This window comes from Mustela erminea, chromosome 6 (assembly GCF_009829155.1).
Source record: "Mustela erminea isolate mMusErm1 chromosome 6, mMusErm1.Pri, whole genome shotgun sequence".
NCBI lineage: Eukaryota > Metazoa > Chordata > Mammalia > Carnivora > Mustelidae > Mustela > Mustela erminea.
The window spans coordinates 87,829,924-87,900,775 of NC_045619.1; the positions used below are offsets into that span (position 1 = coordinate 87,829,924).

The following is a 70,852-nucleotide window of genomic DNA, read 5'->3' on the forward strand; positions in this document are numbered from 1 at the left end:
ACTTATTGAGAATTATAGGAGGGTTTTTTCCTAATATTTTAAATGTCCTTTTCCTTTGTATTTATGCAATAAGTAAATATTTTCGCAAAAGTTGGAACTGAAACCACAGTGGCCAACAACTACAGAGGTGGGAAAGGCGGGTGGTGGGAAAAAACAAGACAGGTGTCGCGGAGCCGCAGTGAGGAGAAGGCACCTTAGGCTGGGAGGGGCTCTGTGGGTAGCTTCAAGTGTCCCCACCTTATCTGCTCAGTAACTGCTTTAGTGGACTGTCTCCAGGAGACACTGTGGGATAGACAGAAAGTGAACCTGAAATTTATAGTTACAAAAACTGGTTTCAGCTCCCAGCCCTGCTTCTACCAGCCTGTGATCTTAAGCAAGTCACTTACGCCAGAGTCTCAGTTATGTAAAGGACTCAGAGAAGATATTTCTCAAGGAAACTTCTCAATGCTATAAGGCACGTGAAAAGGCATGGAACATTATAACACACTAAACAAGCATAGATATAGATAACTCTCAGATCCTGGTAAGATGACCAAGGGTCCCACTTTGCCTGGACTTTTAGTGCCTAAACCGGCATAGTCCTAGGCAAGTCAGGACAGTTGCCACCCTAGTTCTGGCATATAAGAACTAGGGCCACACAGCCCTAGTTCTGACCCTAACCACTTTGGGGAGCTCTTGGTAGGAGAGGGAATCCATGGCTCAGCCTCCAGTCTTGGGAGACATAAGGAGAAAACCAGCGAACGGGAAGTGAAGCTATGGAGTGGGATGGGTCATGTAAGGGAGATATCTGAAGGCGAGGATTCTGAGTCAGGAGAGGCAGAGAGAAGAAGCAGAGAAAACAGAGGGTATATGGAGAAGGGATGATAGGTCCCAGACAGGAAGTAGCAGCAGTGTGGGGGAAAGATCCTTGGGTTCAGCTTCAAATCCTGGCTCTACCCTTCCCGGCCCCATGGCTTAGACAAACTCTTCCCTCCTTGAACCTCACTTTCTTGGTTTATTAAAAAGGAGGATAATAAGGCCAGATTCACAGGGTGATTATAATGAGTAGCTGACATCAAACATGGAAGAGCACATTAGAAATTCCAAAGAGTCATAAAAGGGGGGTTCCTCAGGCCGCCTTCCATGAATACCCCAGAACATGTGAGCTCACCCCACGTTCACCTGATACAGTGCTCTCTTGTGCCACTCACTTTCAACCCCTGCCATGAGGAATGCGCATCATTAACCCCTTCTCATGCATCTCTCCTGCCAACTAAATAAATAGGAAGCTCACCAAGGATTATATTTACCCCTATGCTGAATATAGGGAATTACTAAATTATGATAAAATAAAAGAGGAAGTTCCAGACAGAGTTTAGAAAGCTTCTTTGGTCTCTGGCTGTGACCAGTTACCAACATTCAATGCCAACACCCCAGTCTATCTCTTGTCAGCTGGATGGTCCCCGTAGGCTGCTGTCACCCCCTCAAAGACTTAGGGGTGGGGGACCCAGGAAATACTATTCCCTGAGCCTTTGCTATAGGGTGATGGTTATTCTCTACTCCCTCAAAGTAAGAGAAAATTGAGTCAAGGTGATGCATGAGAGATTTTTAATAGTCCCAAAGGAGATACTTGACCTCAAATAATATTAAATGCTGGATGAGGTTTCTGGAACAAACTGTTATCCCTAAAGGAAACCCCTCCACTGGTTGGATGACAAAGAATAGTGATTGCTAAACTCGCTACAGGTTGGGATCCCCTGGAGATCTTCAGCAACAACTGATGTCTGTACCTCCTCCAGCTCTCCTCACCCCAGACCAGGATTTTACCAGTCTGGAGTGTAGTCTAGGCTCTGGAATTTTTTAAAGGTCCCAGAGGGTCTTAATGGGCAGCCAAGTTTGGGAATCACTGGCTTGAAGGAAGAAGAACCAATGAAATGGCCTCTTGAGATTCTATTCAGGCTGAGGACAAAAGAATAATAATGAGCATCATAATAATAGTTAACCTCTTACGGAGTACTTTTTCAGTGGGCCATGCACAGTACTAGGTCTAAAACATGGAAAGTCTCAAACTAAAAATCAACATAAGGAAGTCATTCTTTTTTTTTAATTAGCATATAATATATTGGGGCGCCTGGGTGGCTCAGTGGGTTAAGCCTCTGTGTTTGGCTCAGGTCATGATCTCAGGGTCCTGGGATCAAGCCCCGCATCGGGCTCTCTGCTTAGCAGGGAGCCTACTTCCCCCTCCACCCCCCCCCACCAGCTTCCCCGCCCCTGCCTGCCTCTCTGCCTACTTGTGATCTCTGTCTGTCAAATAAATAAATAAAATCTTAAAAAATAAACATATAATGTATTATTTGTTTCAGGGGTTCAAGTCTGTGATTTCATCAGGCTTACACACTTCACAGCACTCACCATAGCACATACCCTCCTCAATGTCCATAACCCAACCACCCTATTCCTATCCCCCACCCTCTAGCCCCCCTAGCAACCCCCGTCAGTTTGTTTCCTGAGATTGAGAATCTCTTATGGTTTGTCTCCCTTCCGATCCCATCTTGCTTCGTTTTTTTCCCTCCCTACCCCCCACGACCCTCCGCCCTGCCTCTCAAATTCCTCATATAAGAGAGATCATATTGATAATTGTCTTTTTCTGATTGACTTATTTTTCTCAGCCTAATACCCTCTAGTTCCATACAAGCCTTTCTCAAGAAACAAGAGCGGTCTCAAGTACACAACCTAACCCTACACCTAAAGGAGCTGGAGAAAGGACCGAAGTCGTTCTGACAATCGCACTCATTTTACAGGTGGGGAAAAGGAGACTTGGAGAGATCAAGTAACTTGTTCAAGAATGCGGGAGTTGGGGGAAATTGGAAGGGGAGGTGAATCATGAGAGACTATGGACTCTGAAAAACAATCTGAGGGGTTTGAAGTGGCGGGGGTGGGTGGGAGGTTGGGGTACCAGGTGGTGGGTATTATAGAGGGCACGGATTGCATGGAGCACTGTGTGTGGTGAAAAAAATAATGAATACTGTTTTTCTGAAAATAAATAAACTAATTTAATTTTTTTAAAAAAAGAATTTTCAATAAAACACTTATAAACCAATTCCAACAGTACATTAAAAGAATCATTTTCCATTATTAAAAAAAAAAAAAAGAATGCACAGATGAGAACGGTGGTGCAGAGATTTGAACCACTCCGATACCCACATGTATTGCAGAAGAGGTGAGCTCTCTGGTGAAAGAGATGTCCCCTTCCTTCCCTTCATACTCTGCCCACCTGCTACCAGCGCTCTCCTTAAAGGAAAGGGGCGAGTCAATGGAAGGCTTGAACTGGCGCTGCTGGTCTCCCAGGTACTGAAACCGAGGGCTGCCAAGAGGGTGAGGCCCAGGGCACTTATCAGGCACCGAATCACAGTCTCGGGCAGCAGCAGGAGGCAGGGTTCAAGAGGAGTTGCTGGCATGACCGGCAGGGGCAGCCCCTGCAGATCTGCTCCCCATCTCAGCCTGCATCTCCCAGGTCTGGAGGTGGATATCACTGAGCAGCACCCACGTGCGGCAGGGGTGTGGGGACAGAGAAAGGGAGCATGGAAGAATTTCAGTTACCAGCCCGCCTAGGAAGGAGGGGACAGCTGCAGTACTAGTGTAGGTATGGATGCTTTTCATCTCCCTCAAATGGGAATTTTTAGATCCCTGGGCAACAGAGGGAGGCAATGATGTGACAGGGATCAGAGAAAGCAGTGTTCTGGGACTGAATCAAAGCTCCTGGTCTGGGCCTCCACACCCTGAGACTATTATTCTCCCTACAGAAGAATGTCAGACCTGGATGGGTGACAGAGACCACCAGCCCAGAGCCTTCCTTTTACAAAAGAAAATAGCTACAAAGAGAGAAAGGACTTAGTCAAGGTGACAGGGAATGTGGTTGGTGCAGAGAACTGGAGCTTGGGTGCCCTGCCTCCCAAACCAAAAAGAACATGAGCCTTTGAAGAATTCCCACAGCCTCCGTACTCCTGTGGCCTGGGGGAGATGGACATGGGGGTGCCCCACTTCCCACCTCTAATAGGCCCTGCCTAGTAGGGTCAGAAGGTGGTGCCGGGCACACAGGAACACCCCCGGGGAGTCCTTCTCCTGACTTCTGGGTTATGGTAGATGTTTTTAGTAACGACTAAACCTTCAAGCTTCTCCTCAGGCTCCAAACCAGCCAGGACCCCCACCTCTGATATCCTTTTGACGAGTATCCCAGGACCTACCCAGAAACTATTAGGTAATGTCTCTCTTTCTCCTAAAACTTAACAGGTGCTCTGGGCCCTCAAGCCCTCCCAAAGTCTCAGCGCAGCCCTGCACATTCTCATGGCCAAGGTCCAGAGATAATGTTGTTCCAGGCATATTGTGCTCCTCCATCCAAAATGCTTGAAGTCATGACTATTTATACACCCGTTTATAAAGCTGGCAACTCTCTTGTCTCTGAGGCAAAAGGAGCAGCTAACCAGGTGTGGGCCCAAAGGAAAATAAGGGTTAGACCAGGATTGACTTCCAAGAGAAACTTCAAGGCCCTGGTAGGGGACTGGGATTGTCTGGCAGAGGATGTTTCTATATGCTGAGTCAAAGAGGAAAATGGGAGAGACTCAAGGTTACAGGGCTAGTTAATGTTGCAGTGGGGACCAAAACCACAAATCCGTTGTGGGTGGGGGGCAGAATATGAGAGCTGTGGGAAACTCCCAGGTCATGTCTCACTTTGCCGGTGATGGGAGAGACACAAATGAAAGGAATTAACAATTTGTCACCCTTCCCTCCTTTAAAGAATAGGTGGACTCCTGAAATGTTTTCCAGGGGCACCTGGGTGGCTCAGTGGGTTAAGCCTCTGCCTTTGGCTCAGGTCATGATCTCAGGATCCTGGGATCCAGCCCCACATTGGGCTCTCTGCTCAGCGGGGAGCCTGCTTTCTCCTCTCTCTCTGCCTGCCTCTCTGCCTACTTGTGATCTCTCTCTCTGTGTCAAACAAATAAATAAAATCTTTAAAAAAAAAAATGTTTTCCATAAAAAGTAATGACACTTTACTGAGCTTTCACAGTGTGCCAGGAGTTAAACAGATGACATCATTCAACCCCAACAACCTCATTTTATTGCTGAGATTTAGCACGGGGCCAGGTATCAAGCAGCCTGCCTGCAGTGACACAGCTTGCAAGGAGGAGGCCCAGATCACACCAGGCCGGCCTGCCTCTAAAGCCTGAGAACTTCCCGCTGCGCTGTATTACTTCCTACTTTACGAGACAGTTTCAGGATGCTTTGCAGTTTGGCTGTTAGAGCTTGAATCTTGGCTCCACCACTTAAAAAAAAATCTCTCTGTGCCTCGGTTTCCCCATTTGTAAAGTAGAGATAATAACGCTGCCTGCCTCTGTGAAGATTGAAGGAGTTAATTCATTAAAAAAAAAAAAAAAGCTACTAGCAGAGTGCCAGGCAAATCACAAGAGGGCATCAGTTTTAACAAAGGTTATATATATTGCTGCACAATATATGCAAATTTCAATGAACCAAACTGTATTTTCCATCCAGATTCCCTTAACAAATCAGAATGGCATCATGAGCCAAAAAACACGGCGCTGTGATATTTTTAAATCATATGAAAGATGCGGAAAGCTTTCTTCTTTAACCATTCTGCTTAAAGGAATGTGGCGATTTCTTGTACATATGAAATGAGTCATGAGGCTAAAGGTACCTCTCTCCGAGCTACATTTACCGGCCAGGGTGGGGGTATGGCCAACAGTGGGTTTGCTTTTGAGAGGTGAGGCTACAATCCTGGTGAGGACCGGCTGCAGTGGGACAGTCCCCACCCTTCTCTCTCTCCGACTGCTCTGGCTGTTCCAGGTAAACTTTGCACTCTAGAGTCAGAATGTTCTTTTTTTTTTTTTTTTTTTAATTATTTATTTATTTATTTATTTATTTATTTATTTATTTTTTATTTCCAGCATAACAGTATTCATTATTTTTGCACCACACCCCGTGCTCCATGCAATCCGTGCCCTCTATAATACCCACCACCTGGTACCCCAACCTCCCACCCCCCGTCCCTTCAAAACCCTCAGATTGTTTTTCAGAGTGTTCTCAGTCAAAGCTGCACTTGTGTGCTGTGTTTCTCTAGCCTGGTGAGCACCTGGCCCTCCTGCAAGTGTGTGTTTACTTAGATAAGAGTGTCTGTGATCACTATAAGGTGTGTCTCCTCTTTCTGCTTATCTGACATCCTTTGTCAGTCCTTTATGCTAATGAGGACCATGATTTATAAGGAAGGTACTCCTGCATGTACTCATATGTTTGTTCACCTTTTATTTTGCATCTCCCACCTACGCATCCCTGATTTGAGAGGGGCTCCCTGGCCCTGCACTGAGCTTCTGTTCTGTCCAAGTGCCTCCAGATCCACCTTGATGGTGTGCTGTGTCTGGTGTAGGAGTAGGGGGAGACCGGCCATGAGGCTATTCTCCGTTCTTTGTCAGCTCTCATAACTCTTCATATTGGAAGGCTTCACCCCAAAACAAATCAAACATGATAAAATATACCTTTGGCATATGTAATTTTTTGATATAAAACATTTGAATATTTATCACTGCTTTTTGAAAATATTTGTCTACCAGCAACTCATTCGATTACAATGAGTTACAATTAACGGACAATTTCAGACCTACCTGGAATTACTGAAAAGCAAGGAAATCTAACCTACAACTTTTTTCAAATGTAATGAAATTTTTAAGAATTCAAAATCTTATTAATTAAAGAAGTTGATCTGGGGACGCCTGGCTGGCTCAGTGGGTTAAAGCCTCTGCCTTCAGCTCAGGTCATGATCTCAGGGTCCTGGGATCAAGCCCCACATCAGGCTCTCTGCTCAGCAGGGAGCCTGCTTCCCCTCCTTCTCTCTCTGCCTGCCTCTCTGCCTACTTGCCATCTCTGTCTGACAAATAAATAAATAAAATCTTTTTAAAAAGGAAAAAAAAAAAAGGAGAAGAAGAAGTAGATCTGTAACCTGGCTAGTATCTGATATCTGAAAAGCATGCCTCTCCTGCCTGAGAACTCTAGAACTTCCTCCCTAGAGTCTTCCTCCAGGCTCAGGCCAGAACTCCCTGTGTGAATGGTACTGCTCCATTAAAGCCAGTGACCCCCTAATCCAAAATGAAAATTCTACCACCGTGTCTGAAACACAATGCAGTTTATTGAAGATACAGAATAGAGAGTTCTTTTCTGGGAGTCAAAAAGGGACAAGTATCACTCATGGGAAATCAAAGCACCAGCAGGAGGGGGGGCGGGGGGGGGCGGGGGGGGGGACAGCTGGCTGCAAGATGGGGAAAGAGGTGCATGCAGGGGTTGGCTGAGGCTTTCCCATAAGGCAATGGGATGTGGGGCTGGAGTGGGGGCACCTGTGAGGCATAGGAGATGTATCCATCCACCTCCCGGGCCCTGCCCCTCAGCCTGGCTTTGTGCGGATAGATGGTTTTTCAAGCCAATCAACCTTCCCAGCAAATTCTGGACTACAATGCCAGTCGTCTGGAAAGGTGAGGCTCCAGGGCACAGGTCAGAAGATGCAGATGTTTGGGCAGGTGAAGGGGTCCGGGGACATCTTGGACCCCCATTCAGAATTTGTGGTGGGACCGCTGGCTCTGGGAGGAGCTTTGCGAGTTGCGGCTTGAGCTGTGGCTGCCGCCCCCGCTGACAGCACAAGAGCCGCCAGAACCGCCAGAACCGGAGAAGCCGCCGCCTCGCACCACCGAGCTCCCCACTGAGCCCAGGCCCCCACGGCCCCGGCCCCCACGGGTCGAAGCTCCGCCTCCCAGAGCGCCGCCTTCCAGGGCACCGGCTCCCAGGGCTCCCCCGCTGCCATTGCCACCGCTGCTGCTGCTGTTGTGCACCATCTCTGCAAAGAGCATCTGGGATCAGGGAGTCTGTGGAGCGTGCTTTAGTCCCGGAGGCACCCCCTCTGCCCTCTGGGTTCCCCGAGGTCCGACCGACTGAAACTCTGCACAGGGTGGCGATGGCCAGCCGCCGGCAGAGGTAGGAGGTTGGCCCCAGAGACTGAGACTCAGAGCCCCGGGGTTACTCAGGCCACCACCAGAAATCTCTTCCAGCCTGCAGCTAGGATGCTCTCTCACGGGCTCTGGCCCCGGATTGGAGAAGCATTATTCCCAGCCATCCAACCCCTTCCCAGAGAAAACCCTGAGTCCTCACCGATGGACACGGAACTCTGGCACTCTCCAGACATCCTGTAGGAAGACCAAACCCCAGTGTCAGTGACCTGTGCAGCTCCTCCCTTCCCCAGATGCACCTTACCTAGGTCAACAATTGATGCTAACAGTAAGAAATAGGATGGTAGTTACTTGAAAAATCATGGCATGCGTTCCTTTTTTCTATGGGGTCAAGTTGAACTTCAGTTCTTGCCCTTTCCACTAACATTCCACAGAATCACAGCTGAGGAGCACTCCCTGGCCCAGGCCTCCTCTTCCCACTCCTCAGGATCCTCTTTATTCAGTGAATATTATTTGAATCCACATAGGCCAGGGTCCTTACCTAAGGGCTAGGCTACAGGAACCTACTCTACAGAAACCTACAATTAAGGCAATAATAAAGAAATTGCCTAGAAATAATCTTTCTGCCTATGACTGTTGTTTGCAGACATGTATTCTACAACCAAAACATAAGACGAGAAGGAGGGGAAAGCCCATGCAACATAAGACTCTGGGGTGTCACTATTGCGTGGGGACATAGCTCTCCTGGAGGTCTGGTAGCATCTTGCAGCCCTGAAGAGGAGGAGGCTGGGCCTGCCAAGGGCTTGGCGCCACCTCTAGCGATGAGCACACGCACCCACAGGGTACCTGACAGCAGGCTCAGGCAGCAAAGCCACCAGGTCCCTCGGCCTCTTGGGAACCAGAGGGACTCCCACTAACCTGCACTCCTCGCCCTCCAGGAGGGTCCGGTAGGTAGCGATCTCCACGTCCAGGGCCAGCTTGACATTCATCAGCTCCTGGTACTCACGCAGCAGTCGGGCCAGGTCTTCCTTGGCCTGCTGCAGGGCGGCCTGGAGGTCCTGAAGCTTGGCATTGGCATCCTTGAGGGCCAGCTCCCCACGCTGCTCTGCATCAGCGATGGCCGTTTGCAGGTTGGCATTCTGGGTACAGGGTGCCAGGAGTCCAATTTAGATTCATATACTGAGAGCCTGCACTGTGTGCTTGGTGCCTGCATATGGGTCCCCTCACGTAGGGCAGATGAGGAAGCCACAGCCCATAGAGGTAAAGCCTGGGCCTCCATCTAGGCCCTAGCCCATCAAGGAGTGGGATTAGCGACACCTGGACTCAAGAACCTAGCCCAGCTCAGAAGGAGTCAGACTCTTCCTTTACCGTCTCCCCTTTCATGGTAAGAAACAGAATCTTCTGAGGACCTCCCTCCTCCAAGTCTTCCCGAATCATCAAAGAAACTTTCTCTCAGCCCTAGCACAAGTAGCCTTCCCAGGCTACTTTCCCATTTCAGTGTTCACACAATCAGCGTCTTTTCCCAACCTCCCTAGTCCTGCCGGTGTTCAGTATTTCTGACCCCCATCAGCCACCAGACTCCAGAGGGACGACGGGACCTTTGTTCAGGACCCAGCCCAGAACTGCACCTGGTCCACCTTAGCACGTGCGAGTCTAGGACAAGATTTCACTGGAGTAAGTGCTGAGCCCTGAGTGTTACGGTGCAAGCATGAGCCCGCAATCTCAGACATACACTCTTCCTCCTCTTCTCACCTGCTTCTTGACACTCTCAATCTCCACCCGCAGCTTCTGGATCATCCTGTTGAGCTCCATGATCTCACTCTTGGTGCTCTTCAGATCATCTCCGTGTCTGCCAGCTGTGGTCTGCAGCTCCCCTAGCTGTGGCCAGGAAAGAGTCCCCCTTTCAGAAAGCCAGTAGAGTCCTTACGGATCCCCTAACCCAACCAGGAAAACCAAAACACAGACACGTGACTGTGCAAGGTCAGTCAGCTGGAGGAACCAGGTACTCTCTCCTCTGCACCCAGGGACCTGGCTTTTAACACCATGGCTGTGTTCGTGGAACAGACACTTTGCACCCAGCCCTGTGCTTTATCTCTTTATACTTCACAACTACTTGATGAGAAAGGTATGATTATCTCCATTTTATGCATGGGAAAACTGAGACACAGATTGCTTAAGTTCCATGACTGAACTCATCTAGCTATCAAGTGAAAGTGCTGGAACTTGAATGCAAACATTTCAGATGCTAGAACCATTTTCTCCACCAGCAGTCTGTCCCTCCTTGGGCAGAAAAGCCAGAAGAGGGGGCGCCTGGGTGGCTCAGTGGGTTAAAGCCTCTGCCTTTGGCTCAGGTCATGATCCCAGGGTCCTGGGATCAAGCCCCACATAGGGCTCTCTGCTCAGCAGGGGGCCTGCTTCCTCCTCTCTCTCTGCCTGTCTCTCTGCCTACTTGTGATCTCTGTCTGTCAAATAAATAAATAAATAAACCTTTAAAAAAAGAAGAAGAAGAAGAAGAAGAAAGAAAAGCCAGAAGAGTCAACAATATATGGACCTACATATGCCCCATTCAGATTTGGGATGGAAGGAGGGGGACAGACACAAGTTCTGGGGTCCCTTTGCTCAGTCTCCTTCTCCTTCCCCCGTCTTCTTTCCAGACACTAGCTTCAACCCCTCAGTGTGATCAAATCAGAGCACACAATGACAAGGTCCAGGAGGAGTAATGGAAGTGTCCCCAGCAATAAAGGGAATGCAGCCAGAGGAACTAATGATTTCTCCACCTTGGCACTACTGACATTTTAGGTAGGATAATTTTTTTTGTTGGAAGGTGGGGTCATGCATTGTAGGATGTTTAACAGCATCCCTGGCCTCTAGGCTATCCACTAGACTCCTCTGGCAACCCCTGATCCCCACCCACAACCAAAACTGTCTGCAGACTTTTCCATATGGCTCCTGGGAGAAAAATCTTGCCTTCCCTTCCTGTTGAGAAGCACCAAGTTACAGCAAAGTCAGAGCTCTCTGATTAGGAAGGGAGATGCAGGGACACCTAGGTGACTCAGTCAGTTAAGCATATGCCTTCAGCTCAAGTCATGATCCCAGGGGCCTGGGACCAGATCCCGCATGGGGCTCCCTGCTCAGTGGGGAGCCTGCTTCTCCCTCTGCCTGTCACTCCTCTGCTTGTGTCCTCTGTCTCTTTCTCTTTATCAAATAAATAAATAAAATCTTTAAAAGGTGGGAGATGGATGTGGGGGACACCAGACCAGTGGGGAAGCACCCACTGGAGATATAGAAGAGAATGACTCAGAGGCAAGGGCTGCCCAGGTAGCTTGATGGGGAAGTGAGAGTCCCCAGAGTTACAGGATGGTGTCGCCCACCTTGCTCTGGTACAGCGCCTCGGCCTCGGCCTTGCTTCTTTGGGCGATCGCCTCGTACTGGGCACGGACCTCAGAGATGATGCTGTCCAGGTCCAGGCAGCGGTTGTTGTCCATGGACAGCACCACGGACGTGTCACTGGTGTCTGACTGCATCTGGGACAGCTCCTGCAGAGACAGACATGCTTATTCCTGAGCAGACCCACACCAGGGATCCCCAAAAGACAGGGATCCATCAGCTCAGGAGGAGTTGAGTCTGAGGACCAGGTGGGAAGGTATCACTTTTGTCAGAAGCACAGATGTGACTCAAGGGCCTCCTGCTAAAGCTCTGGTGAGAGCATTCTTCTCCAGGAGGTGGAAAGCAGGTGGGTCAGAGACTTGCAGGTGAGGAGCAGACTTACGGCATCATAGAGAGCTTTCAGGAAGTTGATCTCATCTGTCACAGTCTCCACCTTGGCCTCCAGTTCCACTTTGGTCATGTAGGCAGCATCAACATCCTGAGGGACAGCTCAGTCACTGTCCCCGCCAACCTGTGGGCTGGCTCAGTCCTGAGCCCTGACGAAGGGGCCACAAGAGCCTGCCCCCTGGGAGCTCCCACTCAAGGGAAATGAGGCCCAAGCAGACGTATCATAACAGGACTAGACCGCTGTCTGTCAGACTGGCCTGGCAAATAGCCAACAGAGAGGAGCAGAAGAGGCAAAAGGCTGAGAGGGGCAAGTTGAGCGGGGCCGAGGCCACCATACTGGGCCTAGGTGTGGAGGGTTTGTGAGGAAGGCCTGAGGGAGAATCTAAATTTGCAATACTCAAAACTTCTGTTTAAATAGCTCCTGAGAATGTGTTCTTGAAAAAAACAAAACCCTATTTCTAATCAAAACTCAAGGCCTAACCAAATTCATAAACCCCATGGGCCCATGAGGAGAAGGAGCATGGCCAAAGTCTGGTAGGCCTTTTATAGCCTGCTGCATAGAATCTTCAGGCCCTGCCCCTGCCTGCCCTGCTCTACAGGCTCCCTCCCTAGCCCAAGCCCTCACCTACATGGCCTAAAGAAGACCCTTCGCTTAGCAGGACTAAACTCTGCTTCCCCTCAACCTTCAAACCACTCTGCTTTTGGAGCTTTGGGCTGGGAGGGAAGGGGAGAGATCCTTCACCTTCTTCAAGAGTACGAAGTCATTCTCTACAGCTGTACGTTTGTTGATCTCCTCTTCATACCTGTGAGATAAGAGTCCCCTTTGGATCTGCCTTCTCTGGCATGCCCCCATGGTCCCCAAGCAATTCTCAGAAGTAACATGGACTCAGGACCTCTGCCAGTTTAGCTCAAGACATGCGTCGGTGCAATGCAAAGCCTTCTGGATTCAGATGAGAGTTCATTCAACAGACTTTACTGAGCATCAACTATGTGCCAGGTACCATGTAGTAATGATGATGGTAATTACTGGACACTACAGTAGGAGCCTCATCCTACTGGGGTCCTATTTTGATTAATCCCAGAAGGCTTCCTGGAGAACTTGGGATTTTTTTTTTTAAACCATTTATATAAGCAAAGGGAGATGACTGAGCTGCTAGGAGCTTTCAGGGGGAGATGTGTGGTGAAAACTGTGTATAGCAAGTATAGTAGCCCCATGGTCTCCCAGTAGATATTTTCTGAATTAATGAAAACCAAGAATGGGTCGCTAAGAATGTGCCAGGTCCTGCTTCATGAATTATGCTTGTATTAACTCATCCCATCTTCATTACAACAAATAGGGTCAATACTTATACTATTTCCATTTTACAGTGAGGAAACTGCAACACAGAGAAGCTGAGGTACTTGCCCAAGCTCACAGAGTTCATTAGTGGCAGAATGGAGCTTGACCAAGGCACAGCAAGTTGCTACTCACTGAGAGGTTTATTGACAGGGGAAATAAAATTCCTATTTGAAGGGGAACTTGAAGAGAATCTAGCCCAGGGAGGACAGACAATGCTTTCTGAGTCTGTTAGGTTCATAAATGAGTTTCAGGGTGTGTTGGAACTCCCCAAATTATATGTCTGTGCCCTTTCATTAAAGTCTCCAAAGGACTTCGGCCTCAAGCAAGCCATGAGCCTCTCTTTTACAGACTGGGCTATCGAGAGTCAAAGAGGATGGGGTAATTCTTCCAAGCTTGCAGCCAACTGGAACACAGCTAAACTGGAGACTAGGCCTCCTGCCATCTGCCCCTCCCACCCTCCAGCTCCATCCCCCACCCCCCGCCACCATACCCTGGGACTGAGCAGCACACACCTCTTCTTGAAGTCTTCCACCGTCTCCTCCATGCCCCTCAGCTCACCCTGCAGCTTGTCCTTCTCCAAGTGCAGCCCATCCAGGAAGGCCTTGAGGCTGCTGATGTAGTTCTCAAAAAAAGGCTCTAGGTTGTTGTTGTTGGTATTAGAACCAGAGCCCTGCTCCTGTAGGAGGCTCCACTTGGTCTCCAGGACCTTGTTCTGCTGCTCCAGGAAGCGCACCTGCAGCCCAATGAGAAGAGCATTGAGGAGCTGTCTGGAGCCAGCTCCAGTCATGCAGGGCTTCCCCAAACCAAGTCCCGGGGGTCTCCTTGTCTCTCCAGCAGGGCTGCGCTTTGAATGCTGCCATAGCTTAGTGCTAAACCCATGTGGAGAGCCCTTTGGTGTGATGTGGAGAGCCCGACTGAGCAGATACAAGGAAACTGAAGCCCAGAGATGACAATGGTCACACAGGTCAGTGACAAAACAGAACTGAGGTTTCATGATACATATACTTGATGATCTTCCTGCTATATCATTCATTCATTCATTCATTCATTCCTCCCTCCATCATTCATTCCTCAACCATTAAGTATTCAACAAAGAGCAGGAGATTCCAAAATCCTAGAGCGGCCATAGTCCTCATGAGGAGGTTTGCAGTACAGGTGGGTACACTGCACAAAGGTGGGAAAGAACAAAAGCCATAGGGAAGTGGATTTCAGGCAGCCCTTGCCCCAGGAACAGGATCCAAATGCACCTAGATTCAGCCCCCTCTGCCAAGCCTGGTTAAATACAAGGCTCAGCTGCATTTAAACTGCACCATTAGCTAAAGGTGTCTCAAACTTTCATTTGCTGCAAAACATTTCTGCACACAAGTTCAAGGCCAACTGCATAAACATGTGGAATAAATGCCAGTCAATTGGCCATTCAACAAACATTTGCAGAGCTCTTGCCAGGTCTCACGCTGGACACTCAGGACCCCAAGACACAGGAATCCCCCCTGAAGGGTGATGAGAGCTGCTGCTGAGAGCTGCTCTTGGGCCCAGCATTGAAGGAGCAGCATTGTCACATTGCCTTCCACATTTCTGTGAGTTCTTTATCAGGACACCCATGTATCTGCTGGCAATTAGCAGGCCACTTGACTTTGAAGAGTTTCACCTCTGCAAAGGTCTGGTATTCCAATGTTAAGATGCTTTTCCTCTTTTGGTTTTGCCCAGGACAGGTTTAGGGTGAGGGGACCCCAAAGGGTCCCTATGAATCCTCTCTCTTTAAGGCCTAATATTGTCCCAGGATCACAAAGAGATTTCCCCACATCATACTCAACAGTATGGATGAAATCCTCAGTTAGCAGCCACCCAATGCCCTCTGGTGACCATAACAATTAGCATTGTGGCCCTTGCATGGACTATCCAAAACACAGAAATCCCTAGAAAACATCTCCCCAGCCTTGCTTGCACATGTACACAAGTACACAAATGCCAAATGACCTCAATATCCACAGCTCCCCACACCAAAGTCTTCCCATGAGAACCACCAAGGAGGAGGTACCTGTTACCCCTACCCATCCCACCTCCCAAAACCTCTCTGCATCCCTCTTCTTAGGCTGATGGCAGATGAACTCCTCTTTCAGACAAATCCAGCTTGGGCAGAGTCGGCCTCTCTTTCAAAGGGAAATAGCTCATAACTCCCCTGGCATAGAGAGGAAATTCTGAGCTTGGGTTTCAGAGGGCAATAGTGAGGAGATATCCGTGATGGCAATGAACAATCCCAGAAGTGCCTCTGACAAACCACAGTGATGGGCCACGTGGAGGGGGTGGTAACTCCAGCCAATATTTCCATCATCTGCAGTAACATCACTTGCTGAAATGCCACAGAGGACGCGAGGTGTAGGATGAACCCACAAGTTCTTCCTCAGATTCACAATGAGAAGAAGAAAAAGAGACCATCCCAGTTAAGCCAGGCTTCCTCACTGTCCAGCTGTCCCAAGATGGGCTCACCTTGTCAATGAAGGAGGCAAACTTGTTGTTGAGGGTCTTAATCTGCTCTCGCTCCTGGGTCTTTACTTGTCCAATCTGGGGGTCGATCTCCACATTGAGGGGCTGCAGGAGGCTCTGGTTGACAGTCACTTCCTGGATTCCTCCGGGGAAGCCACCAGGACCAAAGCCACCAGGCCCACCAAAGCCACCAGGCCCACCAAAACCACCTGCTCCACCAAAGCCACCAGCTCCACCAAAGCCACCAGCTCCTCCACCAAAGCCACCAGCTCCACCAAAGCCCCCAGCCCTTCCACCAAAACCCCCACCCATCCCTCTTCCACCACCTCCAAAACCACTGCCTCTATGGGTCCCCCCAAACTCTCCAGCCCGGGAGCTGCCTCCAGCCACGCTGATGGAAATCTTCTTGTTGCCCCCAAGGTTGTAGAGACTCCTGCTGCCAAAACCTCCTCCCATCATAGCACAGGCAGCAGACCCACCACCGCCCCTGCCTGAACGGGATGTTGAGGAGGACCTGGTGGAGTTAACCCGGCTCTGGCCCGACACTACAGCTGACTGGCCACTGAAGCCCTGGCGGTGGCCCCCGCTGGAAGATCTGCAAGATTGTTGGCTGTGGCTGGCCTGGCGATTCATGGTGGACAGCAAGGTATTCCAAAGGAAGGACAGATGGAAAGGCTAGAGGAAACTCAGACACCTTCTGAAGTTCTGGGCTGGGGATGGCCCTTATATAGGGCCAGGGAGCTTGGTTGGCTTTGGGTGCCAGCCAACTAATTGAGGTATTATCAGCTTTGGTTTGCCTGGCAGCAAGAAGTTGAGTCCAAAATTCGTAACACGCCTTGGTAATCACCCCAAATTTCCAGATTGCTTTATTTTCCCAGGGTTACTCACCTGAAATAAGCTCAAGTTGGGAGAGGGGCCATCCTGCAGGGCTGGACACAATCCCTAATCCCCAAGAGACTTAGAGTCTCCCCCCACCCTCACTCCCTGGGAGTGACAGGTCAGCATTTCTCCACCTGACCCATGTCCCCGAGGCCACTCTGCCAGCCCATCCAGCCTCAGAAGATTACAGGGATGGTGCAGAGTCCCAGCAAAGAAGTGGGTGAAGAGCAGGAAGAAGGGATGGGCTGGGAGGAGAAAGACCGAGGAGGTGGAAGGAGATGCAGAAGTCAGGTAAGGGGCAGCAGATGCCTCTTGGGTTCTTGCTGTCCAGGGAGGAGAAAGCCTGCATGTGAAACACACATGGAGTCAGTTCTTAGCCATGAGGGTTTTGGAGGGAGAGCTGGAGGGGGGTAGGAGAGAAGGGTCAGTCTGAGAAGGGTAGGCATGTGCAGTGGACCAGAAGGAAGTACTGACCATGGCCAAGACCCATGAGAGGGAGGGGGAAGGTGGGGAGAGGGGTCCGGGGAGAGGGTTCCAAGGAGAGGGGAAAGCTGGACGAAGGCCAGACCAGCCAGGAAGAGAGGTCTAGACCACTGGTCCAAGCCCAAGAAACCACCAGCCTTTCCTCTTCCAGGCTCACATTAAGAAAACAAATGCAGGATTCCCAAGGCCTTTCCTCTTTGGCTCACCTGAAAGACACCACCTTCCCAATCTAGAAAGGTTGGGGTACTCCCCAGGAAATTTTAAGAAGAATGGAAGCTAAAAATTCACCTCTTTTCTGCAGCTGGGCAGTGGCCTCTGAACTTGACTCATTGAAGCAAGTGAAGGCTCTTTTCCATCACAAGTTTTCTGAAGTATCTATTTATCATGGTGATGTACACTACAGGGCTGGTTACATTCAACACATCATGATCGAGGAGTAGATTTTTTGTCCTAAAATTCTCTACATTGCTCTTTCTTCCATACAAGAGATAAAAGTTTCAGATATCTTCGAAACACTACGTCAGTATCTCCCAGTGGACTGTAGCACACTTGTCCTCATCTCTAATTCTTTTCCTAGTACACACTGCCTAAAATCTAGAAATTTTACAGAAACCCCATTGAATCTGCCAATTTCCCTTTTATTATTACCATTAAAGTTATTTTTTAAAAAGGAGAAGACAAATACTTTCTATTCCTCAGGTTGTTGAGAGGATCATGTATGAGAAAAGCTCTCTGTAAATTGTGTGTGGTGTGAAGGTAGGTCCCTTTTATAACACTTGTCTCCTACTTCCTTTCAACAGCAAAGACCAGTCTTGATGACTCTGCTCCTGGCAGCAAAACCCAAGGCACTCTCTGGAAAATGAGTCTCCGCAGAGACCATCCACCTTTACAATGAGCCTCCCCTCTCCCATCACATCTGGCCTCCATGCTCAGACACACGTTCCTCCCAGAACCCTCTCTCATCTATCTCAGCCTTTCCCCCCATTCACCCACTCCACTTCTGGCCACTGGGCTCCTACACTTGGCACCAGGAGTGCAAGAAAACTGCTCCCTTACAAGCTCACTGGGGAGATGACCGTTTTAAACCAGTGACCCACCAAATCTTAGAGCAGCTCCAAAACCCTTCAAACACGAAAAGTCACAAAGACCCTCAAGGAAGAAGGGCTAAGAAAGTTTGGGCAAGTGGAGGTTTTGCCTGATCCAGCTCTCCCTTCCTCAGAATTCTGAGTCCTCAGACTGCCAGACTTTCTACCTACAGAGAGAGAAGCAGAACACAACATGAACAGTGTGCATTCCCACTAACGCACGCATACTGATATACATACTCCCAAAACCACACACGCTATCATCACAGTGCCCTGTCCTGTGCTCTCTTTCCCTTTATGTCACAGATGGGAAATACCCTCCTTGCCCCCTTCAAAACACAGGTGTTTGCCCCACCCCTCCAAGACCCTGATTCTTGCTCAAAGCATCTCGCTAATCTGAGAAACCAAGACATGGCAACCATGTCGCTCCTGAATAGGAGCACAGACTGAGAGTTCACAACACAGGTGTGAGTCAGCCACACCTGAGCCTTCTCCTTATACCCAGCTTCCTCCTCTTAACCCAGGCCTTCAGACTTGAGCAGAGGGCTCACTTTAGACCTCTCGAAGCCCAGGGTTCAAAGAAAGTATGGATGTGGGAGAAAGGGACCCCGTGTCCTAGCCTCATTGCCTCTACCACCTCAGCCTGCTGCCATCTGTGATGCTGACTGAGGACTGAGTCAGCCTGGGGAAAGTGGATGGAGGGTGGGTTGGTGGCCAGGGGTTGGGGGAAGGGGACTTTATTGCAATGCCTAAAGCCACTCTCTTCACAGGTATGCAAGTCTTGTCCTGACTCCAAAATCCAAAGGGTGCTTTTTCAATGTGGTCCATGGTCTTCCTCAAAAGAGACCTAGGGAGCAAAACGAGGAAATGTCGCACACTGTCTTCCTGCCCCGCTTACCTTTTTTTCCAATCCGTGCTATTCTGCAGGGAAACACTGCAGAACAATTCAGTGGTTTCCGCCCTTTGACCGTTGCCAATGAACTGACCCAGTTTGAATATGCTGAGAAGTCAGTTTGCATTTTAAACATCAAGAACAAATTCCAAAGAAATTGGAGTGGAAGTTTGAGGCTCTAATGAGGGCCCATCCCAAATCCTTCCTTCCTGGCAAAGCCCACTGCTAATCTCCTACACCTGCAGACTATAAAACCCCGTGTTCTTTTCAGCTGCCTCTTAAGAGAGGAACAGAGTATGCTGCTAACAGAATTAGTCCAGATGAGCCTTTCCAAAGGGGAGGGCACAGGGGCTTCCAGAGAGACATGGGGCCCTGCAGCCTCTCCTCTCCATGGTCATGGCTATGCCTCCTGGGCTGGTACCATGACGGAGGCCCCCTCTGCTCTGGGGAACCTGAGCCCTCACTGGGGGAATTAGGGAGATGGAGGAGAAACTGCTCCTGACTGCCAGGAGCCCAGCTTCTCTGGGGAAACAGGGCAGTGAGATGCAGGCACTCAGGGTTAAGGACCCGCTTAGCAACATATTGCACAGCAGATGGCAGGCAACATGGGCCAGGGACAGCATGGGATGGGTGGGGCTGAGAAGGAGTTGAGGAGGGAGAAGCATGCAGGGCTGTGTCAGGATGGGGGGCACTGGGTCAGGGGGTGAGGGCCTGAGCTCTGGTGTCCTATGGTCTTCGATCGGAGAGAACACGACTCCGTAAAGAACTCTTGTCCCATACCCAGGTGAGCTCTGAGCCAAGTCTCACTAAGGGGCCAGCCTCACTGCATCTAGCACTCGACAGCTGCAGCCCTGAGGGACAGGGCCCCTGATGGGTGGGTGGCCTCCTCAAAGTACCCAGACCCTGCCACCCCAGGAGGCCATCAGAGCCATGGAAAGCAGCCTGGGGGCACCTGAGTGGCCCAGTCAGTTAAGCGTTTGCCTTTGGCTCAGATCCTGATCTTAGGGTCCCGGGATGGAGCCCCCCGTCAGGCTCTCTGCTCAGCAGGGAGTCTACTTCTCCCTCTCCTCCCCACTCATGATACCTCTCACTATCTCTGTCTCTCTCAAGTAAATAAATAAAATCTTTTTTTAAAAAGCAGCCACTCTGGAAAACAGCGTGGAGATTCCTCAAAATGTTGAAAATAGAACTGCCCTATGACCTAGCAATTGCACTATTGGGTATTTACCCTAAAGATACAAACATAGTGATCCAAAGGGGCACGTGCACCCGAATGTTTATAGCAGCAATGTCCACAATAGCCAAACTATGGAAAGAACCTAGATGTCCATCAACAGATGAATGGATCAAGAAGATGTGGTATATATACACAATGGAATACTATGCAGCCATCAAAAGAAATGAAATCTTGCCATTTGCGACAACATGGATGGAACTAGAGCGTATCATGCTTAGCGAAATAAGTCAAGCAGAGAAAGACAACTATCATATGATCTCCCTGATATGAGGAAGTGGTGGTGCAACATGGGGGCTTAAGTGGGTAGGAGAAGAATAAATGAAACAAGATGGGATGGGAGGGAGACAAACCATAAGTGACTTTTAATCTCACAAAACAAACTGAGGGTTGCTGGGGGGAGGGGGTTTGGGAGAAGGGGGTGGGATTATGGACATTGGGGAGGGTATGTGCTTTGGTGAGTGCTGTGAAGTGTGTAAACCTGGTGATTCACAGACCTGTACCCCTGGGGATAGAGTATTATGCCTCCATCAGAAAAGATGAATACCCAACTTTTGTAGCAACATGGACGGGACTGGAAGAGATTATGCTGAGTGAAATAAGTCAAGCAGAGAGAGTCAATTATCATATGGTTTCACTTATTTGTGGAGCATAACAAATAGCATGGAGGACATGGGGACTTAGAGTGGAGAAGGGAGTTGGGGGAAATTGGAAGCGGAGGTGAACCATGAGAGACTATGGACTCTGAAAAACAATCTGAGGGTTTTGAAGGGACGGGGGGTGGGAGGTTGGGGTACCAGGTGGTGGGTATTATAGAGGGCACGGATTGCATGGAGCACGGGGTGTGGTGCAAAAATAATGAATACTGTTATGCTGGAAATAAAAAAAAAAACAAGTAAATAAAAAAAAAAAAAAGCAGCCTGGACAGAAACAGGAAGCCCTTCTCCTCTGCTCCGGATCCTTCCAGGCCTCCATTTAGCCAGTCAGAATGGAGGTGAAAATCCCCTCCTCTGTCTGTGGAGCAGAGCGGCTAGGAGTTGGGAACGAGGACCGTGCAATAAAGGGCTTTATAAATGGGAGGACAGATGTACTGTGTTAACTGAGGTTGGTAATATTGGCAAGAAGGCAAGCCATGGCGTGCTGGCCAAGTGGTGGACTCAGCAATTGACATTTACAGACCTCTTCCCTTCCACCCTCCCCACAACCCTGTAGGGAAGGGCACAAAGCTCCATTTCACAGAAGAGGAAAACTGGAACTCAGAAGTTAAATCACTTGTCCAAGGGCCCACAGACAGGATGTGGCCTCCAATCCAGTTCTGCCCCAGTCTGGAGCCTGTGTTTAGGGAATAGCCATGCAGCGCTCAGGCCTCCAGAAAAGGCTCTCTATGTGGGTGCCCCATGGGGAGCTCTGTGTCCCCACCCAAAGTTTAGCTCTGAATTTGAACAGTTGACTCGGATTGGATGAAGTTTGGGAAATGGCAGAAGAAAACAGAGTCCGGAACAGGGACAAAAGACACAAACAGGACCCTACTCTTGTCTAAACATGGTCCCTAGCAAGGCCAATTTGCAAGTTCCCCAGCAGAGGGGACAGTCTGTGCTGTTCCATCTCACTTTTTCCTAGTCAAGTTCACAGTCCCAATTTTGCAAGCCTGTGAGCCACAGGCCAGAGCCTGGGCTGTCCTGACACTGAGCAATTCACAACCAGTAGCCCAGCCTCTAAGTGAAGCTTTAGTGTGAGGCTCTTCTGCCTTCCCCCTTATCTGCTCCCCAGCCAACCCTTCCTGAGCGCCTTTCTGTGCTGGGCACTGTGTTGACCTCTTTTGACTGGTTCCTCATCTGTCCTAGGGACCATGAAGGGTCCTCTCTCTTAAAGCCCCCTTCCCCTTTTCTTTACACCCAAACTGACCCATAATTCAGGAAAGAGCAAGCCCAGCCCAGCCCCACAGCAATGTCTTGTATGATTAGCCTGGCCCCTTGAGCTCTCCTGTCTAACAGCTCCTGGTACACAGTCGTCCCTACCAGACCCAAAGTCAAATGAGAATGTCTTTCCTTCCCTCGTCCAGTGGGGAAGTCCTTGGAGGGCAGCCCCGTAGCTGGAACTGTCCGTATACCCTCAGTGGCCAGCCAGCCTTGTGCAACTTGAGAAGATCTTGTTTCCAAAAAATGCCAAGCCACAGCCTTATAAGCATCTGTGCATATAAGTGTATGTGCATATAAGTGCATCTGTGCATATAAGTACACAGTAAGCATATGTGCACTTAATAGTGTCTGACATTTATAGAATATCTTCAACTTTTTAAAATCCTCTCATTTATCTAAACTGACAGACATATGGGCAAACATGCCACACACAGACACACACCCTTTGTGACTCACACTCACAGACTCAAACAACCAGCAACCCCAAATGAAAACGACAAGAGCATTAAGCATGAACTAGGTTTGAAGACTGATGCAGTCAGAAGTCAAATGCCATCCCAACCTACCCTCTAACTCTGCTTTCTCCCAAGAGCCTTGGAAACCAAAGCTGAGAGTGAGAGTCAGGGACAATGCTCAGAGAACCCAGGCAGGAGTATCCAGCCCTTGTTTCCCCCAGGACTTAATGCCCTCCAAGGGATACATCAAGGACCACCATCCCTTCACTCTTCTCTCCAAATGTCCATTCATTCACTCAGCAATTGTTTGTTAAGCACCTACTTGTGTGAGGCACCAGGCTACCCAATGGGAACATCATGCTGCACAAGACAGGGCCCATGGTCTGGAGAAGTTCACAGTTGTATTGAAGGAGGGGTCAGTCATATAAACAACTCCTTATATCATAACAGGGTCAGTGTTTTTGACAGCTACTATGGGCATAGGGAGAAGAAAGACTATGGAAGCCCTTTCATACTTCATAGAAGAAGTAATTTTGAATGGGTTATTGAGGCATGAGTAGGAGTGGGCCAAGTGGATGGACAATAAGAGAAGACATCCCTACTAGAGAGGAAAACATTTCACATACAGGTGAGGGGGAGTATTGGTGAGAGATCACACATGCTTGCAGGGAGTAAGGAACATGGAAGAGGAAGACAGGTCATGCAGAAAGAGCAGAAGGTGTAGTTTGAAACTGATTATGATGGTCTCTCTGTGCCATGCTGCAGAATCGAGACTTCACTCTGTGGACAGTGGCCCTCAGTGCTGACTGCATATCAGGACTTCTGGGCAGCTTTTCAGAATCCAGGTCCTCAAGCCTTGTTCCTGACCTTCTGAATCAGAATCTTAGAGAATGCTGGCCCAAGTGCTGGTGTTCTTTTAGAGCTACAGTTTACTTTAATTCTAAAGTACTAATTCCTATAACATAAACCACTGTATTAAAGGAGGAAAAGTCCCACGTCTTTATGAAAGGCTGAGGAAGCAATAAGAGAGTCACCTGCGCTGTTTTCAGACTAGATAGAGATTGCTGATTAGTCTAAGAGGCTGGGTAGAGCAGCCAGCCTTTATATGCAGGTGAATATGCTGAAGAGTGAGAGATACCACCAGAGTGCTGGAAAGGAGGCAGGGAGCTTTGAAACCCATCTCTGAGAAAAGGCAAGTAAAGGCACACCAAGACCTGGAGCACACATGTATCTGATGGACCTCAAAAACATCACAATGATGGAAAGAAGCCAGACACAGAAAGAATGCATTCTGTATGATTTCATTTACATGAAATTCTAGAAGAGGCCAACTAACCCGTAGTGACAGGAAGTAAGCCTCAGCCTGCACCTGAGGATTGGCAGGTGATTGACAGCAAAGGAGCATGGGAGAAAATTTTGGAAGATGTCCTGTATTTTAATTGTGGTTGTACTTACATGGGGATATACTTTTGTCAAAACTCATTGAAATGTATTCTGAAAATGGCTGCATTGTTATCATATGCAAATCATCCCTCAATGAAGTTGATTTTAATTTTTTTTTAGGGCGCCTGGGTGGCTCAGTGGGTTAAGCCACTGCCTTCAGCTCAGGTCATGATCTCAGGGTCCTGGGATCAAGTCCTGCATTGGGCTCTCTGCTCAGCAGGGAGCCTGCTTCCCTCTCTCTCTCTCTCTCTGCCTGCCTCTCTGCCTACTTGTGATCTCTGTCTGTCAAATAAATAAATAAAATCTTTAAAAATGTAATAAAATAATGTATTAAATATAATTTTAATTTTATATATAATTATAATAAAATAATTCATTAAAATAATTTTTTAAGGATTTTATTTATTTATTTGACAGACAGAGATCACAGGTAGGTGGAGAGGCAGAGAGAGAGAGGGAGAGAGGTGGGGAAGCGGCTCCCTGCTGAGCAGAGAGCCCAATGGGGGGCTCCATCCTTGAACCCCAGGATCATGACCTGAGCCAAAGGCATAGGCTTTAACCCACTGAACCACCCAGGTGCCCCAATGAAGTTGATTTTAAAAAGGGAACAAGAAGAGGAGGAAGGAAAATTGAACACTCATGTTGAAGAGAACATGAGCTCTGAGGTGTCCTTTGCAATAGCTATTCCAAGGAACTTTACTGCAATTCTCTGTCACCATATATACCAAACTGTAAGTCCCTTAAAAGGATAGCCATGTTATATTCCTCTCTGTGGCCAGCAACTGCATGGTACATGGACAGAATTGGTGCTTGATGAAATTAAAATAAATAGATGACTAGAAGGGAAGTAGGCAAACTCACCCAGGAAGATCATGTAACATGAAAAGAACTGTAGATCAAAGAGGGAACCCAGGGAAATATCAATGCTTAAATATTTTTTCATTTTATTTTTAATTGTAAAATGTTTCAATCATACAGAAAACAATATAGCAAACACCTGTGTACTTACCACCAAGATGGTAAGTACATCTTAAGAGAGATGGACATCTCTCTTTTAATAATTAAGTGTTATAGAATCTCCAATTTGATGTATGTGTGGGGGAAAAAATACATAAGAATCAACAGCAGATCTGAACATGAAAAGTGAAACAGTAAGCCTTTGGAAGACCCAAGAGAGTGTCTTCATGACCTTAAAGTATAGAGCAGAGTATGGGACACAAAAAGCACCACACTAAAGAAAAATATGATGAATTTATAAAACTAAGTAATTCTGTTGATCAAAAAAGCTCCATTAAAGAGTGAAAAGGCAACCCACAGAGTGGGTGAAAATATTCATATATCTAACAAAAGACTCATCCAGAACATATTAAGAACACTTGTAAATTCACAAGAAAAATAGAAAAATAGGTTGAAGATGTGCGTGAAAGAGGATACCCAAAATAGTCAGTGTATGTACAAAAGGAGCTCAACATCCTTAACTACTAGGGGACATGCAAATTTTTAAAAATCACAAAGATATATATAGTATCCCCTCCAAAAAGGCTAAACTACCAAAGAAAGGAAATATTAAGTGTTAAGAGTATCTGCTGTAGCTGAACATACCATACACTATGGACACAACAATTCTACTGTTAGATGTACACAAACCATTGAGTGCATTCATGTATTAACCACAAGACGTGTACTAGAATACTCATTGCAGGTTTGTCCATAATAGCTGAAAATTGAACTCAGACACCATGTCCAACAGTAGTAGAGTATATAAATAACTGGGTTTAGCCACACAGCAGCATACTTTTTTTTAAGATTTTATTTATTTATTTGACAGAGAGAGAGACAACGAGAGAGGGAAGACAAGCAGAGGGAAGTGGGAGAGGGAGAAGCAGGCTTCCCACCGAGCAGGGAGCCCGATTTGGGGCTCCATCCCAGGACTCTGGGCAGCCACTTAACAACTGAGCCTCCCACGCACCCCGAACATAGCAGCATACTAATGAGAACAAATGATCTGCAACCACAGAGTTGGTTTTGGAAGAATTTTGCTATATTGTGTTAAACAAAAGAGCCCAGACACAAACTGTATGATGCTACTGAAAAATGTTCATGAAATATAAAAACATTTAACCCTAACCTATGCTGTTAGAAATCAGATTAGCCCTTTGGGGGGGGGGGGATGGATGGGAGACATAGCTGGAAGAGAGACCAGAGTGGGGACATCTGGGGCAATGGGAATGTTTGTTTCCTGCTCTAGGTGCTGGTTACATGGATGCATGGAGAAGGCAGAGGTGCTCGGGACTGAGGGGTGGGGAGTGAGGGGGCACACAGGAGTATTAGAGGGTAGGTGGCCACAGCAGGTGGTGAGCTCAGCTGTGGCAGAGCCAGACATAAGGAGTAACAGCAGATGCCTTCTTCTTTTCCTCCAGCTCCAAGAGGTCGGAATGTGGAAAACTCAGTAATGCCTTTGTTATATAGAGACCTTCCCTTTGTGAAAGGTTGAATCATTCTGCTTTATCCTAAGGGAAGTAGTTATGCAATCTCAGTAGCAATATTTAACCCAACCTCCAGGGAAAAAAATATGTAAGATACTTACAGATGCACGGAGTGATGACACACCCCAGACATCCTGCTGCTTAAAGGAAAAGAAAAAAAAAATACGAGAACATAGAGCCCCCTCCCACTTGAGATGTTACTTAAGAAACCTCAAAGATTAGAGACCTCCGAAGGTATCTTTGTAAAGATAAGGACCACGAGGATCAAAGAGGAGATGGAACCTGTTCAAGTTACACAGTGAGGACAGGTAAACCTCAAATGATCATCTAGCAATTCGTAGGGTTCCCATCCAGTGCTCTTTCCATGGTTCGCTCACCGAATATCCAGGCTTCTTTCTCGGGAGTCCCTCACTCATTCTAGGCCCTGCACCCCTGCCACCATGCCTAAGGCCCAGCTCTGTTGCTGCTGCTGCTGCCAAGGCAGATCTGGTCTCCAGACAGAGGGCTCTGTGGGAACCAGGGACCATGCTCCACCTTCTCCAAAACTTCCTCTGTTGCTAAAGGAGCCTCCTCCAGAGCTACCTCTCATGTCCCTTCCCTGGCTCCTTACCATGGCACAGGCCATGAAAGAATGTTAGATAAAGATGCTCCCCCCACAAAAAGATATATTCCCAGAATTGCAGAAATTTGGTTCTCAGACGATGGGCTGAACCGCTTCCCAACGCCACTGTGTTGCTTAGCCCTCAGCTAGAATCTCTTTTTTGTTTGAAGATTTTATTTATTTATTTATTTACTTGTTTACTTGTTTACTTATTTATTTGAAAGGATGGGAGAGCAAGTAGGGGAAGGGGCAAAAGAGGAGTGAAAGGGAGAGAATCCCAAGCAGACTCCATACTGAGTGGGGAGCTCAACATGGGGCTTGATCTCCTGACCCTGAGATCATGACCTGAGCTGAAACCTCCTCACCCTCTTCTTCTTTCCATGGTCTTCTTTCCTGGATCTCCCATGAAAATCCAAAATCCCTCTAATTTTGCATGCAGCATAACAAAGGCCTGTTTGTCTCACCCTCTCCAGATTTCCATGGGGAGAAAGGGAGGGAGAGGATCTCACCTTTCAAAAGCAAAGAATCGATAAATTCTTCAAAGCAAAGAGCCACACCACTACATATGTCTCAGAACAGCTAAAGTTTAAAAATACTGACAATTTGCTCTGGTGGATGCAATTTAACTGCAATTCTCATACAATGGAAAATGGCACAACCACTCTTAAAAACAATTTAGCAATTTTTTTATAAAATTAAAGATGCAACATATGACCAAAAATCCCACTGCTGGGTATTTACTCTAGAGAAATAAAAGCTTACATTCACATGAAAACATGTACATGAATGCTTATAGCATCTCCATTAATAATCACAAAAATTGGTGACAACTCAAGTGTCCTTCGAGAGGAGAAAACAAACCATAGTACATCAATTCGATGCAGTACTCGTGGCAATAAAAAGAAGCAAACTGTTGCTACAACAAATTGGATAAATCTCAAAGGCGTTATGCTGAGGGAAAGAAGTCAATATCAAAAGGTTACCCACTGGGTGATTTGATGGTATGAGATTCTCAGAAAGACTGAACTATTGTAATGGAAGACAAATCAGTAGTTGCCCCTGGTTAGAGGTGGAGGGAGTGTGTCACTATACAAAAGTAACATGAAGGAATTGGAGGGGGGGTGATAAAACTGTTCTCTCCCCTCTTATTGTGGTGGTGGCTTCACAAATCTATACATGAGTAACTGTATTAAAAGTTATAGAATAGTACACCCAATATATGATCATTAAAAATAGAGACAATGGAAAAAGGAACATGTTAAACAATAGCACAGCAGAGGGGTGGAGGTGGGGGGCCACTAACTTAGTAGAACACTAAATCCACAAAACAAATGGCCAAGTTTCTTCAAGATATAAATTACAAGGAATAAAAAGGGGGATCTGAACCAATTGCAATGCATAAAGATGATTTAGGCCCTGATTCAAACAAGTGATTTTAATGAAAACATTCACAAGACATTACAGGAACTGTGAACCTCAACCAGAGTTTTTTTTAATTTTTATTTGAATAGAGATGACACACTGGACTGGATTTTTTAAATCATATTAAAGAATTAATGTTTATCTTGTTAAGGGTGATAATGTTAATATGGTTATCTTATTTAAAGAGTCCTTGTCCTTCAGAGGAACTTAAACATTATATATATGAATAAAATAGTATGCTGTTTGGGACTTGCTTCAGCATAATCTGGAGGGTTTAAGGGAGTGGGGAGAATAGAAATGAAACAGGATAATGAATTAATTGTCAACCTGGGTGATGGATACAGAAGCAAGCATTGACTGTACTAGTCTCTCCATTTTTATATTTATTTGAAATTTTCTATAATAAAGAGGTTTTTAAAAAGCTACTTAAGATTAAATAGAACAACTTCCTCTTCTGTTATAAATAAGTCATTTTTCCTTTATAGTAGTTTTTCTTTCCAGTACACTCAAGCAAGGACAGTTGTACATATAACTCACATTAACAACTGGCCCGAACATGGTCAGAGTAATAAGAAGTTGGATGGCGTGATCACAATCCAGAAATAATTTGGCGGTTTAGAGCTTGAGCCAAATCTAACAAGGAAGATTTAACAGAGATTAATGTAAAATAAAATCCTACAGGTGTATTCAAGCAAAGCAGCAGTATGGTTCAGCATGGGGAAACACAAATTCCTAATGGCTTGTATAAAATGGCACCAGCTCAGGATGAGTCAGCAGCAGGAAGGAGATGCCAAACTCACCTACAGGGTTGAAGGATATACAATAGGAAGCCCCATGCCCACTCTTTTCCTGGGCTAGTCAGGCCACTCTTGGAAGTCTGGGTTGGGTTTCAGGCATCCAGAGGATGGGATGTCTATGGTACAGCATCCCAAAGCAGAGTAGGAAATGGAAATATTCCACCTGGAGAAGGAATCCAATGAAGAGAAAAACCATCCTCAAATATTTGTAGACTGCCATGCATAAGAGGACTTAGGGTTGTCCCCTATGGCCACAGAGGGAAAAAACTTGGACCAATGAGTGGAATTTATAAGGTAGGACTCACCTGAGCATCCTCTGTGAAAGAGAGGTATTACCTTCCACAGAAAGGTGGGCTGCTGATTGTGGAATGGTGTTTTAGAAAAGACTTCAATGTCTAAGTGGGGAATCCTTTTCAGGGCCTCCGAAGTCATTTCTATCCTTGAGAGTCTGAATCTTCATAAATTAATTAATAGTGGTAACGCTTGAAGTAATAATGGTAATATCTCCAATTTATTGAGTACTTATCTTGTTCTGAGAGCTGTGCTGAGCTCTGGTATGCATTATATTATTTAAGCAGTCCACCAGTCAACAAGTAAACACTTCCTGTCCAGTATTACATAACATACAAACAATATATGACATAGTCCCTCTCTTTAAAGAGCTTATAACCTAGTTGTTAATCAAAATTTGCACACATGAACAAATATGAATATAAGAGGGCACCTGGGTGGCTCCATCATTAGGTATCTGCCTTCAGCTTGGGCCATGATTCCAGAGTCCTGGGATCGAGCCCTACATTGGGCTTCCTACTTGGTGGGGAGGCCTGCTTCTCCCTCTCCTATTCCCCCTGTTTGTGTTCCCTCTCTCACTGTCTCTGTCAAATAAATAAATAAAATCTTTAAAAAAAAAAGGTATATGCTATGAAGTATAATGCCTCCATCAGAAAGGATGAATACCCAACTTTTGTATGAACTTGGATGGAACTGGTGGAGATTATGCTGAGTGAAATAAGTCAAGCAGAGAGAGTCAATTATCATATGGTTTCACTTATTTGTGGAGCATAAGGAATAACACAGAGGACATAGGGAGATGGAGAGGAGCACAGACTTGGGGGAAATCAGAGCGGGAGACAAACCATGAGAGACTGTGGACTCTGAAAAACAAACTGAGGGTTTTGGAGGAGAGGGTGGAGGGAGGTTGGGTGAGCCTGGTGGTGGGTATTATGGAGGGCACATATTGCATGGAGCACTGGGTGTGGTGCATAATCAATGAATTCTGGAACACTGAAAAGAAATTTTAAAAATAAATAAAAATTTAAGAAAAAATTTATATGAATATTTTCATTTTATTAAACACTTTCATGTATATTATTTTTATTACTGACTACTACTATTACTACTACTACTATTTTAATACTGACTACAGATATTATTTTTATTACTACAATACTGACAGCTAATATTTTAAATCACTCTCTTCCTCCGTGAGTGCCCATTTCCAAATTGCTCATCATGAGCCTAGTTCTAATCAAGAGAAGACTATTTTCTCAATTTCCTTTATTTTTATTTTCCTCTTGTCCCAGGTCATGATCTCAGGGTCATGGGATCAAGCCCTGGGCTGAGCTTGGCACTGAGCATTTAGTCTCCTTGAGATTCTCTCTATCTCCCTCTCCCTCTATCCCTTCCCTCCAACCTTCCCCCCACACTCTCTCTCTAAAAATAATAATATAAATAATCCATGTTTTTAAAAAGGAAGCAAATATTCTAATAATCTAATGAAAAATATTCCCCAGAAGCTGAGACAAAAAGGTAAACATGCTAAATTATGGAAGTTTTATTATCCATAAATGCTTTGAGACTTTTTTGTTGCTCTTGGTTTTAAAGGCAACAAAACAAAATAGACAAGGTCTGGATCTTTTTTAAAGTTGAGCTTTGAAACAAATGTTTACTTGATCTTTTTTTTCCCCTCTATTTTATTTTATTTTTTTATTCTACCCTCTGCTTTATTGAAGCTTGTATTCTTTTTTTAATTTAATTTAATTTTTTCAGTGTTCCAATATTCATTGTTTACCTGATCTTAAGCAGGAAATCTGTGAGCACATGCAAATAGTCAGAACTAAAGGTGGGACTGAGAAGTCAAGTTTGGAGGGACTGAGGCAAGTGTCAGCCTCTTGAAATAGAAGAGTCCCTAGGTATCTGGACCAGATTTCAGAACCAAGGACAGAGCAGGAATCTGAATAAACTAAGCCTCTGCCTTCGAAGACCAAAGATATTCTACCCCCAAAATCTATCTCTCTCTCTCTCTCTCACACACACACACACACACGAAGAAAAAACAAAATCACACATATGACATTAGTATAAATGCAAGTTACAAACATGGACTCTAGGACTCTAGGCTCCAACCACTCAGGTTCAAACCCTGGCTGTACCACTTGCTAACTGCAACCTCTGGCATGGAATCATCTTTATGTCTCTGTGCTCATTTTTCTCATCTATAAAGTGAGGATAATCATGCCTACCTCATAGGATCATTGTGAGGATTAAACTATTTATGTGTGAAATTCTCAGAACAATGTCTGAACAGGTGGAACTTACTAAGTAAAACTTGATTTCATTTATTGATTTTCCAGAGCTTTGAGATCTCAGGTCGGGGGAGGAAGAGGGAGTCAGAATGCTGCAGAGTCTTACCGGGAAAGGGGGCAGCTACCATTGAATCATAAGGAATGAGGACACAGGGACAGCTTTTGGCCATGTTCTCCCACCAAAGACCCCAAGGGAGGTGATAAAGAAAAGCCACCCACTGAGGTGACCCAGACTTGGCACTGCAGTTAGTCAGTTGGCTGCCACTGAGCCATTTGGAATTCTTGGCAAGGATTACTGTTGCAAGTATGAGAAGTGTTCCAGCTCCAGGGTGTGGCCTGCCCTGAGATAGATCCAGAAAAAGTGAAGTGAACTGCATGGCAGCTGGGCTAATTGTGAAGTCTGACCCAGTTGGCTTACCCCCAAAGACTCCCTCAGCACCCTCATCCTCTTCTCAACTCTCACTCACTCCATGCACAGCGCTAACATAACTTCCTGCAGGCCACATTTTCAGTGTATTGCCCTCTGATTCAGCAAATATCATGGGTCCCTATTATTTTGAAAAACCCATAGAGTCAAATCCATCATCATCTATTGAAGTTTAATGAAGAAAAATCAACAGAGAGCAGAGAGGAGGCAAAGCAGAGTTTATATACAAGTGGACAATAGGTGGTAATGGGATGGGTGACGAGCTCAGGGACAAACTCCTAAACTGAAGATGTCTACTGGGCCCCTTCTTGGCTTTGAGCCTCCAAACATATGAGAGTATAGTATCACCAGCCCTGGGGAGAGAGGAGCGATTGTCGAGAGGTGTGGCTAAAGGTAGGGGAAATGTCTACAGTCATGCATCAGGGCCCAGTCTCAGTATTTGATGCAGGAACGCTGGTCACTGCTGGAGGTGGTCTGCATAATCCTAGCTGAGGAGGAGGAGGAGCTGCCCAGTCTGGAACTCTGATCCATGGAGGCGCTTGTGCTTCTGGACTGGATGCCCTTCCTCATACTGGTGAATGCACAGTCCCCTTGGATGCCCTGGTCACTTCTGTTGCCCCAGATGTCATTGCTGCTGCTGCAACTGCTGCCCCCAGCACCAATGCTCTTGTTGCCAGATGTGTGGTTGACCACACTGCAAAGAGAATGGGTTGTTCAATGTCACCTGTCTGTCTAAATGTCCATTGCATGCATTCCTATCTAAGGAATGAGTGGCAGAGAAAATCTAAAAAGAGGAAAATCTAAATATATATATCCATCCATCCATGGGTGGGAGTTCTTTATCTGAAGGCAAATCCAGGACATACACTGTACAGGACATTTGATAAGTCCTACCCAAATATGGATCTCCCTTTGCCCCTCCCTTTCTTTTACTCTGGCAGTCAGGCTATAGAAAAAGCAGTTTTTCTGAAGAGCTGAAGCAAAATCATGAGAAATCATGTCAAACACTAGAAATGGAATGCATCAGATACTCACAGATGCACACTGGGCTCTTGACACTCCCCAACATCCTGTTTAGGAAAATAAAGTAAATATAATGGAAAACTCATGGGGACTCCTCTCAGCATCTCTGTTCAGAGTTATCCCCTGTGATGCCAGAGTGCAATATTACAAGCTGCAGCATCAGGGACTGAAGTTAGGCATGAGAAGGGATCCCCTGAGGTTCTAGGTTGGGGATGCAGAGAAACAGAGATATAAAGTATCTCTAGATACTTGATACTTGACTCTGCCATCACCTTGGTCTTGGTTCCCTCACTGGCATAACTGGAATAATATACTTCTTTTTCAGTTTGTTGAGAGGAGTGAATTAAGCCACAAAGAATGTCAAGCACAGTGTCTGACCTAAACCAAAAGTGACACAGCTCTTATCTGTGCCAGAGATGGAGAGGCAAAGAAGAGTGACTGGTGTGGAGGGAAGTAGAAACCAGTTTGGAGAATAGGAGGAGCAGGCTGCTAGGACAACCTACTATCTATCTATATTCTCCACCATATCAGGATTGGCTGGCATTGGCCTTTGGGGTGTACTACATGCCTGTTAGGAAGCTTTAAGTATTCAGCTCTAACAAAGTCGGTATTCCTGAGCCCAAAGGGGTGAGTGCTAGACAGTATAATTCAGTTATTCAAGCATTTGTGGAGACCCTATTTTGTCCTCTGCCACTGTGTCTAACCAATGACCATAAAATCATTTGAAACTTGATTCTCGAATTGTCCTCCTTGCCTTTGCCAGAGTTCCTACCCACCAGCACCTCCATCACTCACTTCCTCTTATACTCCTCCACAAGTGTTTGCATTGTGCTCAGTTCCCCATCCAGCTGACCCCACTCACTCAGCAGCCTATCCAGGTAGGCCTGGAAGCAGCTGGTATGAGACTCAAAGAAAGGCTGCAGGTCATTGGCACTGGCCCTGGAGATGGTCAATTGCTCCTGCAGGAGGCACCACTTGGTCTCCAGCACCTCGTTCTCCTACTTCAGGAACCGTACCTGTGGTCAACCAGGAAGCAGAGGTCATGGCCTACACAGCCTCTGGTTCATGGGCAGACCCACGGCCCCAACCTACGCCTCATGTTTCCAGGCCCCCCTCCCTACCATGAGCCCTCAACTTGTCGATGAAAGAGACAAACTTGTCATTGAGAGTCTTGATCTGCTGCTTCTCTTGGGTCTTCATCTCCCTTATCTGAGGTCAATCCCCATGTTCTGGGGCTGAAGGAGGCTCTGGTTAATGGTCACTTCCTGGATATTGAGGGGAAAGCTCCCTGAGCCCCCAAGGCCCAAAGCTCCTCCAGGAATGCTTCCCAAACCACCAGGTCTTCCTCCATTGCTAAAGGAGCCTCTTCCAGAGCTACCTCTCATGCCCCTTCCTCCAGCCCCACATAGACTCCCTCCAAAGGCACCTGTGCAACCCCTGCTGAGCTCCCAGTCTGGACAGCACCTCTGGCCACACTGAGCAAGACCTTCTTGCTCCCCGCAAGATGGTACAGGCTCCGGCTGCCAAAGGTACCCCCTACCATGACACAGGCTGTGGAGTTCCTGCTTCCTCCAGAGCATGAGGCTGACTGCGACTTAGTGGGGCTGATACAGCTCTGGCCAAACACCACAACAGCAGAGCAGCCCCTAGAGCCCTTGGTGGCCTGGGACAGCCTGCTGGACTGCTGGCTCATCATTTTCTCTGGGCACAGGAAGATGTCCTGGGTCAGAAGCCTCTGAGGAAAAGGCACCTTCTGATGCAGGGAAACAGGTGGCCCCTTTTATAGGCTCCAGTGAACTGGTTCATTTCCAGGGTTTCATTCACTGGCTACAACTAATCCCCACACCAATTTCCTTCACTGTAATCCCAGAGTCTCCATTTCAAGTCTTTCCTGTAATTAGCCTTGCGCTGAATTTGTGTACTACCAAACCAGGGCCCTCCCTTGATGAATGAGGTTGGTTCCTGCCAGGCATGGCCCAGTCCCAGGGCCCCAGGTACCAGCTTCTCAGGAGGCAGCAGGTTCAATTAGGTGACTCTGTGGCTTTTTCATTCCCCCAAAACCCTGGGCGTCCTCTCGTGTCACTAAGCTGTCTGCCTCCCAGAATGAATGAGGCACACACACAGATTCCTCTGTTTAGGAGAGACAGAGTGGAGAGTAAGCTCCCTCCTACCTGTAGCACCTCCATATCTCACAGTGTGTATCCATGGAACTCACCAGAAAGCCTCCATTGGTTTGTCCCTGTCTCTGTGACACAAGCAGCTCCTCTGGTGTCCCAGTCACAGAGGAGCAGGTGTCAAGTGAGAATGTTCCAGACTGACCCAGAGGCCTAAGTGAGTGGACTAGATACTAGAGACATTCATCTGAGCCTTAGCACTGCTCACCATTGGGGTGACCAAGAGAATTCTAATGTCCCTTTCTGTCTCCCCTGGCTCGCTGCATGGTGTTATTGCTCCTGTTCAACTTGCTGCCCAGATGGACCCACATTCCCTATTTCACTCCCACACCAGGTCTCTTCCTCTTTCAAATATGCCTCCTCGATCCCCCTTCCAGGAAGCCTCCCCCTTTCAGGCTCTTGTGGTTCCTGATGTCTGCATTCCCTTCCTTTCTCTTCCCTGCATGAAGGTTGTAGCCCTGTCCCTTTGACAATAGGCACCATGAGAGCTGGGTTTTATCTGTCTGGTCCAACAGTGCCCCCATCGCCCAGCACAGTGCCTAGTCCGTCGTGGGCTCACAGGTTTTGTAGAATGAATGGCTGCCCAGTTTTTCCTACTTCTGATACTGCCCCTCTATGTGGGTCCCTATGTGGGTCCCACCTCTATCATCACACTGGACAAGAAAGCCTTGTCCCTTAAGACACTCACCCATCCAATCCATCTCTCACCCCAAGCTCAGGACAAAGCCCTGTAACTGTGAGCTCAGGATAGGGTTTTAAGACACAAATTGTTAAATTAGCTGCTATTTGTGTGGATGGCTTCCCTCTCTGCTAAAAATGCCACCTGTGTATCAGGCCCATTTTAAGTGTACAGGAAATGCAACCAGGTAGCCCACAGGTGGGTGAAAGGACCCAACTGATCAGAAGGCCTTGAACCTCCCTTGAACTCCTACATTCTATTACTCCTCATAAACGCCCGCACATCCCACCTTGGATGCTTGTGGTGAAAGTCTGACCCCCTTGGGGGGCTAGGGAGAGAGGCTCCATTGTCCTCAAAATAAACAAAAGACGGATGATTCCATTAAGAACTCCACACTTGTGGTAATAGCAATAGCCATCCTAGCTACAAGAAGAGATCAGAATCTGGTGGTTTCTGGTGAACACAGGCTAAGGAAAAGGACACAATACAGTGAGGGGATGGGGAAGGCCTTCCCTACAGAGCAGTTAGAAGTGCTGGAGCACTCCTGGCTGCTGTAGCATCTCCTCTAGAAGGAAAGGAATTAAGGATTGGGTGTCAGACAGAAGTCCACTGCCATCTGACCCTATGTGAGGGACTTGAGTAGCTTCTAGTTACATGTGGTAGAAGGAAGGAAGGAAGGAAGAAAAGGAAAGAGGGAGGGAAGGAAGGGAGGGGATAAAGAGAGAGAGGGAGCGGATGGAGGGAGGCAGATAAGCCCAAGTGTACTACAGTTTATAGAGTTCCTCCTGCCTCTGGCAGGAGCTTACACTGGGCTTGGAACACACATTTGTTCACACCTTGGCATCTGCATGAACCTAACACCATGCCTTGCCTCTACAGACAGCACCATGGGAATAGCTCATGGGATGGCAAGTCAGTTCTTGAAGATGTGTGGGAAGCATATTCACTGCAAGGCATATAAGACAGCATGAGAGCTAAAGTTTAAACAAAAGTAGGTCTATCCAGCATTTATTGAGCATCTATTATATCATAGAATAAGGAGTTCAGAGGAACTGAATAAGGAGTTCAGAGGAAGGAGAAGATGTCCTCTATGTATCTAAGAGGCAGTCTGACACTCTTACTCAGAACACAAGACATGCACAGATGGAGCCACATGTATACTGCAGTTACAAGAGGGGATGGAATTGGGAACTGTGGTGGTATGTTAGCCATGGAAGACTTCCCCGAGGAAGCCAATTTGAAGTAGACAGACAGTATCCCATGTTAGGATAAAGAGACTTGCAAGAACCAGTCTGTGCAGAAAACATTATAGCTTTATTCAAAGCAAGATCATCAGAAGCTACTGAAAGCAACAGAGGGGAGCATGTTATATACAGAGATGCAGGGGCATGTGCCAGCCTGACCCATTGCGTGGGAAGAAATTATGCTGGTCATGGCAACCTGGCAAACTGTGGTGGGTCATGGAATTGGACGTGGTTCACTTCTCCCCCAAAGACCCACCCAGAGCCTCTAGTCTCTCCTTGCTCTCCCATCCACTCCTACATCTCTGCCAACATGATCTTATGCAAATACCACTTTTAACATGTCACTCTCCTACTCAGAAAATGACTAGGCTTCCTATTCTAGAAGAATGACCTCTTTACCTGTAACACCCTTCCACCTCTGCCCCTTGTTCCTTCCTTCCTCCTTTGTGCCTCAATTTATTATTAAGGCCTTACCACTCCCTCCAAGCCAATTTCTTGCTATTGTTTGGTGGGAAGTTGGGCCAAACCACCTCTGAGTTTTCTTCCACCCTTGGGGCTCTAGGATCCCATGATGCTCCCACACTTTCCCTCACCATCATCCTTGGAGAGGTCCACCTCTGAGAGCATGACCCACCCCACATCCTGGCCTGGGGATTCCTTGATCTTCTCAGGTACACTCATCTTCCTCCTCTACCTCAGCCACACACTCAGGGCCATGCCCTTGATCATCACAAAGAACGGTTCCCTCTTGGAAGCTTAAATATCAAATCCCCACTCTCTGGCCACAACCTTTCATCCTTCAGCTTATTTTCACCCACCTCCCACCACACCTGCTCTTTATTCTTATAAATACTCCCATTGTCTCCATCCCTTCATTTTCTCCCAGTCTGTTAGCCCTCTCCTGGCCTCTTTTCCTGTTCTTCCCAATCTAAGTATTATTCATTCAACAAATACTTTTTTTTATTTTTTTCAGCGTTCCAAAATTCATTGTTTATGCACCATACCCAGTGCTTCATGCAATACATGCCCTCCATAATATCCACCACCAGGCTCACCCAACCTCCCATTCCCCTCCCCTCCAAAACCCTCAGTTAGTTTTTCAGAGTCCATAGTCTCTCATGGCTTGTCTTCCCCTCTGATTTCCCCCAAATCACTTCTCCTCCCCATTTCCTAATGCCCTCCGTGTTATTCCTTGTGCTCCACAAGTAAGGAAACCATATGATAATTGAAGCTCCCTACTTGACTTATTTCACTCAGCATAATCTCTTCCAGTCCCATCCATGTTGATACAAAAGTTGGGTATTCATCCTTTCTGATGGAGGCATAATACTCTATTTATGTATGGACCATATCTTCTATATCCATTTGTCCATTGAAGGGCATCTTGGTTCTTTCCACAGTTTGGCGACTGTGGCCATTGCTGCTATGAACACTGGGATACAGATGGCCTTTCTTTTTACTACATCTGTATCTTTGGGGTAAATACCCAGTAGTGCAATTGCAGGGTCATAGGGTAGCTCTATTTTTAATTTCTTAAGGAACCTACACACTGTTTTCCAACTTGCATTCCAACCAACAGTGTAAGAGTGTTCCCCTTTCTCCACATCTTCTCCAACACTTGTTGTTTACTGTCTTGTTAATTTTGGCCATTCTAACTAGTGTAAGGTGGTATCTCAATGTGGTTTTGATTTGAATCTCCCTGATTGCTAATGATGAGGAATACTTTCTCATGTGTCTGTCAGCCATTTGTATGTCTTCTTTTGAGAAGTGTCTGTTCATGTCTTCTGCCCATTTTTTGATATGATTATCTGCTTTGTGTGTGCTGTGTTTGAGGAGTTCTTTATAGATCTTGGATATCAGCCTTTTGTCTGTAGTGTCATTTGCAATTATCTTCTCCCATTCCGTGGGTTGCCTCTTTGTTTTATTGACTGTCTCCTTTGCTGTGCAGAAGCTTTTGATCTTAATGAAGTCCTAAAGGTTCATTTTCACTTTTGTTTCCTTTGCCTTTGGAGACATATCTTGAAAGAACTTGCTGTGGCTGATGTCAAAGAGGTTACTGTCTATGTTCTCCTCTAGGATTTTGATAGATACCTGTCTCACATTGAGGTATTTTATCCATTACGAGTTTATTTTTGTGTATGGTGTAAGAGAATGGTCAAGTTTCATTCTTCTATCCATAGCTGTCCAATTTTCCCAGCACCATTTATTGAAGAGACTTTCTTTTTTCCACTGTATTTTTTTTCCTGTTTTGTTGAAGATTATTTGCCCATAGAGTTGAGGGTCCATATCCCATAGAGTTGGGCTCTCTACTCTGTTCCACTGGTCTATGTGTCTGTTTTTGTGCCAGTACCATGCTATCTTGGTGATCACAGCTTTGTAGTAAAGCTTGAAATCAGACAACATGATGCCCCCAGTTTTGGTTTGTTTGCTTGTTTGTTTTTTCAACATTTCCTTAGCAACTTGGGGTCTCTTCTGGTTCCATACAAATTTTAGGATTATTTGCTCCAGCTCTTTGAAAAATACCGGTGGAATTTTGGTCAAGATGGCATTGAAAGTATAGAAGGCTCTAGGCAGTATAGACATTTTAACAATATTTATTCTTCTGATCCATGAGCATGGAATGCTCTTCCATCTTTTTATGTCTTCTACAATTTCTTTCATGAGTGTTCTGTCGTTCCTTGAGTATAGATCCTTTACCTCTTTGGTTAGGTTTATTCCCAGGTATCTTATGGTTCTTGATGCTATAATAAATGGAATCAATTCTCTAATTTCCCTTTCTATATTTTCATTGTTAGTGTATAAGAAAGCCATTGAATTCAAAACCCTCAGATTGTTTTTCAGAGTCCATAGATATTCCCATTCTTAATTCTCATGTAATCTGGCAAATTTCTTTTGGATGTGGTAGGTAAACCATGGATAGACCCAATTTTTCAGGAATATGGGCAAAGCATTCCTTGCTGTAGAGAGCACATACCCATCTTTTGCAGGCTCAAGTGAGTCTAAAACCCTAAGACTCTGTGAGACCCTGGGCCACTGAAGAGAAGGTTAAAAGAAGTGGTGGTATTATTACTCTCTTGTTCTAGAAAGACAGTGCCAACCCTGGATGAAAAGCTGTAGAGGCAGTCCAGCTGCAGAGGCTAGAGACCAAAGAATCAACAAAGAATTAGAGATATTTTCCCTGATCCCCAGATCTCAGAGCTCAGACATAAACTACCAGAGCTGTCATGTACATTTGTGTAGATTATGTCCCGTACAAGAGTTACAGATGATGAGTGTGAAAAGGGACCAAAATCTAGCCCATACTCTGGTCACCAACCTGTGTGCTGTGGCATGAGCTGTGTCCATCCCAAGTGAAGGCATCTTTTACTTTACATAAAGTGCTGTCCTCTGCCAAGACTGTAGAGTTGTATCTGCACAGAGAGGACACCTGTTTCTAATTCACAAAAAGACTAGACAGGCCAAGGAGACCTTGGAGCACCAGATCTGGACATGATGAGTCTTGTTGCAGAAAATATCCTCTACTAGAAAACCTTCATTTCCCTTGTATCTCACTAGTCTTTGGGTCAGTCAAGCCATGTTGTAGTAAAACTGCCTGAGTTTCATAAGTCGCTTAACATGCTGTGCCTTGGTTTCCATTAAAAAGATAAAGATAACAATATGATCTACCTCATAGTGTGGTTGTAAGAATTATTTTAGAACAGGTCCTGGGGCATAATAAGCACTCAGTACACATTAACTCTTAGCTAATTGTGTCATCCTATGTACAATGACAGATAATCTTCTCTTGAATATCAACCAAACATAACTGTCTCTCACCAGAGTCCTCATTGGGGTGTGTCTGTGTGTTTGCAGGGGTGTGGGGTGGAGGAAGGGATGGCCTATTGCTGTTTATCGTGTTAAAAAGAAAACTACAGGCCCCAAAATAGTATCATTTAGGACAAGACAGCAAACCAAGACTTAGTACCTAAACTAACTGCTATTTTTAACTGCCTCCTTCCCAGGAGTATAACCTTTAGCCAGTCAATGCAGAATTTCCTGGTCAATACTAGGAAATTTACTGACAGACCACCCCCTCTTCCATTCCTAGGTCACCTTGCCTAGAAAATGCGTTCCTTGCTAATAAATTCCTTTCTCTCTATTTTTTTTTCTTATGCCCTCTCTCAGCCTTTAAAATCCTTTCATTTAGTTCAGTGGAGCTCCCCTATACTTGATAGAGGGAATACTGCCCAATTCTTGAATCATTTAATAAAGCTAATTAGATCTTCACATTTATTCAACTAAGAAATTGACAACCTGAATAGACCAATATCTAGTAACGAGATTGAAGCAGTGATCAAAAACCTCCCAAAAAACAAGAGCCCAGGACCTGATGGATTCCCTGGGGAATTCTACCAAACTTTCAAAGAAGAAATAACACCTATTCTCCTGAAGCTGTTTCAAAAAATTGAAGCAGAAGGAAAACTCCCAGTCTCTTTCTATGAAGCCAGCATTACCCTGATCCCCAAACCAGGCAAAGACCCTAGCAAAAAGGAGAATTTCAGACCAATATCACTGGTGAATATGGATGTTAAGATTCTCAACAAGATCCTAGCAAACAGGATCCAACAGCACATTAAAAAAAATTATCCACCATGACCAGGTGGGATTCATTCCTGGGCTACAAGGATGGTTCAACATTTGCAAATCAATCAATGTGATAGAACAAATTAATAAGAGAAGAGAGGGCTAGAGAGAAGAACCATATTGTCCTCTCAACTGATGCAGAAAAAGCATTTGACAAAAGCCAGCATCCGTTCCTGATTAAAATGCTTCAAACTATAAGGATAGAAGGAACATTCCTGAACTTCATAAAATCTATCTATAAAAAACCCACAGCAAATATCATCCTCAATGGGAAAAAGCTTGCAGCCTTCCCGTTGCGATCAGGAACACGACAAGGATGCCCACTCTCACCACTCTTGTTCAACATAGTATTAGAAGTCCTAGCAATAGCAATCAGACAACAAAGAGAAATAAAAGGTATCCAAATTGACAATGAAGAAGTCAACCTCCCTCTCTTCACAGATGACATGATTCTTTATATGGAAAACCCAAAAGATTCCACCCCCAAACTACTAGAACTCATACAGCAATTCAGTAACGTGGCAGGATACAAAGTCAATGTACAGAATTCAATGGCTTTCTTATACACTAACAATGAAAATTTAGAAAGGGAAATTAGAGAATCGATTCCATTGACTATAGCACCAAGAACCATAAGATACCTGGGAATAAACCTAACCAAAGAGGTAAAGGATCTGTACTCAAGGAACTACAGAATACTCATTAAAGAAATTGAAGAAGACACAAAAAGATGGAAGACCATTCCATGCTCTTGGATCGGAAGAATAAACATTGTTAAAATGTCTATACTGCCTAGAGCAATCTATACTTTTAATGCCATTCCGATCAAAATTCCACCGGTATTTTTCAAAGAGCTGGAGCAAATAATCCTAAAATTTGTATGGAATTAGAAGAGACCCCGAATCGCTAAGGAAATGTTGAAAAACAAAAATAAAATTGGGGGCATCACATTACCTGATTTCAAGCTTTACTACAAAGCTGTGATCACCAAGACAGCATGGTACTGGCATAAAAACAGACACATAGACCAGTGGAACAGAGTAGAGAGCCCAGATATGGACCCTCAACTCGATGGGCAAATAATCTTTGACAAAACAGGAAAAAAATACAGTGGAAAAAAGACAGTCTCTTCAATAAATGGTGCTGGGAAAATTGGACAGCTATATGTAGAAGAATGAAACTCGACCATTCTCTTACACTGTACACAAAGATAAACTCAAAATGGATAAACCTCAACGTGAGACAGGAATCCATCAGAATCCTAGAGGAGAACATAGGCAGTAACCTCTTGGATATCAGCCACAGCAACTTCTTTCAAGATATGTCTCCAAAGGCAAAGGAAACAAAAGCAAAAATGAACTTTTGGGACTTCTTCAACTGAGTTTTGTTTTTTAACAAGTGCTTCTCTATTTCAAAAAGGCAAGCATGTGAGTGTGAGTGTGTATGTCTCTCTGTGTGTAGGTATATGGTGGGTGAAGCAGGGATTACAGTCAGAAGACTCAGATGTATCAGTCATGTGTGGTGGGGAGATTGGAGAGACCCACTCAACTCTGTTAAAATGTGTACTTGGGGCACCTGGGTGGCTCAAGTGGTTGAGCATCTGACTCTTGATTTCAGCTCAGGTTATAATATCAGTGTCATGAGATGAAGGCCCACTAGGTGTGGAGCCTGCTTGGGATTCCTTCCCATCCTCTAACCCTCATCTCTCTCTCTCTTTCTCTCTCAAAAAGGAAGTTGTACTTAATTCTAACTGAATAACAATAATTATGCAAAGCTGAAAACAACTGTTAGAAGCACCTCGTCCCAGGGATAATTGTTGGACAGCTAAGACCCTGCATCTTAATTACCAGTTTCTCTGGGCAAAGGGTACATGAAAAAAAGTTATGGGTTTTCAAATGTGGACTACATAGGCTTTGACTGAATAACTGCATCCTTAATAAGTCAGAACCTGGCTTGAAACAACCAAAAGACTAGTCTAAACAGTAGCATGAGAAAGGAGCTCTAATGCACACTTTTTGCCCACTGTTCTCCCCAGTTACCAGTAAAGGATAGATTGGAGGAGGTTAGCCCCCAACATCCTGGAGCCAGGGAAAATGCTTAGAAGTTTATTTCCATCAGCCAGAGATCAGTTAATAAGAGTCTTGACTTCATTGACCTTGGACACCACAGTGGAGTCCTCAGAAACCCAGCTAAGGGGAAGGAAGGGGGTGTCCAGAATGCACAGACAAGTTAGGAAGTGGGCTGGGGAGACTAACCCAGTTAGCACATCGGCCCCTGCCCCAGCCCCAGCTCAGCTTTTCTGAATATCCCAGGCAAGGTTTACAACTAATCAGATGATAGCAAGTCAGGCAAGCCCACTTTCCTCGAAATCCCTGCAGAATTTTGTAATGACATCTTTGGTATAAGCCATGGGCTGCCCACTGCCCCTGGTTCTTCACTTCCAGGGGCTTCAAGGATCTTAGGATCTTCTCCACTCTCCCTCGGGGAACTGACTTTTACTTGAAGAGAGGCATCCTCCTCATTCAAATCCCAGTCAAGCAACCACCTGGCTGTTTCTTCTGCCCTTCTCAGGTCAGATTCCCAGGAAACAGATTCTGAGAAGGAAATAGTGGTCAGAAAATGTGCTGGAGTGATCTTAGGACCAATGCTAAAGGGGAATAAATGAAGCAGGATTGTTTCTCTTTTAGCACCATCCTCCCCAACTCCCTTATCTCATCTACCACTGCAGACAAGATTTTGAGTTGGCTCCTCCCCACTTGGAACTTGGCCCAACTTCCCTGCAATCCTGTTAGCATCCACCCCCCCACACACCCCCACACCCCCCATCCCCCCCACACACAAGTGCGCAGGCACGGACTTGCGGGCTCCTGGGCTCAGAGGGAAGCCTGTCCTCCACTAGCCGGGACCGGGTGGGAGCTGCAGAAGTCTCTGAAGAAGAGAGTATCGCACTATCTCTGCCGTCTCTGAAGCCGAATTTGATGCTAGGGTTGGATTTATGGAGGACGTTGTCATGGATGGAGAGTTCTACGTACTGCTGAGAAGTTTCATGGACAAATAATACCAGGAATTTGAAGACACAGAAGAGTATAGACTCGCCTACGCACTCGCCTACCTCTCTTTGGTAGAAAAGTATACTGAAGAACAGCTGCTGACGCGGGTTCCCAGATTCAACATGGCGGCTCCCATAGCAACAGGAAAGCACCGCAAACATGAGGTGGCTTCATGACCACAACATGCCACTCACATTTACAGACGTTCTGGCATTTAAACAGATGTTTCTGGACTACAGATAAGAAAAAGAAGGCCAAAGACTGGCACTGAGTAGTGATTTAGTTGTGACTTCATTGTGCAAATCATCTCCCGTGGCAGCTTCCTGAAAATCCCTGGCACTAGCTTCCGCCTGCAGCCAACAGCGGCCTCCTGGACAACATGGGCCCAATAGGCCAGGAGAGGTTTCTGCTTGGGATGACTGGAGAATACACCCTAGAAAGAATGGTTCTGTTCTACAAGGTTTATTGTTAGGTATTGATTGGTCAGAACAATAATTACCTGAATTTCCCAGGACTTCTGCTTTTCCTGAAACACCTTCTTCTATTCAATAACCCCTAGTATTCCTGCCAAAGCAGACACCTCTCTCAGGTGCTTCGGAGAGTCAGACTGCTCTGGAACAAGACTATGTCAGGCATTCCACCTGGAAGATCCCTGCCCCCAGAATACATGTTCCGGTGACAACAAGTGGAACAACACCATCACATACCTGCCCTGTCCGAAATACCACAGACAGGCTTTGCATAAAACTTCCTTGGTGCTCACAGTTCTTTCACTTGGTTTAGAGTCTCAGTCCGTCAAACCCAATGTCCCACCTGTGTGGAGTTTTTGACTATTTAGGAATGTTTATTTATGGTGTTGAAATAGCTGCCCCAGTATGTGCTATAGTTGGTGCTGTGATATGCTAATAAAAAATTAAAAATTAATTTAAAAAATAGCTGCCCCTATCTTCAGATTAATGAAATGCCTCTATTTTCAGCCCACCATTATGGGAAAATTAGAACTAGTCTTGACTGTGGGAATAAACTAAAAAAAGGATGTCTTTTACCCAAAAGCTACATGTAAAAATCAACTTCCAGTCTTGGGTTTGCAGTTCTTCTATCACTGGCTTCTTCTAGTCCTGATGTAGTCCCCCTGCTGCAAAAGAAATATTTTTTTTAATAAGAATCATTTTGGGGCAGGGGAGAAATTTTATCATTTTTTTTAAAGTAGGCTTCACATCCAATGTGGGACTTGATCTTACAACCCTGAGGTCAAGAGTCGCACGCTCTACCAACTGAGCCAGCCAGGTGCCCCTGAAAAAATATTTTTGTAGATGAATGCTCAGACTAATTCTGTAGGTTTAGTCTTAGAATTTCTGTGATTACCCCCTTAAAGATCTAAGTATTAAATGACTATAATTTTTAGCTGTCAGCTCTATGAAGGCAAATACGTTGTTCATTGGAGTTACTATTTTACTAGACACAAAGGAATATATACTGTATGCTGGAAATAGACTAAAGTTATCCTTTTCTTATGGCACATTGAGTATTTAGGCAGATTTGCTTAAAATTCTTTATGTATAAATCAGTTTGTTAGGTTTTGGGTTGGGATTAAGACGCATTTGGTAAAAATGTGATTCTTCAAGCTCTGCTCTTCCAACTCTCACTGGTCTAACTCAGCCTGAATAGAGGAGGATACCAAAGAGCTTTAATGATCCTCTATCTGGCTTGGGTTTAATAAAATGTTTGTAGAGTATTAATGACCAGAAAACATGAATGTCACACCGTTAGAAAGAAGGAAAAAAATGTTTAATTCCCAATGTGTACTTCTGTGTGGGTTTTTTAAGTAAAAATAAGAATCCGAGGGGTACCTCGCTGGTTCAGTCAATAGAACATTCAACTCTTGATCTCAGGCTTGTGATTTTAATCCCCAGATTAGGTATTGAGCCTACTTTTTTTTTTTAAGATTTATTTATTTATTTTTGGAGAGAGAGAAGCAGGCTCCCAGCTGAACAGGCAGGGAGCCTAATGCGGAGCTCATTCTCACAACCCTGAGATCATGACCTGAGCTGAAGGCAGACACTTAACCAGTTAAGCCACCCAGGCACCCCAGGCATGGAACCTACTTAAGAAAAAATAAGAATCTGCATTGAAAAAGAAAATAGTGATCTCCATCTATATTCGTTGTTATAGGAAATATTATTTGGTAAGTTTCTTCCCAGCTATACTGTAAACTCTTGAGAGCAGAGATTACCTGTGGTCCCCATTCTATTCCTGATCCTGGCACAATGTCTGGAAAATGATAGGCATTCAGTCTAGTTGTTGAATGACTAAATGGATAAATTCCACAACAAAGTAAAAAATCAGGTTGTAAAACAGTATGTATTTTTAAGACCCTATTCTGTAAAAGATGATACATTTACACATACCTATCTCCATGTATGTGCATGCACATGTGTACACATAAGAAAATCTCATAGGAAGGTGGAATTATAGCTCATCTTTCTCTTTTCTACTTTCCTAAATTTTATGTATTTCATACAAGTATGTGTTGTTTTTAAAATCTAGAGGAAGATTTTTAGAAGAAGGAAAGACTAAGGATAAAGAATAAAAGACAGGTGTGCTTGGGTGACTCAGTTGGTTAAGCATCTGACTCTTGATTTCAGCTCAGGTCATGATCTCAGGGTCATAGGATTGAGCCCTGTGTTAGGCTCCGCTCAGTGCAGAGTTTATTCAAAATTCTCTCTCTTCCTCTCTGTCTCTCTCTCAAATAAATAAATCTTAGAGAAAAAAAAAGGAGGAGGAGGAAAGTTAAAGGATGGAGAACAAAGAAACAGTTGTCTCTAGGAGACAGATTGTTTAATCCTAAGGATATAACTGGTAGGATTGCAAGCTTCCATTTGGGTAGACTCCTGTCACCCCTCTGACCATTCCATAAAAGTGAATACCTACTCTACGTACCCTGGCTGCCTTCAAAAGCAGCTGTGTCTTCACATGGGAGATGAATTTCAGGGATTCTTCATGGCTCCAAAAGCTCAGGATTGCCACCTTCCCAGACACTTAGGGATAATCAATTTTCTCCAGCCCCTAGCCTAGCCTCAGACACGATGGCCTCATCTTGGAAGCTTCCCTGTTCCACTAGCATGTGGCTTAGTCCCAGCCTGTGTCAAGAACATGAAACATGATGCTAGTCCTAGATTCTCCTGGGCTTTGGTCTGGATATCTACTCTATAACCTTCCCCTTCCTGCGTGTCGCCCAGATTCTCCTTCCCAGGCCGCTCCAGGCTTCTTCTCCAACACACCTGATCATCCCCATCTCTCAATTCCAAGCATCCCGTAGTCTCTCACTACCTCCTCCCTCTGTTACCCTCTCCACCATCTCTCCCCAAAAACACTCATAAGAAGGTGCCAGGCTCTCACTGTCAACTTTCGGCTTCATCCTGCTTGGGGTGTGACTTATTCCAGGCTGAGGGAAGGAAGGTCCTGCTCTTATCACTCTCCTCATTCTTTCAGTTAACCCCTGAAATGTTCACTGCATGTCCCCATGCTGTGCAGAGCCCTAAGACAACACTCAGGAACAAACTCTCCACACATGGAATGATGGATAAGGGTCTGCGCAACCATCCCCAAACCCTGCTTCTTCAGTCTGATGAGAGCTGGGTTAGTGCAGTGCCGTCAGCCTCTACCCAGGAAGTTAGGCAACGCAAGGAGCAGAGTATCTGGGATGTCTTCCTAGGAATTGGTGATGCTTCTTGTAAGGTCTCCAAAAGACCAGTAAGAGCAACAAACCAGGTGGCCTGTCCTGCTCCCACAGTACCCAGAACTGTGCCACGAGTAAATTGGGAAGGGGCTACCTCCTGCCAGCAAAAATCAGCAAGGATTTATTACACTCTCAAGTGGGAACTTTAAAATTAGTCTCCTCCAAGTCTTGAGACCAGGGCTGTTATATTTCAGGGAAGGCAATAATGGCCCTATATTATGTCTGCCCAGGTGGGAAATCTGGCCTAATCCTGAGGTCCTGTATTAGGAAACCCATTCCATCAGAGGTATAAACTGTATTCACCAGTATCGTCTTTGTTGGTAATAAAAGCAATATTGGGTCTCCATTTGCTCATTCCTTTGTTTTATTTTTTAACTGGCTCAGAACCCGGCCAGGGAAAAGAGGGTGTTTATGTATTGACCCCTCCAGACTCCAAGAGCTGTGTTTTCAGCAAGAGAATGTGCTGTGCTTATTGCACTCAGCATAATCTCTTCCAGTTCCGTCCATGTTATGCTGAGTGAAATAAGTCAAGCAGAGAGAGTCAATTATCATATTGTTTCACTTATTTGTGGAGCAGAAGAGATAACACGGAGGACATGGGGAAATGGAGGGGAGAAGGGAGTTGAGGGAAATTGGAAGGGGAGGTGAACCATGAGAGACTATGGACTCTGAAAAACAATCTGAGGGTTTTGAAGGGGCGGGGGCTGTAAGGTTGGGGGAGCCAGGTGGTGGGTATTATGGAGAGCACATATTGCATGGAGCACTGGGTGTGGTGCATAAACAATGAATTCTGTTACACTGAAAAGAAATTAAGTAAATTAATTAATAATAAAAGAGAACGTGCTGTGTCTGGCTGGCATGAGAGTTGAAGAAAAGGGGCTGCACTCCCTGTAGAATCTATTCCCTTGATGAACTGTAAAACTATTTTTTCCAAAACTGGATCCCAGAGGCCTGCTCAGAGGCAGGGAGGATGGATGGGAAGACCTCCTTGGGAATGGGGGCCCCCACTTAAGCAACATAAATACTCTTGGGCAGACCTATCACAAGAACCTGGCTAAACTGATAATGGAGAAGCCAAAACTACTGAGTATCCTTTATACCCACCACTGAACTTTGGAAGACCACCATCCACACCTGATTTCTCTCCATTCTTGGATCTCGGTCTATTCTATGACCCTTGAATGAAAACCAAACACCAGAATGTGAAATACAGTGCAATTTATTGAGAAAAGAAAATGCAACATGATCATCACCAGAGGATCCACAGTTGGGGGAATTAAAGGGACAGAGATAAGTTAGGACATGATGCCCAAATGTGGGAGGGAACCCTGCAAACCAACAGTCCAGAGAACTTAACCATTCACCCTCCAGCACTCCCTCCTCAGCGGGGCTGATATATGCCTGCTTCAGGCCATCAGCTCCCAGTGAGAGAGGCAGATGGGCCAGGGTAGAACAGGCCAGGCTGGGAAGGCCTACAGGAGTTTGGGCTCAGGTATCATTACCATCGTCAGGGGCATCGTCATCTGAGATGAGCAGCTGGACCTCCCTGGCTTAGGAGAGATCTGAGGATGGAGGAGCCAAAAAGTTCAGCCCTTTCTCCAGGGAACTTGAAGAAAAGCGAGGTTGAGCTTGGCATTTGTTGATGCCAAGCAGAGTGGGAAGTGCTGTGGGCAGGCTGAGAGGGTTGCGAGTGGGCACAGACACTTAACTCCAGAGGATCACTTGGAGCAGTGCTGACTTGAGCTGGTGGTCTGGGAGAAGCGGATCCCAGTGCTGCCTCCACTGCCAGACTTATAGCTGCTGCCTCCTGAGGTGTGGATGCCACCAGAGCTGGAGCCAATTCCATTCTGACTCACAGAGGTGCTGCTTCCGCTACTAAGCCTGCTCCCACTGCTACCACTCTGGTAGCCCCCACTGCTACCACTCTGGTAGCCCCCACTGCTGCCACTCTGGTAGCCCCCACTGCTGCCACTCTGGTAGCCCCCACTGCTGCCACTGCTGATCCCGTAGCCGCTGCCACTGCTGCCACTGACCCCTCCGTAGCCACCACTGTTGCCTCTGCTGCTGCTGCTGCTGCCTCTGTAGCCACCGCTGCTGCTGCCACTGAACCCTCCACGGCTTCCACCAGAGCTGCTGCTTGTGCTGGTGACATTGCTGACCACTGCTGTGGAGAAGAGGTACTCAGTTCAGGCAAAGGCCCGGGTCTGGATCACAGCTCTACCCTGCTTAGCTGTGCAAATTTGAGAAAGATACTCAACTTCTCTGAGGGCTAAGCTGGTAAATGATAAGAGTGAGCCTGGCCCTCTGGTGTCCCCCAAGAACAAGAGCCAGCAGCATCCACAGAAATTTCTGGTTCTCCAATCTTGGGAACTCTCCAAGACCACAGGCATTTTAGCTTTGGCCTTAGAGTTTCCCTGCTTATGCTAGCAGGGGATTGTGTGGCCATAGCCTGAGACTCTGGCACTCTTTGGTGGCCTGGCCTCCTTGCAGGGGTCAAGCTGTCCTGCTGTAGGCTGGCAGTGAAGGAGTTCCTGGTCACCCTTTTTGCAACCCAGGGAGAAAGTTTTGAAGGGCTACTTACAAATGCTCACAGCACTCTGACACTCTCCGGACATCCTAAAAAGGAAAAGAAGGAAACATGCATTATTTCTGCCATGAGTCATTAGCCACAAAGCTGAGGGTTCATAACCTTGGGAGTCACACACCCCCATTTGCCCTATGAGGGGTCAAGCCCCCAGGGGAAGAAAGGCTATTCCAAGTGTCTCTATGACCCAGTATCCCCAAGAAAAGAGCCTGCTTCTGGGGAGTTGAGGTGTTCAGGAGCTTCACCAGCCACCCTCTATTTCTCCATCTGTCTATCCTCTTTCCCTTAGTTTCCAGAGCATCTGTTCCAGGTCAACTGCTCAACACCCAACTCCCAGTTGGTTAGCCCTTTAGTGGTTCAGATGGGTAAAATGTGAGAGGGGCTGACACTCAACACATGATGAGTTTGAAAATGTCCTGCCCACACAACCCATCTTTCTATGCCTTGTTCTTTTTCATGGAGAAGGCATGTCCACATATCTGAGAAGATGTGGAGCATGTCTGCACACCTTACCAGTGTGGGACCTACTGTTGTTGACCACTTCACCCTCATCCTGCAATTCCCAGTACACATAGCACCATCATCACTCCCACTCCTTTTCATAGAAACTTATAAAAAAAAATCCTTAAGTTTCCTTCTCACACCTGAGCTCTGCTTCTTCCATCAAATTGGAAGCTGTCTGAGGACAGGATACATAGAGCAGCTTTCAGCAGAAAGATCTCTCAAGCCTTGACAGTCCTTTGGCATTTGATATCCATTCACTAAACCCTTATCTGCTACTTGATACTGTGCTATTTTTTCCAGAGTGTGTATGCATCAGCCACTTTCCCTATGGATTCAGTCTCAGGGGTGGAGGGCTACAGAACTGTCTGTACTGTGCTGTCCAATATGGTAACTGCTAGCCACTTGAAGCTAGCCAACTTTATTAAAATTAAATTAAGTGTAAAACTCAATTCCTCAGTTTCACTAGCCACATTTCAATACTCAAATGAGTAATAGCCACTGTATTAGACAGCACATAGAACATTTCTGTCGTCTCAGGAAGTTCAGTGGACAGCACTGTAACTTTTGTTATAACCCCAAAGCACTCCTCCTTACTCATTGCTCATAAAGAAGATCAACAGAGCTATGTAATACAACACCACTGGCCACGGTAAACTGGAGAACCGGATGATCTTGATTGACAAAAAAATGGGGGCACTTGAATTCTAAATTCTGTCATTCAGGAGATTCCTTACCCTTTGTTTGGGTTGTCCTCTCCAATCATCTTTCTCTCTTTCTTTGTTATAAAAGGTCACTCTAAAATCCTTTCAGGAGAATGCTGACCCCACAGCACCTCACCTGCACTCCTCGCCCTCCAACAGCTTCCTGTAGGTGGCAATTTCCACATCCAGTGCTAGCTTCACATTCATCAACTCCTGGTATTCTTTCAGCAGCCGGGCCAGATCATCCTTGGCCTTCTGTAGGGCAGTCTGCAAGCCTTGGAGCTTAGCATTGGCATCCTTGAGGGCCATCTCCCCACGCTGCTCAGCTTCAGCAATGGCCGCCTGCAGGTTGGCATTCTAGGACAGGAAGAGGTAGGAGACCAATTAGCATAGTGACCAAGAAACAAACAGCTGATCCTTCCTGAAAGTTCTCTTCCCCGTCCCACACCCCCGTCCCACACCCCACTGAAATTAACTCATGTCTCATCAAGCAGAGGAACATTGATTTGCTGGTAAAGGGAGTAATGGTCTAGTAACTGGGTGGTTTTTTTGTTTTGTTTTGTTTTTTTTGCTTTTTGTTTTTTGCAAGACTGTTAAAAACCCCCTTGCCTAATTAATCACTTTGGTCCAGTAATACAAATTAGCCAATGAGGTTATGTGAAGTGCATGATAAATAGTTCAATGAAGGCAGATCCTACTGAAACCAAGTGTTTAAAGCCATCCCTACAGTTGCAAGATTTGCTGGGAAAGCCAGAATGAGCAACCATCTCTCCTTAGGGAACTTTCCAAGAAGCTCAGATTCAAGAAAGAATCTCTGGGAGGATGGACTCTCCCAGCTACCCCACGTATGACACATATGAAAGGACAGAGAAAGCATGTAGCAGAGGCATAATCGTTGCTTCTCTTTCTCTTCAAGACCCAGAGGACCTCCAGGATCTCTCCATTAGGTCCGGACCCACCTGCTTCTTAACATTCTCAATCTCAGCCCGCAGCCTCTGGATCACCCTGTTGAGTTCCATGATCTCACTCTTAGTGTTCTTCAGGTCATCCCCATGCCTACCGGCGGTGGTCTGCAGTTCCCCAAGCTGACAGAGGGGAAACCAATCAACATAGTTTTGCAGGGTTAGAACATTCTTGGTCAGCAAGACCTAAACCTAGACTATGAGGGCAAGGAGAAGGCTCCCACCTTGGTCTGGTACAGCGCCTCAGCCTCTGCCTTGCTCCTTTGGGCAATGTCCTCGTACTGGGCCTTGACTTCGGCAATGATGCTGTCCAGGTCCAGGCAGCGGTTGTTGTCCATGGACAGGACAACAGACGTATCACTGACATGACTCTGCATCTGAGACAGTTCCTATGGGGAACATGGATGGTCATTTTCACCACCCCTTGGTCCCAGAAGATGCTGGGAATGAAGAAGTCCAAGAATCTTTTGCCAGCAAAGATATCCCAACAGTGGGGCCAGGAATGGGACAGTTAGAAAACTAAGCTTGCGTTTCAGGCCTGGCTATAGCCTAAGTGATCCCAGACAACAAAGTTAAAGAGAAAGGCAAATGTGCAAATACAATCATGTTGTCAGCCTGAGAGTATCAGGCAGTGAGCCCGACTGTGTGGGTTTCCATGGGACTACAGTAGGAAGGAGTACTCTGAAGGAGCTATTTATGATACTGGTATAGGACCAGAGGGAAAGTATAGAGCAAAATAGACTGAGAACAGAGGGAAAACAAAGACAAAGAGGGATCTTGGCCCTGTGGTTCAGGTCTATGCAGGCTGGGAAAGCAAAGTTAGCATTTTCTGGGTGGAGCATAGCTGAGTTCCGAGCCCTGTTGCTTGTTTTAGGCAAGTTCTGCCACTTGACTATCACCTAAAGTCCTACTCAGGAAGCATGTCTGGGAAAATGCAGACAGGAAGGCTCTGGACCTTGGCAAACCAAGGAATCAAAAAATCACCATCTCATAGAGGGTCCTCAGGAAGTTCAGTTCATCTGTCAGGCTGTCCACCTTGGCCTGCAGCTCCACCTTGTTCATGTACGCCGCATCCACATCCTACAGGGTGTGAAGGCAGGAAATTAGAAACCAAGCAGGATGACCCACTCTACCCCAAACACCACAGCTCTTTCCTAAGCCTTTGTCCCTCCTCCTTGTCCTTCCCCTGTTCTCCTAATTTCCACTCTTTCCCTTCTAAAAGAAGATCAAAGTGGTTTTCTTCCCTTATATGCCTTGACCAGTTAAACCCCAATGCTTTAATAAGATATACACCACTAGCAAGACACTGGAGTAAGGGTAGAAAAATCACATTTATCCAACTGTGACTTTGGGTTTGGGGTGCTATATAACCAACCTTCTGAATAGAAATGAGGATATTCTTCTCACTACCTCATCTTTATGATGATCAATTAAGTAAGCTACAAGTACTGGATGATTGTTATTATTAATAACATCCAAGGTGCTCTAGTAGGCTGAAGACCTTGATTAATGCTACACATAAAACCTTCATTAGTTCACATTACTAATCAATTCATTAATCTCAGTAACATTGTAAGATGTCTCCCTCACTAGTAATGTATTTAGAGCAGGTTCCTTTGTTTCCAAAAATGTAAGGAGAAATGTAAACCCCACACACAGCATAGGGTCCTTATGCTCCAGAGCAGCTGACTCCATGGGTTAGTGCTCAGAAATAAAGCCTCATCATTTTCTTCCCAGCTCTCTTACCTTCTTGAGCCCCACAAACTCATTCTCAGCCGCATTGCGCTTGTTAATCTCATCTTCATACCTGGTACAGAAAGAAGCACACATTTGGACAGTGACATTCCCAAAGCAAAAGAGAGAGAGAGAGAGGATCCCAAGTACTCACACAGAATCCACTCACCCAGAGACAAGACAAGCTTCATGGGCATGTGACCTGTGCAGTTACACAGGGCCCTAGGTTCAGAAGGTCCTCACATTCATTCAGTCTAATGCTCTGCTAAAGCCATCTTGAAATTCTTAGTAATTTTTTAAACAAGGGCCCTGCATTTTCATTTTGCACTGAGCCCCCAAAATTATGTAGCCAGTCTGGCTTAGAGGCCTCTCAGAGCTGAGGCCACTGCCTCACCCCTCTCCCCCCAAGTCCTGGTGACAGGCTGAAGTGTAGGTAGGTAGAGTGGGAGAAGACTTCAAGGAGCCTGACTACTTGCCTGGCTCTGGCAGACATCACAAAGTGTAAGATGTGTATATGAGACCCAGAGAGGTATTTGCTCGGACCAGGTTTTCTGTCTCTGTTCCACTTCTTTTCATTAATTAGAGTTGCTTCTTATGGAATTTGGGTTAAGAATAAATTCATGTCTTCTGAATGCATCAAGGTTATGAGATTCCTGCTTATTCAAGATGATAATCTCCCACCAGGGGTCTAGATCTCATGAAGATTGAAAAATGGAATGGTTCCAGGAGAAGAGATTTCTGAGTAATGTCAATCTGAGTTGCCACTGGATTCCCAGTGCTCAGCACAGAGCCTGGGTGTCCGCCAGGTTTATGCAGTTAAACCGGAATGGGGCCTCCTCAGAACAGGTGTGCCCACCCCGTGGGTCCTGACCCTGGGTAAGTCCGGAGCTCCCTCCCCACCTTGAGAGGCCAAATTTACCTCTTACAGACCTCAGATGGTGTCAACTACAGCCCCAAACATGCAGAAGGGGGCTGATTGAAGCTCCAGAGACAGGGTATTGGGCACATTGAAAGAGTACTTTACAAAGTGTGGCCCTAGAGCATCTGCCAGGAACTCCTGGCAGCTGTGGGGCGCTCAGACCCCTGGGACCTGCCCCATACCTACTGATTCAGAATATCTAGGACCAGAGCACAGGAATGTGCATTTCTGACAAGCTTCCAAGGTGATCCCTATGTACAGTAAGTGTGAAGGGCAGACTCTCTCTGGGTAGATTCTCTTATCCAACTAGACTAGTGCAGGAGGGGTCCCTGGAGCCTGAAAAATCTGTCATAATCAACCACCTTGAAGTCTCAGTCCCCACCCTCTTATCCCCTTCCGCTTGGTCATGCTTCACTCAGCTAGTTCATCTAAGAGTATTGACTGAAGGTACAATCTGGAACAGTTAAAATCTCAAGCTGGGGCTACAACTCCCTGCTAATCCCCCATAAGGGGTAACTCCCCAGTTGAGGCCCTTACTTCTTTTTGAAGTCTTCCACAAGGTCCTGCATGTTCTTCAGCTCTGCTTCCAAGTTCCCTCTCTCCCCCAGAGCCAAATCCAACTGCCTGCGCAGGAAGCTGATGTAGGATTCAAAGAAAGGCTCCAAGTTGTTGGGTCCTGAGCCAGAGCCTGTGGTCTGTTGCTGGAGCAGCTCCCATTTGGTCTCCAGGACCTTGTTCTGCTGTTCCAAGAACCTCACCTGTATCAGGTGAAAAAGAAAAGGAATTAGCCTCTTGAGTTGGGCAAGTGGAACCATGCATCCCAAAGAGTGGAGATGTGGAAATGAACCCTGTTCTCCAATCTGCAGTAGCCTCTGGAGTTTTTTTTAACTGAGAAGAATGAGAATTTAGACAAGGGAGAGACACAATGTATTGTTTACTATGTACCTACCATTTTCACTTATTCTATCTCATTTAATCCTCACCACCACCTAAAAAGGAAGTGTTATTATCCCTTTGTACATAGTAAATGGAATCTTAAACAGTTTAAGTTGCCCAAACTGACCTGACTACTAAGTGACCAAGCTAAGAGTCACAGCCATCACTGCCCTAGTCTATGGTGATCCTTCAGAACACAAGTACAGAAGATAGGCATAAATAAAGTTACTTATAATTGTTTTTAAGTGAAAATTTTACCATCCTATAGGCAGTGAAAACAGTCAACAGGGTCTAACTTTTCCTAAGTTGTTTCATATTTCCTCTAGTTTTTTCCCCTTCAGTTACTCAGCATATAGCTGATCTGGGTTTAACTTCAAACCCCAGGCTTATTACCCCAGACCCAGCACACCCTTCCTTGCCCCAGCATAGACAACACAAATTAATATCAGTTAAAATGCAAGACCATTCAGATGATAAATTAGTTGCCAACACTCATCACTGAGAGGCAGTCCCAAGATTCTTACTAATGCAAGTTTGATTACCCGCTAGTTTATATTATCAGGAAGTTGCTTTTCAAGAGAAATTGAATGTTAACTATAATGATTTCGTGACTAATGCTCTGTTCTTCAAATGACAACAAACAAGTTTGGACCCTCACTTCATTTTCCCTAGTCCTATCCCTAGAAGAAAATCAGAAGCTAGAATCCTTTCCCTATTTCACAGCGGGGAAAATAGGCCCTGAAGAGCAAGAGCATGCCTGCTCTCCTGAAGGGCCCAAGGCAAAACCAGGACAGGAAGCTAATACCCCTGCCTATAAGCCTAGCAGATCCCCCTGGCATCTTCATACACCAACACCCTAGGCAGCCAAAACCTTCCGTGGCACCTCTGAGCTCTGCCCTCACCTTGTCGATGAAGGAGGCAAACTTGTTGTTGAGGGTCTTGATCTGCTCCCGCTCCTGGGTCTTTATTTGTCCAATCTGGGGGTCAATCTCCACATTGAGGGGCTGCAGGAGGCTCTGGTTGACAGTCACTTCCTGGATTCCTCCAGGGAAGCCACCAGGACCAAAGCCACCAGGCCCACCAAAGCCACCAAGCCCACCAAAGCCACCAGGCCCACCAAAACCACCGGCTCCACCAAAGCCACCAGCCCCTCCTAAGCCACCAGCTCCTCCAAAGCCACCTCCCATTCCTCTACCACCACCAAAGCCACCACCATAGCCACCTCCATAGCCACCTCCAAAGCCACCTCCAAAGCCACTGCCACAGCTGCTACGCCCTCCCCCAAAGCCACCAACCCGGGAGCCACCAGCCACACTGATGGAGATGCTCTTGTTGCCACCCAGGCTGTAGAGGCTGCGACTGCCAAAGCCGCCTGCTCCGGCCCGGAACCCACAGGCTCCTCCGCCAGCTCCCCCAGAGCGGGCCACACAGCTCATCCTGCTGCTGCCGGAGACCACGGCAGAGCGGCCCGAGAATCCATGGCTGCTGCCACCAGATGTCTTGCAGACTTGTCTGTTCATGGTGAGAGAGCTTGGAGGTCAGCTAGCAATCACTTAGCAAGGGCTGAGAGGGGTGAAGGCAGAGGATGGGGACAAAGAGGAGGGTGGCCTTTATATACCAGAGAGCTAGGCTTGGCACAAGGAAAGGCAAGCAATTAGCTGAGAGTCATCTTGGGTTTGGTTTGCCTCCCAGGCAATAAGTTACTTGTAGACTTGCAACACACCTCCAAACTAATCCTCTGGACCAAAATGACTTTGCTTTTTTAGCTTAATCACCCAAACTTGCCACAGTTGACAAAAGACTGGAACTCTCCTCTCTTCTTCCCTGTGATTTCCTCAGGGGGCTTAGGGAACTCAGACAGCACCTGATCCAGCAGAATGAACTGGGTTTTGACACCAGGGTCTTACGACCCATGGAACTCCATGACACAGAGGTGAGGACCAGACAAATTCTTCCATGTGAGCTGGATCCCTCCCTGCAATGCCAGAGTACCATAGCCCAGTAACATATCATCTATGCCCACCGCTGCAGAGAAATGTCCAGAGGAGGGCTTGGGGTGGGGGAATGGGAAAGCAGAGGTCCAGTCTGGCACCACCTCAGCCAAGGGCATCCATTCGAGCCAGCCTGCCATTTGAGCTGAGCAGTGCTGTTCATGGGAAATAAAACAAAATAAAATGTCTGACCTTGGGAAAAGTGGGGGTCATATATGAAGCAAACAAGTATGAGGCTTGGAAAGTGGAAAAGGACAGGTATAGGGAGGAGTCTCCATCTTTGACCTACCATCCATACCCTTTTGCCACCATCCTTGACCCACCACCATCCTTGACCCACAGTAGGTGATTTCTGGATCCAGAAGAAAGAGAGGACACAATGTGGGGACCCTCCAGTTGGCTGGTGGAGTAAAACGAAATATCCCATTCATCTCAGGATAAGAGTGCATGCTATGTCAGATTTGATGGCCTTAAGATCTGCCAACCCCTCCATCACCTTGTTTTCCCACCACACCCTGTACTTTTCTCACTATGTCTTAAAATAAACTTATATGTTAATTTTCAGTACAGCCTGTAGGCTCCTGAGCTCATCAAGGAAAGGGAATGAGTCCTACTCATTTTGAATCACCAACTTCTTGCATAGGGTAAGCATTGACTTGTGTTAACTGACCCATAACCAGTGCCTAAGAATATAAATATCTAGACTGAGGTCTCACCCCAGTCTTAAGGAATACAAATCTTCAGAGGAAGGGCTTGAGTGCCTAAATTTTTTAACAAACCCTTCAGGTAATCCTTATGACCAAGGAAGTTTGGGATGCACTGGCTAACTATGGGTATTTAATCTGAGCCCAGGGATTTAGGAGAAGGAAGGATGGAGGACCCTTGGTGGTAGTATAGGTATGCTGGTACATTATTGCTTTAACTTCTGACAGCTCAATTATCCCCCATTCCCATGCCAACCCCCCTCCACACCCAACCACACCACACATGGCAAGAATATGTTCTCAGGTTTCTATTCACATTCAGGACTCTATAAAATATGACAGAGTAGGAGGAGGTGATTCTAGACTCCCCAAGAAATAAGTGCTTGGTGTATCTCCGGTATATCTCCAGATTTCCAATCAAATCAATAGTGAACACTGTCTTTCTGGGATGATTTTCAGACAAAACATTCTAGGGCAGAGGAGAGGTCTGAAGATCCTGAAGTCAAGCAATTTTAACTGTTCTGTAGCCAATTCTTAATTTTCTGTTCTGCAGGTTTGTCTAGGGCCAGTCTGCCTGGTTAGAATCCCAGCTTCACCACTCACCAGCTCTTTAACCTTGGACAAATTACTTAACTTTTATGTGCTTTGTTTTCCTCAACTATATTAACAAGTACTCCATGGGCTGTTGCAAGTATATATAAATATACAAATATATATATATATAAATAAATCTATAAATATAAATATGTAAATATATATTATTTACATATAATAATATATTATAATAAATAAATTTTATTTATATATATATATATAAAATGTGTAGTATGGCTTTTTACTCCAAATAAGTAGTACCCTACTTGGGGACACAGGGAAAGGAAATAAGTTTAACCTTGGCTGTTCTCAAAAACAACATTGTACCCCTGAGGAACCCACCAAAGGATAGTAAGAAAAGAAAGCTGACTGAGGGTAAAGAGTAAGAAACCCAAGTCAGGATAGTGGAGGGCAAGACCTCTGCTAGGAGGGATTAGTGTCGATGACCTTGTGTTGTGATTTAACACACTAAGTCTGTGTTCTAATCTGTCAAATCCTTTCCTACCTCAGTAGTTTGTAGGGAGCCTCACAGGATATAACATAAGTGAAAGTCCCTTGAAAATTATAAAATGCTACACAAGAGTAAGGTAATTGTGGTCTAACAGAAGACCTTTCATCATGAACTTCAGAAGACCTGGTTCAATTCCCTTGTCTACCTTGCACTCATTAGTGACCTTGGACAAGGTACTTGACTTCTTTGAGTCTCTCTTTCCTTATTTGTAAAATGAGGATTCTACCTCACTTGCGGGATTGTTTGGAGATTTAAATGGGGCCCAGAAACAAATATTTGGATTTTTAAATCAACATTATCTTTCCATAGAAAATCCATGAAAGGGATCTCTGTTGGGTTCTTCTTTGAGACACTTACTCAACCTGTCAGTTGAATGTCAGTCCTTCTTGGTGAGGTTTTTATTCACATTCTCTGGAACTCCCTTAAAAGCAGAAGATCAAATGCCTCCCTGAGAAGAAAGCTGAGACAGGCTCTCATGAATCCCCAGGTGAGAGCCCAAAGCAAACAAGAACAGACATCAGTGACTCTGATTCCCTTCCCCTCCCTTGGCTCTAGTGCTGAGGCAGCGGGTGGCAGTCTCCTAAGTGTGGCTCACCTCTTCCATCCTGGCATATGCTGGAGAAGAGGGATAGAGAGAGAAATGGGCAGGTCACAAAAACACAGGCTTGGCTTGGGTTGCCTAATCCATATCTCCTGAGCCTGCCAAAGCATCACCCTATTTAGCCAGTTGAGACTGTTTTCTCAGCAGTTGACTGAAGCTTCTGGAAATAACTAGTTAGCATCCTCGGCAATATTTCTCTTATTCACTGCAGGATCTTTTAGAGCAGTGGCGTCTAAATGTGCTGCCTGCTGCCAACTATCTGAGTTCTTCTAATCCCTTGCCTTGCAGAACCTTCCATGTCAAGGTTGCCAAGTGGCTGAGTGCTCTGGATCTTTATTTCTTCACCTATAAATTAGGGGGAATTGTCACCAAGCAGAGTTATTTCCTCTAGACAGATTGTTCTCTAGTATTCAACTGCAATGAGAATGCTTAAGAATTAGTTGCCCATAATATAATTGGGAGTAGAGGAACGAATCCTGAGACAGCAGTCACTACCTCTGGGTCAAAGTATGCAGACATCCCTCTCTACCTGGGAGCTGAAGATGAAGGGGTGATCGTTATGTGACCTTTGTATATGCAGATTCACAGATCAAATTTCCAAGATAATCATTAAATTGTCTTCCCCCAAAAAAGAAAAATGAACAGTCATTCTGGGTATACTGCCCCTGGACTAGGATTTATCATCGTGTTCTACTTTCTACCATGTTAAAATAAAAACTTATATTGGACACTACACAGTGTGTGAACCATCATTCAAGTAACACCTTCTTTCAGTAAGATACACAGTTTTTTAAACAAGTGATGGGGGCGAAGGAGAGCACTTGTTGTGATGAGCACTGGGTGGTGTTGTATGTAAATCTTGAATCACTATATTGCACACTAGAATCTAATATTACACTACATATTAACCAAATGAAATTAAAATAAAAACCTTTAAAAAATATAATTAAATTGAAATATCGCTACTGAAATAACTTTATTTAACAAATGAACAAAAAATATATATTACCACATAGGGTTAGCTCCCTTTATAGCTAAAGTTTGATTAAAAAAGAAAAAAAAATCTAAGTATGGGTAAATCCTTATGTTACTAAGTCTTAGTAACATTAGCAATCATAATTCAGTCTAATTCTGGTCTTCTCTCCAGACTCGATTACAGTGCTCTTCAACTCAGCCCTAAATCTTTATCTCATACTGGATTCTCTCCCAGGGCTTATTTAGGGCCAAATACTATCCCCCAAGATAGCCTTGATTTAAAAAAAAAAAAAAAGTTCTTTGGCCAAATAAGTTTGGAAAACGAAAATTCTATAGCTTTCCCTTGGGGTTTTAATAAAGCACATTTATTTTTTTTTATAAACATATATTTTTATCCCCAGGGGTACAGGTCTGTGAATCACCAGGTTTACACACTTCACAGCACTCACCAAAGCACATACCCTCCCCAATGTCCATAATCCCACCCCCTTCTCCCAAACCCCCTCCCCCCAGCAACCCTCAGTTTGTTTTGTGAGATTAAGAGTCACTTATGGTTTGTCTCCCTCCCATTCCCATCTTGTTTCATTTATTCTTCTCCTTTAAAAGCCCTAAGAAGTCACATAGAAAAAAATAATTTACTTTTACTATATTAGAGTTTCCCAAACAAACTTAACAACAAAACCTTTCTATTTTAACCCTTATCAGTACACACTTACAGAAGCACTAGTCCAGCTATGCATCCGGAATGGATGAGAATGGGCACATAGGGCAGCCAAGGGGTTAAGGCATAAAGTTAAAGAAACCGGTCTTATGCTCAAAGAGAAAGCTCCATGCATGAGAGAGGAAGCTGAGAGCAGACTAAAGCCTGAAGGTAGATGAAGTTAGGAGAAGAGCTCTGGGATGCTGAAAAATGGAGTAGGTCCCCAAGGACCAATTCTCCTATCTACACAGATCTCTCACCAGCCATGGTCTTGCTGCCTTGACCTTCCCTCAGGAAGCACCATGGGGGAAAGGCCCTCGTCCCTTTTCATTGGCATTCTGAATATTCTGGACTTCAAATGACCTCTTCTCTTTCTCTTTCTTTGCAGGGTGGAGGGGTGGAAAACATGGAGACCTTGGAGTTAGGCAGGTGCTCAAATCCCAGCCTTGCCGTTTTCCAGTAACAATGCCTCCAGTGAGTCATTTTACTCTCTGCCCTCGGTTTTCTGTTTTCTAAATTTGTGTTAGCATAACCACCTCATTAGTTTGCTGTGAGGACTAGAGGAAGTAGCATTAGAAACCCCTCCACAGGGCAAGTGGTCAGCATATGGTAGCTCCTGTGATGATGATGATGTTGATGTAAGAGCCTTCCTAGAAAATACCAGTCTAGAGGCTAAAAGAGGGAGGAATGTTAAAGGGTAGCCCAGTTTAGGGTCAATGAAGCACTGAAGTCTGATGATTTTTGTATCAAATTGCAAGGAATCACAGTGTCAGCATGGCGAGTTCCATAAAAGCCAGTCTTCCATGCCTGGCCAAGCCAGTTTCCCACTACAGGGGCTCATCAGTAATGCCGTCCGCCCATCAGTCAACAAATATTCATTGGGCTACTGCATACTTCCAAGAATTGTGGGGGCTATGCTTTAGTGACAAGAATGTCCTCTTTCTAATCTTTGCTCTTTTTTACACATCTGTAAAAAGGATATAAAAATAGCTAATGTGGACTGAGTGCCTGCCATACACCAGGCACGAAATTAAGCTGTTTATGAGTATAATTTCTAATGGTCATAAAAACGCCACAAAGTCAGAATTTTCACTCTCATTTCATAGATAAGGACACGAGCTTAGTGAGGTCAATTAACTTGCCCCAAATCAATTAGCTGACTGACCTAGGGTTTTGTTTTGTTTTTTTAAGATTTTATTTATTTATTTGTCAGAGAGAGTGGGAGAGAGCACAAACAGGGGAAGGGGCAGGCAGAGGAAGAACCCGGCTCCCTGCTGAGCCAGGAGCCCAAAGTGGGACTCCATCCCAGGACCCTGGAATCATAACCTGAGCCAAATGCTTACCTGACTGAGCCACCCAGGTGTCCCAGACCTAGGGTTTTAATTAGGCTATCCAGATCCTGTCATGGATTCATGTGGGCTGCAGCAAGTCAAATCACACCACCCAGACTGAAAAGTGAAATGTCCACTTGGACATTTAAAGAACCCACCCACAGAAAGTGATGGACAAACATGCTTGGAAGTATCCACTTGCATGAATGAAAATAGTTTGAAACCTTGCGAATTCCTCTTTGGCATCAAAGAGAAACACCCATCATTATCAAGGTTATTTTTCCTGGTTGATCTCTGGCTTCTGTACTGGAGATCAGAACTCTCTAGAGTTGAAGGTGGACCTGCCCCCCTCACGGGGCCTCGGAAGCCCGAAAAAAACCTCTCCTGCTTGCCTAGGAACTTCAGGTTTGGTTTGGAACCAAACCAGGTTTGGAGCTTCTGGCTCCTCGAGACTCCAGAGAGCTGTTAGCACCACGCTCCAGAGCTAGTACAAGAGAGGGCATCCCAGACAGGGCAAAGTCAGCCAGCCCCCTTCACTCCAGTGGTTGCAAGTGTAGGCTTTGGATTAGAGGCTCAGATCTACCACTTCCATTGCTGAGACCAGGCGTGTTACTCTGCCTCTCTAAGCCCCAGGTTCCTCATCTAGAAAATGAGGATAATAACCACCTGCCTTCTATGGTAAGGATTAAATGAAATGACACGTGCAAATTACCTGGCGTACGCCTTGTGCCAGTAAGTACAGAACAACAATGAGTTGTTTAATCGTGTTGTTTTTGTGAAATATGTCAGGACAGCGTTGCATTGAAGAGCCCACCCTATCCTTTTCCAGTACCTCATTAGCTCGGTAAAATTCACAGTGTCACGTGAGAGACACTGTGAGCATGGGGACACACAAAGACGAAGAAGACACATCCATCCCTTCGAGTTCCTTCCATGCTAGTATGAAGAACAGACATGAAACTGGTCATCTTAATACAAAAGGGCAAGGGAGGAAAGGGGGTTAATAGGTCCCGTGGGAGCACAGGCAGACCTCAGGGCCATGTGGTGGTCCAGCAAATCCTGTAGGAGGTGGAACCTGAATGATCATCAATGATAGTAAGAGCTAGTCAAGTAAATCAAGATGGATTGAGTATTCCTAGCAAAGGGGAAGACTGTCAAAGGCACAGGGCATAAAACGGCCAGGATTATTCCAGAACTGCAATACTTTGCAGTTCATTGGCACAGGTCTTGCAAACGCCCACGTAGGGCCACACTGCTTGACTGGCTTCTTTCCTGTGACTTTGTCCAGAGTAGAGGGACATTTCTGTTTTAAAACAAACTCCTAAAAATATCTACTTCCCTCAAAGGGAAAATTGTCTCTATGCAGCTCAGCTATAACCAAGATCAGTATAACCAAGGATCCTTTCCTAAAGAGAGGGGTGAATGAGATGACCTCTTACCTGGTTTCCCAGTTTCTCCACAGCAGCCCTACTGACACTTTCAGCTGGATAATTCTTGATCAGGGGTCTGTCCTGTGCCTTGTAGGTGCTTACACTCTAAATGCCCATAGGACTCCTTCTGTTGCAACAACCAAAAATATAACCAGACATTGCCATATGTCCTCTCTGGAGGGGGAGGGGAGATTGCCCCCTATGAAAATTTCTGCTTTACTGCCATCTAGAGCCATCTTCTCCTGCCCCCATCTTCTCCAGAAGTTGATGTCACCACTGATTCTAAAGATAACAGATTGCTCCCACAATACCCCTATCAGTGGTATCCTAGGAAAACCAACTAGCCTTCAGCCTGGGCTGGAAATATCAGGGCTGATTAGACTGATTTTAGGCACAACAGAGATGTTCATTGTACAGTTTGCATCCCAAAAGGGCTTGTGAAAAATATAGATAAATATGTGAAGAAGTACTTTCATAACTCAAGTGAGTTTTTCTCAGTCTTTCCAAAATTGTTGCAGGGTGTCTACATTTCTGGCCTCAGAAGCAGAGGGAGAATGCACAGGGGCCAAAGTGCTGAGAAGACAGAGAAGGGGCAGCCCAAATTCCAAGAGATGAGATTTCTGATGTTTGCCCAACAAGCCCCACCCAGCCCTAGGCGAAACAGAGAACCGTCACACAGAGAGCTTCCTACAAATTACCCAGAACTTTCTATGCAAATCCTGATCATCAGCAGTCTGGATTATCCAGAGGCAGATTCTTGTGGGGGAAAACAATCCCCTGGTTCCCTTAACTGAGCCTTTTGTGACTGTATCACCATCACTGTTGATACTTGTTCTGACCCATAACCTACATCCCAGAAGGAGAAAGAATGAAATAACCCAAAATCTAAAAACCCATTTTGGTTTCCTTGACCTGCAGGAATGCGTAAACCAATGAGTCAACAAGCTCTTGGAACAGGAAGGAACTGTTTGGTGTGTTCTTCCCTGGTGGGGTGTGGGGAGGGAGTAGGCAGAGAGGAATGGATGGGGATGGGAATGGGGTGAGGGACTGCAGTTGGGTCCCCGTGGCATCACAGGAGGGTGTACCACTCCACACCCAAGGAGCAAACAAAACAGGAGTGAACCAAAGCAGAGAGAGCCCCAAATTCCAGTTTAAGGCATACAAGTCAGCATTATTCAACAGTCATGGAGAGTTCCCCTGTGGCCAAACAAACGTGCCTCAGAGGATAGGAAGAGAATGGACAACACAGCACCCATTGGCTCCTTGCTCAAAAGATTAAAAAAAAAGTCTAGTCAAGTGGAAGAAAGCAAACCCAAGCCCAGAGACTTAAGAGCACCTGAAAAAATCACCATAGAATTTCACAAATAAATTCTGTAAAAGCTGAAGTGAAGAAAAAAGAGGAGTCCTCAGAATCAGTCAAAGTTCCCTGGAAGTGTTTCCAGCCTGGATCAGAAATGATCAGGGCTAGGTAGAGAATATCCAGCCACGCATGGAGTTAATTCCTTCAGTCTCAGGTCTTAGCACTGAGTTCACCTGCTTGGTCATTTCTTTGGGACAATGACACCTCCAAGAAATGGCCCTCTCCCATGGTGCCATTCCTCCTGAGCCAGCCTATCCCTGGCTACTCTCCCCCTTTAAGAAGCTGCATGGATTCCCCCTGCCACCTGAAGGCTACTTAGATGGTTGGGGTGTCCTGAAAACCCCCACAGGATGCACAGGGGCCAGTGGCTAGAGTCCAGGGAGAACAGCAAAGGGAAGAAGCCATTGGCTGAATGTGAACTTTGATACGTGGACAGTGTCCCAAAAAAAGCTAGCCCTGATCTGGGCTTCCCTTGGAGCCCATTTAGAAACCCCTTGACTTCTCAGGGGTAGGTATTCTGGAAAACTTGGCCCAGCCTCTACTGCCTGGCTGATTGTTCTCTTCTCCTTGACTCTGGATTCTGGAGCTCAGCCTGGGCCCTCTTCTCTCCCCCTGGGAGAGCTCAGCAGTTGCCATGGCTCTAGAAACAACCCTAACCATCCTTATACAGATGATGTCCAAATGGGAGTCTCCAGTCCTGATATGTGTCCCTTCTGAAGCCACATTCACTGCTCCAGCTGTAGGCCAGATGTCTATCTTGTGAGCAGCTCAAACTTATCTAGAGCCGAGCTTCTGAAGGGCCTCCTCAGATCCATCCTACCTTCGGCCCCTCTCTTCCCCTCCCCTCTGCAGACGGCATCAGCCGTGATGCAGCTGCTCGTGCTGGAAAACCAGGCAGCACAGGCACATCTTCCTTCTCCTACATGCTTTCATCCAATCTGTTCACAAGTCCTGCCATTTCTCCAGGTCAGCCGCCAGGTTCTCTTCCCCATACACTTACCACAGAGCTTGAAGTTACTTTGTTTGTTTGTTTGTTTACTTTGTTGTTGTGCTCCCTTATTAGAACAAGAGCAACGCAACATCTTATTTTTGCTCACCAGTGTATCTCCAACATTTAGCCCAGTGCCTGAGAGTTAACTTAGTGAATATTGGTTGAAGAAAGGAATTCATTAACAAAGACTTCACGTAAGGGGAAGCAGCTGTCCCATCACTGGCCTGGCACGTTCCCGTGCACCCAACCCTCTGAGCTCTGAGCTGGGGCAGGTACTGGGTCTCATCTGATTAGCCTTGTCCATGAAAGGATGCCAGCCAGAAAAGACACCTTCCTGCGCAAAGATGAAGCAATAGCTACCAAATACCACATTCTGCAAAGAGTCTTCCTGGGAGATCAGAGAGAACTGGCCCTGGATTGCTCTGCTAAGTGAGAAAATAGGATGTCCATGCGAATCTCAAGCCCCAGTTGCTGGTTTTCTCTGTTTAATTATCATTTCCCTTCTCTTGAAGAAATTCAGCTTTGGCCTAAGATGGAAATATTGCATCCCTGGCCTAAGATGGAAATATTGCATCCCTGGCCCAGCTTGGCTTTTCATTTCTACTCCATTGCCTACGTGTTCTCTGCGTACCCAGGCAGCTGGCCATGAGGGGAGCAAATATAGCCTCAGAGACAGTGTGGGGCAGGGGCAGGAGCTCCAGGCTTAGGATGCTTGGGTGCACTCCCAGCTCAGACCTTCAGAGGCTCTAGGATCCTAAGCAAACCACCAGACCTCTCTGACCCTCGGTCTCCTTCTTTGCAAATAAAGCTTTTGGACTCCTTGAGCCTGAGTTTCTTCTAGCCAGCCAGCACTTTCAGACAGCACTGCCATGGCTAACTGACACTTTATCAGGGCTTCCTGGTTCTGGAAGCTTCCATGGCTGGCACACAAGCTAAGGACCCAGTGTGCATGCAGACAGGTGTAGGACATTTTCCCACCAGTGTCAATAGTTATTTACCCAGAAAGAAGGCTTCTGTGGGCAATGCTGGGTTAAAGACAGCTAACAGGTAGTCTTTGCTACAAACCTTCTCAGAACCTCTAATATGTGCTCCAAGGTTGCTGGGGGGAGGGGGTTTGGGAGAAGGGGGTGGGATTATGGACATTGGGGAGGGTATGTGCTTTGGTGAGTGCTGTGAAGTGTGTAAACCTGGTGATTCACAGACCTGTACCCCTGGGGATAAAAATATATGTTTATAAAAAATAAAAAATTAATTAAAAAAAAAAAAAAGACTCAAAGCTCCCTCAACAGAGTGGGGTTTTGGGGTCAGACTTTGAGATAGGTAGCTCCAGGAAATCCCTGCAGCCCTGGAGGTCTAGCAGCTCATGCTTGCCCAGGTGTACCTGGATGGGGTGGAAAGCTTTCAGCTTGTCAGCTGGAGTAGGGACCAGCGCCAAGGAAAGAACTCCTCCATCCCCAAGCTCTTCAACAACTGAAGGTCCTCTTAGGTTCCCCCACATGAGAGAAGGCAAGGGGGAGATGGAAGTCTACAAGGTCCCACTTTCCCCTCTAAAAACTGTGAGTCAACAGGACCTCCCGGAGTGTGACCCTGCCTCTACCATGCTCCAACAATACAGAAACCACCCAATCTTGCCCATTTCAATCCCATACGGTGGATAGGAGGGAGTGACTGCCTTAGAGGCAAAGAATCAGCATTCCAGCTGTTCTGCGGACAGACAGCACTGGGAGAGGGGAATCTCCAGTGGGGAGAAAGGTGGCCAGGGAAGACGCAGAGGCTTGATGTGAAACACAATGCACTTTATTGGCGACAGAATGGTTGGCAGAGGGGTCCGTGTGTTATATACATCAGAACTGGTGACCATTCCCCCCAGGGAGGGGACCCCAAGGGCAGGACAAGGTGGTGGCTCAGGCCACTCCTGGACAACCAGGCAGAGACTGGAGCCCGAGAGAGCACCCGGAGTTCTCGAGGCTGCGCTCGGCCAGGAGTCCGGAGGGAAGAGCCAGAGGCCCGGGTCTTCGAGCCCCAAAGAGCGGTTAGGAGGAGGCGGTGCTGGGATAGGTGTGGAGGGGGGGTGGCGCTGACGGCGGAGGGAAGGTGCGGCTGGGGGCATGAGGCACCGGGGAGGCTGCGGGACCCAGGCGCAGCGTTTATCTCGAGCAGCGCTGCGAGGATTGCGAGAACTTGACGCTCCCGCCCCGGCTGCTGCCGGAGCTGAAGCCTCCGCTGCTCACCCCGCAGCGAGCCCCGGAGCCGAAGCTGCTGCCGCCGCCGAAGCCGCTGCTGCCGCCCCCGAAGCCGCTGCTGCCACCTCCAAAGCCGCTGCCGCCGCTGAACCCACGGCCGCCGCCGAAGCCGCCGCTGCCGCCGCCGAAACCGCTGCCGCCTCCGAAGCCGCTGCCGCCTCCGAAGCCACTGCCACTTGCCCGGCCGAAGCCACTGCCCGCGCCCCCTCCAGCACCGAAGCCGCCGCCGAACCCGCCGCCTAATCCACCTGCCGAGCCCGATGTC

General features: G+C 46.2%; 3 protein-coding genes across 4 annotated transcripts in view; all 3 read right to left on the reverse strand.

The window, feature by feature from the left end:
• Positions 1–7,589: 7,589 nt before the first annotated feature.
• LOC116593559 (keratin, type II cytoskeletal 3-like) lies at positions 7,590–16,032 on the reverse strand. The gene is made up of 10 exons (XM_032347854.1): positions 15,900–16,032; positions 15,580–15,785; positions 13,605–13,825; positions 12,496–12,556; positions 11,749–11,844; positions 11,351–11,515; positions 9,732–9,857; positions 8,898–9,118; positions 8,182–8,216; positions 7,590–7,870 (listed from the first exon to the last, which is right to left on the reverse strand). Exons 1-10 carry the CDS (start codon positions 16,030–16,032, stop codon positions 7,590–7,592), a joined length of 1,545 nt encoding a protein of 514 aa, XP_032203745.1.
• Positions 16,033–50,534: 34,502 nt separating this feature from the next.
• LOC116593815 (keratin, type II cytoskeletal 2 oral-like) lies at positions 50,535–58,696 on the reverse strand. Of its 2 annotated transcripts, XM_032348309.1 has the most exons (10): positions 58,059–58,696; positions 56,758–56,978; positions 55,314–55,374; positions 54,552–54,647; positions 53,792–53,956; positions 53,565–53,690; positions 52,742–52,962; positions 51,398–51,432; positions 50,926–50,980; positions 50,535–50,781 (listed from the first exon to the last, which is right to left on the reverse strand). In XM_032348309.1, the coding sequence occupies exons 1-10, from the start codon at positions 58,674–58,676 to the stop codon at positions 50,535–50,537; spliced, it is 1,845 nt and encodes a 614-aa protein (XP_032204200.1). In that variant the 5' UTR covers positions 58,677–58,696. The 2 variants fall into 2 exon arrangements, with proteins under 2 accessions (XP_032204200.1, XP_032204199.1); XM_032348308.1 differs by having other exon boundaries at positions 50,535–50,980.
• An 11,795-nt stretch (positions 58,697–70,491) lies between these two features.
• Positions 70,492–70,852, reverse strand: part of KRT3 (keratin 3) — a 5,716-nt gene continuing 5,355 nt past the window's right edge. Inside the window, exons 10-11 of the mRNA XM_032348313.1 lie at positions 70,679–70,852; positions 70,492–70,600 (exon numbers count right to left, since the gene is read on the reverse strand). The exon at positions 70,679–70,852 is cut by the window's right edge and continues 22 nt beyond it. Coding sequence (XP_032204204.1) covers positions 70,492–70,600; positions 70,679–70,852 — 283 coding nt within the window. The remainder of the gene's footprint in view (positions 70,601–70,678) is intronic.

Excerpts from the sequence above, each read along its gene's own strand:
- LOC116593815 (XM_032348308.1), bottom strand. The coding sequence starts at position 58,676 with ATGAACAGACAAGTCTGCAAGACATCTGGTGGCAGCAGCCATGGATTC. Across the intron at positions 54,648-55,313 it reads AGTTTGTGGGGCTCAAGAAG|GATGTGGATGCGGCGTACAT; the intron begins GTAAGAGAGCTG and ends CACACCCTGTAG. Across the intron at positions 53,957-54,551 it reads TGAGGACCCTCTATGAGATG|GAACTGTCTCAGATGCAGAG; the intron begins GTGATTTTTTGA and ends TGTTCCCCATAG.
- LOC116593559 (XM_032347854.1), bottom strand. The coding sequence starts at position 16,032 with ATGGGAGGAGGTTTTGGCAGCAGGAGTCTCTACAACCTTGGGGGCAAC. Across the intron at positions 9,858-11,350 it reads AGGCGCTGTACCAGAGCAAG|CTAGGGGAGCTGCAGACCAC; the intron begins GTGGGCGACACC and ends TCCTGGCCACAG. Across the intron at positions 8,217-8,897 it reads CTGGAGGGCGAGGAGTGCAG|GATGTCTGGAGAGTGCCAGA; the intron begins GTTAGTGGGAGT and ends GTCTTCCTACAG.